The sequence below is a fragment of the Panicum virgatum genome, chromosome 1K (genome assembly GCF_016808335.1).
Source record: "Panicum virgatum strain AP13 chromosome 1K, P.virgatum_v5, whole genome shotgun sequence".
Classification (NCBI taxonomy): Eukaryota; Viridiplantae; Streptophyta; class Magnoliopsida; order Poales; family Poaceae; genus Panicum; species Panicum virgatum.
This window is the reverse complement of record NC_053136.1, coordinates 45601526-45670043: the sequence shown is the minus strand read 5'-3', so window position 1 is coordinate 45670043 and position 68518 is coordinate 45601526. Positions and strand designations below refer to the sequence as shown.

At 47.9% G+C, this 68518-nt stretch overlaps 7 protein-coding genes, 1 long non-coding RNA gene and 1 other non-coding gene across 12 annotated transcripts; 3 read left to right on the top strand and 6 right to left on the bottom strand.

The window, feature by feature from the left end:
* Window positions 1–2318: 2318 nt before the first annotated feature.
* On the bottom strand, window positions 2319–5367 carry LOC120712232. 3 transcript variants are annotated; one of them, XM_039997993.1, is made up of 3 exons: window positions 4122–5367; window positions 3037–3213; window positions 2319–2750 (listed from the first exon to the last, which is right to left on the bottom strand). In XM_039997993.1, the coding sequence occupies exon 1, from the start codon at window positions 5261–5263 to the stop codon at window positions 4187–4189; it is 1077 nt and encodes a 358-aa protein (XP_039853927.1). In that variant the 5' UTR covers window positions 5264–5367; the 3' UTR covers window positions 2319–2750; window positions 3037–3213; window positions 4122–4186. The 3 variants fall into 3 exon arrangements, with proteins under 3 accessions (XP_039853927.1, XP_039853931.1, XP_039853919.1); XM_039997997.1 differs by having other exon boundaries at window positions 2319–2746; XM_039997985.1 differs by having other exon boundaries at window positions 2319–3213.
* A 7403-nt stretch (window positions 5368–12770) lies between these two features.
* LOC120712225 (amino acid transporter AVT3B-like) lies at window positions 12771–14711 on the bottom strand. Its single transcript, XM_039997973.1, has one exon. The coding sequence runs from the start codon at window positions 14426–14428 to the stop codon at window positions 13151–13153; it is 1278 nt and encodes a 425-aa protein (XP_039853907.1). The 5' UTR covers window positions 14429–14711; the 3' UTR covers window positions 12771–13150.
* A 3327-nt stretch (window positions 14712–18038) lies between these two features.
* Window positions 18039–18110, bottom strand: TRNAT-CGU. The gene has a single exon. It is a non-coding gene; the product is annotated as a tRNA-Thr (tRNA).
* Window positions 18111–19352: 1242 nt separating this feature from the next.
* LOC120712221 (HMG1/2-like protein) lies at window positions 19353–20962 on the bottom strand. The gene is made up of 7 exons (XM_039997966.1): window positions 20792–20962; window positions 20585–20674; window positions 20393–20450; window positions 20254–20298; window positions 19959–20036; window positions 19774–19869; window positions 19353–19663 (listed from the first exon to the last, which is right to left on the bottom strand). Exons 1-7 carry the CDS (start codon window positions 20830–20832, stop codon window positions 19643–19645), a joined length of 429 nt encoding a protein of 142 aa, XP_039853900.1. The 5' UTR covers window positions 20833–20962; the 3' UTR covers window positions 19353–19642.
* A 1228-nt stretch (window positions 20963–22190) lies between these two features.
* On the bottom strand, window positions 22191–24465 carry LOC120712220. Its single transcript, XR_005690775.1, has 4 exons — window positions 24300–24465; window positions 23269–23409; window positions 22747–22826; window positions 22191–22645 (listed from the first exon to the last, which is right to left on the bottom strand). It is a non-coding gene; the product is annotated as an uncharacterized LOC120712220 (long non-coding RNA).
* A 900-nt stretch (window positions 24466–25365) lies between these two features.
* Window positions 25366–29746, top strand: LOC120712219 (probable serine/threonine-protein kinase PIX13). Its single transcript, XM_039997947.1, has 5 exons — window positions 25366–25805; window positions 25892–26286; window positions 26782–26929; window positions 28646–28794; window positions 28868–29746. Exons 1-5 carry the CDS (start codon window positions 25721–25723, stop codon window positions 29480–29482), a joined length of 1392 nt encoding a protein of 463 aa, XP_039853881.1. The 5' UTR covers window positions 25366–25720; the 3' UTR covers window positions 29483–29746.
* An 8323-nt stretch (window positions 29747–38069) lies between these two features.
* On the top strand, window positions 38070–42151 carry LOC120712211 (protein LAZ1-like). Its single transcript, XM_039997936.1, has 9 exons — window positions 38070–38326; window positions 39040–39317; window positions 39406–39462; window positions 39545–39653; window positions 40051–40235; window positions 40318–40406; window positions 40748–41009; window positions 41089–41340; window positions 41457–42151. The coding sequence occupies exons 2-9, from the start codon at window positions 39165–39167 to the stop codon at window positions 41772–41774; spliced, it is 1425 nt and encodes a 474-aa protein (XP_039853870.1). The 5' UTR covers window positions 38070–38326; window positions 39040–39164; the 3' UTR covers window positions 41775–42151.
* A 151-nt stretch (window positions 42152–42302) lies between these two features.
* LOC120712197 (protein ROOT HAIR SPECIFIC 17-like) lies at window positions 42303–47429 on the top strand. 2 transcript variants are annotated; one of them, XM_039997918.1, is made up of 10 exons: window positions 42303–42970; window positions 43099–43173; window positions 43272–43362; window positions 43492–43568; window positions 45367–45455; window positions 45538–45721; window positions 45826–46010; window positions 46089–46191; window positions 46273–46604; window positions 46795–47429. In XM_039997918.1, the coding sequence occupies exons 1-10, from the start codon at window positions 42797–42799 to the stop codon at window positions 47189–47191; spliced, it is 1707 nt and encodes a 568-aa protein (XP_039853852.1). In that variant the 5' UTR covers window positions 42303–42796; the 3' UTR covers window positions 47192–47429. The 2 variants fall into 2 exon arrangements, with proteins under 2 accessions (XP_039853852.1, XP_039853860.1); XM_039997926.1 differs by having other exon boundaries at window positions 43102–43173; window positions 46795–47275.
* A 673-nt stretch (window positions 47430–48102) lies between these two features.
* LOC120712190 (protein ROLLING AND ERECT LEAF 2-like) lies at window positions 48103–52406 on the bottom strand. The gene is made up of 4 exons (XM_039997908.1): window positions 51040–52406; window positions 50789–50949; window positions 49811–50034; window positions 48103–49392 (listed from the first exon to the last, which is right to left on the bottom strand). Exons 1-4 carry the CDS (start codon window positions 52193–52195, stop codon window positions 48657–48659), a joined length of 2277 nt encoding a protein of 758 aa, XP_039853842.1. The 5' UTR covers window positions 52196–52406; the 3' UTR covers window positions 48103–48656.
* Window positions 52407–68518: the final 16112 nt, after the last annotated feature.

The window sequence follows — 68518 nt, the reverse complement described above, 5'->3', positions numbered from 1 at the left end:
CGGCTGCTATCGCGCAAAGCTCGGCTCCATCGGCGACCGGCACTAGACGAGACTTGACGCCAGGAGCAGAGAACCAGCTGCCGCGCCGCATCTCGGTCTCCACCACGCTATGATGCTCGCCTATCCTGCCCCTTGACCGGTCTGCAGTCGTAGCTATGTACGTCCCCTCCTACCCACCTCTGTCTATTAACAGCACATATGCACAACAAGTGTTCGATATATTGCCTCTGTGAGATGATTGCTCAGTTTGAACCATGGGCCTGGTGTTGCCACGCCATCTTTGAGCTTGCCAGCCAAGGAATAACTGTAGGCATGCTTAGGCCTAGGGCACATTAGTCATATAGCAGATCAAAATCACAAGCTATCATTTTAGAGCCTATATCCAATGCCCAATTCTGCTCCATTTCTTCTTTGAAAGCAATGTCTATTGATCATAGCTACGTGGTAGGAATACATGATAAAAAATATTTTACTCTGCTACATTAATAATTTAGATAGTATGTTAGCCAGGGAATAAAAATGCAATAACCTTTGTTGAGATATTGGAAAATTTACTTCAACTGAAACAATAAGGATAGATATGTAAGCCAGGAGAGTACCTCCAGGAAGGAGGGAAGGATGACATGATAAAACGAAGTGGAAATTATTGATATCCGCAACTCCCTTACATATTTAGAAAATCAATCAAAAGTTGTTGGACAGTACTTAGTGATAAGGAGCGAGAGAAAGGAATAAGTCAAACTAAGCATCATGACACCACACAACCATGAAACAAAAGAAAGCATAGCTACATCGAATGCTTTTCAGCACATTACCTCTCAAAAAACTATAACTTCTGACTACTACTTGATAGCTTAGCCATTAATTTCTTTATAGATAGTTGCAATTATCATTACTGAAACCTTAGACTTCTGCTCCAAATTTGCTTCTGAATCATCTGGCAGCAAGCTTGCACATTAACTGCTTTAGAGCACCGCAACATTTACTCAGATTATCAAAGCCATTAGTTGCCACAATCGCTTTCAGCATACAAGGAGAAGGAACTAAGGCAAGCCTCCTTGAGGTCATGGAAATGGTGCTGTTCAGTCAACATCAACATGATTGTGACTGTGCTCACATCTAGGTGCTTCAACAACTTGTCCTTACAAATCAGCTTAGGCCTCTGCATGTCATACCTATCGGCAGGTACCGAGCCAGGATTAGAGCAAATGGCACTTGATTGCCATCTTCGACCTTGACCTGGGAATAATTACATTCCCAGATGAATCTTGGGAATCATGTAGGATATAGTTAACATCATCTTAAATGATAAATTACTATAATACCCTTCTCTAATTATTTAGTAATTAAAAATACTATTTTATTAATATGTTTAATCAATGGTCAGGAATAACGGAGAACATTGGTAACGCACGGTACCATCGGTACCTTCCAACCACTGTAAACAAGCTCTTTGTCGACTCATAAATACTTTTAACTTCCAATTTTGATATCCACAACTTTGGATTGATCATTTTACTTTTAGAAGCATGGAGGGCATGACATACTTGAAAATTAACTGAACAATGATTAGTTTGATGTTTTAATCTCAACTGAACAAAGATTAATTTGATGTCATGCTAACCGCAATGGGTTCCTTCCAAAAGTCGTACCATGGACACAAAGGATGATATACATTCGCTGCCTAATGATTCAGATAAATCGTGTTTTCGATCATTTGTGCATTATGCTGGTCGAGATTATTTCTACGGAAGCTCTACAACCAAGAAAACGACTGAAACCTCCACTTTGATACTACAAATAGAACTCTTCCTTGTACTTTGTAGTTCACAGTTTTTAAGATTATCATGAATTACTCTGCAATCCTACAAGGTTTTAAATTAACGGGTGTATTTTCAGTACAAAGGGTAGATCCTATTACTTTCTGCATACGCATATACTATCCATCTCACATTTAATTAGGGAGGGACTTAGGTGCAAAGCATTTGTTCTATTAAGTTTTTCCTTTAAAGTTATCAAAGCTATATCAAATCAAGATTCTCATATGCATTATTTCAAATTCAAATGTTCAACATTATCGATTCAGTTTCTCCATCTATATCCATTTTACATATTAATTTTTAACCATTTACTTTCAGACACTCATGCTCCAAATCTCACTTGCATCTGTATAATAATATTTGAGAAACCAAATCAAGCAAAGGTTATTGCCCATTGTTTGTACTCATCTATCTAAATACAAAGAAAAAGAAAAAGAAAAAAAAGAGCGCAAGGATGGCCATGCCGCGACCATTTCTTGTAGCTCACGGAAACTAAGATTGCTGCTTTCCTGTACCTGTTGATTAGAAGAACTTACTGGCATAAAACGCTCTCTTTAAGACAACAAAGTAAAACCATTGCCCATTTTACACCACACGCGACAGCAAACGAATGTCGCTAGCTGCTGCCTGCTGCTACCATCGTCGAGTCAGACTCGATTACAACCGGTGATTATTCTTCTATAAGTTCTCGAGGAAATAATGGTAGATAATCGGGTGCTTGTTTCATTATCGCACACAAGCAATCCTATCAGCAGCTATTCCCCGCCGCCCATGCATCATCTCCCTGTCATCCTTTCCTTTAATCCCATCCTTGTCCGTCTCCTAACCCCGGAGAATTGGCACGTCATTTTCTGAGTATTTTCCTCCCCGGGATGGCATCATCGCAGCCAAATCACAAAAAAGCTTCACCACGAATCTAGCAGAGTCTAGCTTAAAAAAAAAATCTAGCAGAGTCAGAGAGGGGAGTACAGTGATTACCCAAAAAGTCCTTAATGGACCACCAATGGCACAACATGTAGCAAGTTAAGCAAATTGTGCTATTTGTCACTGGCAAATGACCATTCAAACAGGAAAACGAGACAGGAAAGGACATTCAATAATCAAAAAGTGTACCTGATAGTATATTCCTAGGTGGCTAGGTCCACAATATTGGATATGTAACCGTATTTCTCAAATTATAATATTATATACTGAACTCTAGTACTCAACACATCACCTGATGAGGAGTAGGCCCGGTCTTTCGAGATGTAGAGGTAAATTCGATTGATGGAGTGTGTGACGTTGGCGATCCGGCTTCTAATCAGCACGATTCGAAGTCAAGCAATCGTTACACCACTACTCTGTTGGTTATCAACCAAGCACAACTTGATTGACCTCGACGAGAAGACTTTTCCTGCAAGCGAATCAAAGGACACAAGCAAGAAGATGTAAACACGCAATCTGATATTACAAATATGGATGAAGCGAATCACAAGAGGGGTTCAAGAACTCAATTCCAAAGGACTAATCGACACAGTGGAGGAGATCAAGAATGAGGACCCTGAATCACTGTAAAAGGACTTGTCGCCACAGTTACAACGAATTAATCTCTGTTTCTCGAAGAAAAACACAAGAACTAAACAAAACCCATCATTCTAGGCGGCGGCTACTGAGTTCATACCCTAAGGGACGTCCTAGGATTGCTGGAGATGGCCAAGGGGCGCCTACCACTTGGGCCGCTTGGCCCGACACGATACATGGGACAACAGCCCAAAAGACGGCGGCACAGCGCCCTGGTAGATTCTGGACGTTATATTATTTCGACGATTCCCGCTGACTTCTAACGAATTTGGGCTTGAAACCGGTGACATTGAAAGCTCCTTGAAATTATCTTTCCAGTCATACATAGAACGACCAAAACGAACTCCGTATGCGACCTGGGCGTCATTTTTAGTGCGGACTACTCCTGGACTCCGATGCGGACTCACACTTGAGTTTTATTGGGCCTCCACTTTGAGAAATCGAACCGGATAAGCTTTGGACCTTCTACTCGACTTGGAAAATCTTATAAGTCTCCTTCATCTTCATGTCATTCACCATGTTTGGCCATAAGCATACTTGTCATATCCTCATCATCACCAACTTTTATTCAACTTGAAATTAACAGTGGATACAAACTTTATTCAACTTAAACATTAACAGAGGATGCTGAATTTTACCTCCGAATTTGAGGTAAGTTTGCCAACAAATATAACTCACGTATAATGGACTGCGTGCTGAACCGAGAGAAATTTAATCTAGGTGTGACACCGAAGAATATACCTAGAACCATGTATCAAGTAGCAACATCGATTGCCCAATAACGACGATCTTCCAAGCACGCGGCCTCAGCCTTCAACCAAGCTTGGTATGATCCACGATGGCGTCTCGCCACGCATGGCCATCTCCCGGCCGTTAAGCCGGCACGCAAGTTTCTTGGAGGTACGGCTCTCCAGGCTGAAGGCCGACACGCTGTAGTTCACCGTGGTGGGACGCCTGCTGCTCACCTCCTTGCTGCTCACCGAGTAGATGGTGTTGCTCTCGAGATTGCCAAATCCCGCCGTCGGCACGGCGAACCCGTGGAGGGAATCCACGAACAGCGCGCGGTCGCCGATGCCGTCGAGCTCCTGCCAGGCCGGATCGACGCTGCGGTGGTTGACATGGAAGGCCTTGGAGAAGTCGACGTCGTCGCCGAAGAGGTACATCCACTTGGACTTGACGAGGAGGAAGAGCTCCTCGCCGGCAACCACGAGGCGCGCCTCGGAGGGGAGCTCGACGGCGGGGCCCGGGACGACGGCAGAGACGTCGAGGGTGAGCGCGTCGACGACGGTGGTGCGGCAGACGTCCTCCTCGAAGACGAAGAACTCGCCGGCGGCGTAGTTGATGCTGCTGGTGTTGCAGTCGGCCAGGGCGGGGATCGGGGCCCAGGAGGCGGCGGGCGGGTCGGCGGCGCAGAAGAGGAGGCCCTCGCCGCAGGACGCCATGACGCCGTGCGGGGACCAGTCCCAGGCCAGGTCGTCGGTCTCGGCGAAGAAAGCCGGGAGCGGCGGGAGCGGGCGGGCGGCGCCGGTGAAGGGGTGGACGAGGGAGGCCGCGAGGTCGGTGGGGTCGACGGCGAGGGTCCAGCCGTGCGGGGACGCGTAGAGGCGGCGGCGGCGGCGGTGGCGCGCGTCCGCGGCGGGGCGGGGCAGGCGGAGGTCCGGGTAGATTCGGTCCTCCCGGGGGCAGAAGAAGAGCCGGGACGGGGAGGACGGGAGGAGGAGCCACGGCGGCTGCGGCGGGGGCGCGGCCGCGGCGTCCCGCGCCGCCGACCGCCAGGACGAGCAGACGGAGCGGAAGCGTGCGATGTCGGCGAGCTCGGCGATCCCGCCGGCGATGTCGGTGAGGAGCTCCGGCGGGAGGTCCGAGCAGCCCGTGGCGGCCATGGCGATCGCAATCCCCGTATTGGGCGGCGACCGGCGGCGATCGCAATCTGAATTGGGCTTTTTTTTTCCTGGTCTGCGGCGGCGTTTGCGCGACGGAAATACCAATTCGTTTCGGCCATTTTTATGGGCGACTGGGGATTTCCAAGGGCAGACGTGGCGCGCTCTGCGCCGTCGGCTGTGGAGAGCGGTGCCGTGCGCTTTTGGGTTGGGTGATCCGTTGCTTTCCCTGCCGCACGCGCCGTGCCCGTGCGGGGGCACCTGTGACCGAGCGGCAGGGGTTGTTAGGCTCGGGTGGGCTGGCCGCGCGCGATTGGCTGCCTTTGAAGACTGCCGGCCCGTCGACACTAGGCTTCGTGGTCGTGGCTGTCGTTGAAGAGGAAGCCTGAAGGCGCGTCTACTGCTCTTGCCACGAGGGGTATGCGACCTGGCCTTCCTATCTATCTATCTATCGGAAGATAACAACTCATAGTATCGCACAGCCCAGATACGGCCCACAAAGCCAGCCAAGATCAGGTCCATTAGACTAGAGGACAACTACGCGCCCACATGGAGAGTCTGCAGGTAGTTTCGTTTCCAGTGACTAAAAAAAGTATTCCTTTCTAATTTTATTTCCTCCTTTCCCCCTTAACCATTGAGGTTCATTTGTTATCTTTATTCTGCACTCAAAACTTTAAAACACTTTCAACATTTTCATAAATCTACTACAACATTTTATAGATATTAATTCAACATTTTACTAAAAAGTGTTGAAATGGATTATTAAGAATGTTGAAATGGTATATTTGAATTATTGAATTTTAAAAATTAAATAAAAATATTCATATTGGATCTTATTTCATTGCATTAATTGTAATGAACATCATGGAGCAATCGGCTTCTCAAACGCACCAAAGATTTGTGAGGAAACATATTTTAAAGTGGAAGTCAATATGAAACTCGCCACCCACCCATCTCTATATCCAATAGGTAAGCGCCACCTGTCATTCAATCAAAGTACCTCATGCGAAAAGCATCGGCAAGCACATGCGCTTCCGTCCGTATATAGATTAGCATCAATCTCAAAGCAGAAGATGGATAGGCTTGCCACCTTCCGGAAGATATATAGGAATCCTTGATTCCATAGGGTGCTGACTTCCTCAGATATAGAAGTTGCTGGGCCTGCACATCTGCTAAAAAGTTTCTTTTTACCTCTCCAGATTTTGAGACGAGTTAGCATTTTCTCTCCAGACAATCCGTCAGGATTTCTTCTCTTTTTATATTTATTTTGGCTAAATTTTTAAAAATTCATAGTAAATCATATAAACAATCATAAAACGGAAAATCCATGTTTTAGGGAGGTACAAGGGACTTTTTTCTATTGCAAATTTTCCATGGCTGCAGCTGGAACCTGAAATTGTGTAGCTACCGAGAATGTTCTTGACATGCCAACAAGATCCCTCTCAAAAGAAGAGAAAAGCGGGCCGGCGAGATAGAAAGCATTGGGCCACAAGTCCATTAGTGCCACGAGGGCACCAGCAGCGCACGCCACATTGAACGATTTTGCTTGACCTAGATGTGGCAAAGAGTATTAAAATTTAGCTTGGATAATTTAAGGGTCGGATTCTATAAAAATTGGATTCTAATTTTATACAATTTTAAATTAAAAATATATACAAAACTAAAAATCAAATTGGATTGCGAAGAAACTATTAGAGCCATGATGTGTTACCCCATAGTCCACCACGGCCGCCATTTTTCAGCAGGAAACGAGGTCCTACCTGCATCGTCACCTCCGTGGCGACACGTGGGCAACCATGCCGCCTGGCAATCCTCCGTCATCCTCATTCCCGTGTGAATATATCACTCCGTGTGAAATGTTTCTAATTAATATAACAATGTCATAGATTTTTTTCGAGATTACACAGTACAACTCAGACACTCACAACGCACGCACACTCACACCCCTATGAACACACGTATAGATTGATCCCCCATTGACCAAATTTGCCACAAAGTTGATGCTTTGAAACAAGTTCGAGCGTATGTGCTTTCCATATCAACCCAAGTATGATGATTTGATTGTTTCACTCAGAACCTAGAGAGCCTAATGTGCTACGTACAATGAGATAGACCAAATATTTTTTTGATGTTCCCATATCAACCTAACACGAACTGCAATAAAGATGAACGCCTCAACAAAATGGCTCAAATGTATGCCGGGTCCTACTTGCAAGAAATAAATCACTGCATAAGTCCATTTTATTCAAAACTTTGCAAAAACTTATAAATTTGATATGAAGATACCGGCGACACCAATCATACCGAGGATATGAGGCATGCCATTTGTTTCCAAGCTACTCGCCGATGGGTGCTGCCAACTTTCCAATAGAACTTCTATGAATCAAATCCAAGCTGACTCATCGAGCCTATTCATCGGCATAGCACAAGCTAGGGATAACCCAGGTGTCCCCAAGCTTGTTAGCTAATGACATAGTCTTATCAACCCTCCCATCATGTATACTAAAACGACATAAGGAGCGGTAATTACAAAATCGCACCCACATCCACTTCTTGTGCACGAAGTAGATGCAGTCTCGCCTCAGCCCCGCCGCATCATTGGGTTCTAGTGAGAAACCATGGCCATGGCAATCAAAGAAGAGCACTGCGTCCCCGATGGTCTCTACCTTTCTCCATCTGGTCGTCTTGTCATCGAGCATGTCCAGCTGGTACACATTGAAGTAGTAGTCCGACGCAGATGCAGCATGGTTGCCGTCACGTGGGTATTGAAGGGCCCTTAGAACCTTCCCGTGCGATGCCACCAAGTAGTCACCGAGGGCAGTGGTTAAATTCTCCTCGGATGGTGCCGGCACTATGGTCATGATGTCACGTGTCTCAGCATCGAGGATGAGGGTTCTTTTGTTCACTGTGTTAACAAAGAACCTCCCACCGTTATATGTGTTGTGGCACATGTCTTTGCGTTCATCGAAGATGTTCCATCCTGCATCCACCCTAGGGCGGCAGTACGCGAAGTGTCGTGTTACAGTGCAGGTGTTCACCACCATGCATCCCGCATCGCCATCACCCACTACATGGAACACACCATCGAGCCATGGCTTGTATGGCGCAGGCCGCAGGGCTTGGACCTCGCTCGTGAATGGGTTGTACAACATGGTCTTGGCTAGGTCGGCAATGGCGATGACATGACCTTGGAATGCACCACTCCCGAGGAGCCACGAAGAGCGAGCACCCACAAGAACGCAATACATCTTACCAGAGCTATGGCTGTAGAAGCGGAGGTGTCGTCTAGCTTGGAGCTTGGGCCCATGATGCTCAAGAATCCAAGGGAGCTGTGGAGGTGGATCGGGTAGGGGAGCGCTATCTTGCCATGACGTACACACCGTGCGGAATTGTATGAAGTTGCCCGTGTCCGGCAGCTTGCGGCAAATGAGGTGCAAGAGCTCCGGTGGGAGCTGCGACCACTTGTCCTATGTTAGCACAGGCATCTCACTTTGGTTTGATGCCTCAATGTGCTCTACCACCAGCAAGGGTTTTGCCTTTTATACTGGTGGGTTCTAGGATAAAGATCTCCAGAGTGGCAAGCTCATCTATTCTACGCTTGTGTTCGCCATAGTGGCATATCATCAGCTCATCATGTGAACAATGGGTATCTATGCCACATCATTGGGCATCCATGCCACATCACATTGATGTTTTGGATCTAACATGTCACATCACATTGATGTTTTGGATCTAACTTGTCACTCTTTGCTTTTGATGGTCATTGGTACTTATCCTTCAGTGAATCCCTACTCTCTTCGATGGAACAAGAAATGCTCATCGTTTCCCCATGGCGTACCTTAGCTACATTATGACGTTATCGCACGAACACCTTGTGGATTTTTGCACTTTACTTGCTAGATTACCAGGCCATAAAGCTACCAGAATTTTTATTTGTATTACGAAAGAGCCAAAAAGAGTGGATTAGCAGGATAAGTTTCAACTAGAGCTATGACGAGGGAATGACTCATGCGCATGCGGACGTAAACATGGTGGAGGAATTATATAGAAGGGGAAAACAAACAAATATCCTACTCATATGCTAGTCTCACAAAAAAAATGAGGTTGGAAGTTCCAACCTACTATTCACCTTATATTCTACAAACATCTAGACATTAAATAAATGCAATAAAAGACAATCTTAGATATAGTATATTAAATAACTTAGTTTTAGCCATATTTATTAGATAATGTGTGTAGTCAGACAAACTCCAAGACACTCGATCTATATATCTTTTTTTATTGTTAGAAATAGAGTTTTTGATAGAAAAATATTCTCCAACAGCTTCTCTAAGTGGTTATCCAAATGTAGCCATCATCCATTTCTTATTTTCCATTCCTTATTTCTTGCTAGCCAAAGATAGATAACGAAAATATCTTTCTAAAGTGTTATAGAAAAATTGTTGGAAAGTGGAAACGTATAAAGAGCAATTTTTATGCAAAAGAGTCTCCAAATGATAATTTAGAGAGTGAAATTTAGAAAGACTCTTGGAGATGCTCTTAGAGAGCGAAATATTTGTATCTGATAGAGGTGGCTTCGGATGCTCTAATGGTTCACGGCCTGCTAGGCCCAACAATCAAGGCAACAAAACCACCACACAAGCATCCGCTTCCTAGTCTTGTAGCAACATAGCCCATCTCCTCCCTCCAAGGCTTGAACCCTCCCTGTCGCTCCCAATCTAGCTTGTCGTCGCACCGCATCCTCTGTTCTTTTCAGGTCGCCGGCAACATCCTCCACAACTCATCCTATCCTTTATTGTTCGAGTCAAATTGTTTTGTCTAGATGCCTTTCTTTTATCTCTTATTTGCCATGTTGATTAGGTTCAATGGAACTATAGTTTGCATTGGTGAGCTCCTTTGATCTACAAAAGTTTTAATAGTTCATTCATTCAATGGAGATTCGACCACACTAAGAGATATTTCATATCACCCATGACATTGTCTTCCAACGCTGCATCGTGTGCCCACATCCAATACGGTTGTTGCTGCTTCATCTTGATGCTAAATAGTAGAAACTCAACCTGCATCATACGCACTCTTCCACCCCTTCGACGATGATGAACCAAAGCTTGCACTGTGAACTCGTGTATTACTTTTCTTGTGGCTAAAAGTGAGGAAATTTTCATATGGTTTCCAGCTACTTACCATAATAATACACATATATTGTGCATGTGCAGACCATAAGTGTGACATCCCGACCCAGGGCTTAATAGGATTAATAGGATACTCATACCAACAAGTTGCAACTTTTTTTTCCGGAAGCCAATTTCGAAAGAACTCCGAAGTTAAGCGTGCTTGGCCCGGAGCAATTTCGAGATGGGTGACCGACCGGGAAATACTTCCCGGGTGCGCACGAGTGAGGACAAAGTGTGCAGAAAAGACATGTGTTGGTCTGTGAGGATAGTCTGTGTCCTAGTTAAGCTGCCAGATGTAAGCGGGCCTGGCCTTGGGGAGGCGAAGACGTTACAATAAGGAAACAAACCATTCAAGAACAAATGCAGACAACATTGTATCACAGGAATGCTCTGCGAAGTGTTGATAAACTCCAAATTACAACAATTAATCAGATACACTAACAACATAATGAAATGAATGGTTAAACTAAACAATTAAGACTAATGAATATATGTAAACAATGGACCATGACAATACAACATTCAAATGACTGAACCATTACGAACAGCAAGTTGCCAGTACAAGGCTAGAAAGTAATGCAATAAAAAAAAGAACAAGTCTCATCGACTAACTGAATGACAACAAGTGGCCATTCATACATCATACAATGCATGAGAAGGTGTCTAAGTGGAAAAAGGAAAGAGAGGCAACCAGTTTTTTATAACCAGGTGGGGACGAATGGAGAATATGCTAATTATTACCGAATGACAACAAGTGACCATTCATATAATGAAGGAATCTAAGTGGAAAAAGGAAAGAGAGACAACCAGTTTTTTAAAACCAGATGGGGATGAATGGAGAATATGCTAAGTATTACTGACAGTTATTACTTATTAACCAAACACGCAGTGCACAAAGTTCTGGCAGCCATACACTATCTAAACACTTGCACCCTTGAGCTTGCTACTGAATGTTGACACCTGAATAAAAAGTTTACATGACGAAATACACCATAGACTTGCAGTTACGGAACACATACACTTAAACATTGCATCTCCTGTTGGTTGTTTTTGTTTCAGCGTAATTACAACCTCATGTCAACTTAGCGTGAGCATGTGATGCTCCACGATGTGCAACTAAACTCTATTTTCTTCTTCTCAATACAAATTAGCGTGACTCTCCTACGTTTTCGAGAAAAAGAAACATTGCATCTCCAATGAAAACTTGCTCTTGGCAAAACAATGCCTCGAAACCGATTTCGGTTGGTCTTCTGGGCCCAAATGCAGTGAGGTGGTGCCTGAAATTTGGCCAAACCTAGGCTGCTCCTCTTCCAAAAAAAAAAAAGACAAAAAACACTCATCTGAAAAAGTGAGTAGCGGTGTGTGCCCAACCGATCGTGCAAGCGATAAGATTTTTAGAGCCATTGGAACATAATCATCTCGTTCACCTGATCCCGAAAGCAGAGACGCATCTACATCAGGAAGATAGCGACGGATCATCATGTAAAAGGGCCAAAGCCAAACCAGCCCAACCCCGAAAGAGAAATGAAGTCGCGACGAGCGATTCTTGTGTTGAATATGTTAGGCTGACCGGCCTAGCGGATGTCGAGATGCTTGACAAAAGCGGCGCCTCGGCTCTACAAAGGCCGTTTCAACTGCGTGAACCTTATCTGGTCAGTGGTGACAGTAACATCTTGGAGTGTTCCGCTAAATATATGGCTCGGAGAGGCGATAAGCAGAGTGATGGACTGATGGGCAACACCCAAGGAAGATAAGAACGGACCTTTCAGCTAATGTGCCATGGCCCATTGATCTGTTTTCTTCTGGGCCAGTGATGTTTCTATATGCTTGCTTGGTGAGAAGGAAGGCACAAGTCTTTTGCCGTAGCTTGGTGTACTTTGCCTCCGAAATGTCTCGTGCTATAATAACAGTAGATACGAGTTAGCTGAATCGAACCTAGTGCTAAGAGTAGAATTCTCTGAACTTTCAACTTTGGGTACGAAAGAGAGAGGCAGGTCGAGTTGAAATTGTTTTCAGTACTGCATTGTGTTCGCTTGCTTAGAACAAACAACATACGCAAGCATAGAGAGTACTAAACGTACGAGTAATAAAATATGCAATTGCTCGGGTACTGAAATTAAGGAGTATATGTACCTTGACAAGTGGTCAGATACGGTTCGTCCCAATTGCTTGGCTACATTGGCCTCCAATTAAAAAAACGAGAAACTTAGAAGAGTATACTTTGACGGCTACTAATATTGTAGTACTAGTACGTACTGTCTCGGACTCGTCCCAGTTCTCGATCTGCCGAAGTGGTAATTCACAAGACGGCATGAGCACTGCAAAGCAACAGCATATGTGACACTAAAACAAACAGATAGCTTCCACGACCTAAAAATGTTGCCCTTTCATCGAATCCATCATGCACAGCAGGAGGGTCATCTAGGACGCAAACATTCGTAGTACATTGCTACCTGGAGTAACTGAAATCTGCCAAGGCAAAAGCAGACAGATCTAGTTACCATGCTATACAACCCAATCACGAACAACATCTGAAACGTAATCTGCCCTGGAAGAACGCGACGACTGATGCAAATCCACGCCCAAATCACCTGAGACGGGCGGCCGTTCCTCCCCTGTTCCACTTCTCTGAACAGAGGCGCGACCAACACCTGAAACTAATCCGCCAGAGTATGAATTTACTCGGCACATAGCAAATGGTGCCATGGTGGGGAGATCAAGCGCTGGACGAGTGGAAGATTTGCAGCAGCGACGTGTACGTCCCGAACACGGCGAGCGCGAGGCCGAGCACGACCAGGAGGGCGTCGGAGAGCACCCCGGGCCAGGCCATCTCGGCGCCGAACACCTTGAGGTGGAACGAGGCCGGCAGCACGAACCCGAGGAGGACGCAGACGCTGCTTCCGACGAGCGCCAGGAAGTCGGTGAAGTTGGGCACGTACATGGCGGCGAGCCCGACGACGACGACGAGCAGCCAGCGGAGCCACCAGCAGTAGCGCTTGCCGTGGAGGAGGCGCTCGGCGACCTCGTACACGGGGTTCATCATCACTGGCATCGTGAAGAAGAGGTTGATGCAGAGCCCCAGCTGCACGGCGGCCGACAGCCACCCGGCGCCGAGGTTGGTGGTGATGATGTCCCGCGTGGCGTCGCCGAACGCGACGTACCCCATCACGCCGAACAGCCCGTACATGACGGCGATGAACGCCATGGACAGCCCGAGCGTGACGCCGAACTTCCTCTTGTTCGCCGCCTCCGCCTCCAGCGGCAGCACCATGCCGACTCCCTCGAACGCGTACACGGAGACGCCGAGCCCGTAGAGGAGCGCGGCCGGGCCGCCGAACGCGACCACGGGTGGGGGCATGGCGAGCCAGGCGGCGACGTCCTGGCCAAGGACAACCCCCATGGCGCCGAGGTCGACGACGTCGGCGAAGATGCTGAGCGGCGCGAGCAGCGTGAGCGTCTTAATGGAATTGAGCCCGAGCTGGAACGGCAGCATCGCCCAGATGAAGAGCGCCTTGGGGGAGAGGAGGGCGGAGGACGACGGCGCGAATATCGGGTAGAGGTGCGCCATGGTGTTGGAGATGAAGATGAGGTACCCGATGCAGAAGCTCGCTTGGCTGAGCACCAGCATGACGTCGACGGCGAACCGCCCGTGCGCGCCGAACACGGCGTCCCCGAGGTCCCCGAACGAGGCGATCTTCGGGCGCTCGTCGGCGAGGCGGCGGCGGCAGGCCACGAGCAGCATCATGCAGTAGAAGGTGAGCACGGCGACGGCGAAGAGCAGCAGCGACCCCGCCGCCCACCCGGTGTGCGAGAAGGTGTACGGCAGCCCCAGCACGCCGGCGCCGACCACCGCGATGAAGACGTTGGCGAACGTCTTGGGCTGCGACGACAGGCCGATCTCGCCGCCCGCGCTGCCGTGGTGCGGCAGGAGCGGCGCGGGGTCCAGCCGCGACGACGACGAGCTCGCCCCGTCATTCCCCATCCCGAATCCCATGGCGACCGCCCCCAAATCCTATTGACCCTGAAAAGAAAAAAGGGAAATCGAAACCACAGACAACACAGGCACGCCGATCCGATGAACAAGACTGCCCCTCTCCTCCTCTTCTCCGGCCGCGGTGTGCGAGAGAGATCCGGCGATCCCGCGACGAGGGGGATCGAGGAGGAGAGAATGGCTCGCGGGCTGCCCCCAGGTGCGGCACTGCGGCGAGGAGAGGAGGAAACGGAGGACGACGGCCGTGCTGCTGCTGCTGTGTTTGGGGGGGCTCATCGCACGCGCGTGGCCGGCCTATTTTGTAGAGCGGGCCGACCCATTCCGGGGCGAAAATATCATGGACCTGGTCCATGGGCGCGTCTTGGACTTTCTGCGCCGTTGGGCCCACATGGAGCCGTGCGTCGGTGTATGGCTGGTGCCCAGTGGCCGTTGCGGCGGCAGCGTTTTCCCCGGGCCCGCCGCAACGTGTCATCGTGTGAAACCGTACATGTTGCCGCACGGCTGACATTTTTTTTTGTTTTTTTTTTCACTGGGTTTTCTCCCAATTTTTTCCGGGAATTTTGTGGGATTCTCGGATCCTAGTTGCACCCTCACGGAGAAAAAGGATAGAGTGACCACACTGGATATGCGCTTTTTTTCTTTAACCTTTCTGGTTTGAGATGAGATATTTTTTTCCTCTCAAATTGGATACTTTAACAAAAGCAGAGAAACCAAATGCTACTGTGACATCACACTGTTGTTGTTGTGCTAAGGGTCTCTAACAAAGTCAATGCAAATGTTTACCAATACAAATCGCCCTTACATATTCTTGCCATGTTTCGAGCGGATCCAAAGGGGGCTGCGGGGGCTGGAGCCCTCTAGAGCTACTGTACCAATGGACAATGAGAAGGACAATGAGAGAAAAGAAGAAAGCAAAGCATAAAAAATGGAGAGATAAAGAAAGAAGAAGGAGCTCGATCCCTCTACAATAATTTACTGCATCCGCCGATGGCTACACGCATCATTAGTTGCATGCAGGAGTCCACGCGTCCTTGTTTAGTCCACTTTCTCATTTAGATCCCCTGTTTAATGTCGATATGTACGAAAAGCGTATGATAATGCGTTTTTGTAATCGGCGTCTCCACCTGAGGAGCATCAAGCAACGAGGATGCGCTTACGGCTTATCTTCCCACCAAGTCGTTCGATGGAAGTTGAATTGAATATGCAACGGCAACACGATGGTGTTGCAGAACTTGGATGGCACCACTCGAACGCACGTATTCGGCACGGGAAAGCTAAATCTCACTCGAGTGATTTGGAGGCTCTTTTCACTCGAATTTTTTTCTTCCTCATCTACACCTTCTTCTCCAACTCCGGCGAGCAACTCCGGCGAGGTTAGGGTTCGGGTTAGGGTTCCGAGTTACTGGGGGTGCTCACCACCGGCCTTAGAAGGAGGGCCGGCGGTGGCAGACCGGCCCGGCGGTGGTGGTGGGCGCGGGAGCGGCGAGGCCGGCGGCGGAGGAAGGCGGTTGGGCGGGGCCGGGGCGGGGGCGTCGGTGGCTCAAGGCGGTGGCGGGAGCCGGCGGCGCCAGGTGGCGGTGGGAGGCGGCGGCAGGCCGGGTCGGCGCGGCGGCCGGCGCGGGTAGGCTATGGCTGCGCCGGAGCTCTGGCGCGCGCGGCCGCGCGCCGGAGGGGTGGAGGCGGGGTGGGCGCCGGTTGGAGGTAGAAGATGAAGGAGAGCCATTGAATTTTAATCTAATGGTCCAAAACATCGAGTGAGGAGGAGTGATATTTCACTCAAATGAGGGATAGACATTTTTTTAAAAAATTAAAAAGATTTGAAAAGGTTCGAAAGGAGAAGGCTGTTGGGATTGATCTCTGGCCCGATCCAGAGATCGGGTCGGACCCCTTGACCGCGCCTGATCGGGGCGCCTAGTCCGTTTGTGACTGGTGGGCCCCCGTCGCCGGTGCTATATAAAGAAGGGGAGGGTGCCGGGCACGAGAAAAAAACATTCGCCGCAGCCACTAGTCCTCCCCACAAATCCTACCGATCTAGGGCAGTGCTCGGCCGATGGGAAGCACCGCCAGGACCTCGCGCCGCCACCACGACGACCTCCATCCCTGGGCAGTGCTGGTGGAGGCCGGAGAGGTACCGCTACCCGCGCCGAACACTGCCGTCGCCGAAACACTGCTCTCCCTCACCGCCGGACGCGCACCTCGCCGACCCCGACTTGCTCGCCTCCATCCTCGACTCGATTGACGCGATGGCACCCGCCGGCACCAGCTCGTCCGCTCCGCCGCCGACCGACGGTCTGCGTCCTCCTCTCTCCCTCTTTTCTTTTGTACTAGTCTAGGGCCATGAACTCTTATTTATCTACTCAGAACTTATACTCCAATACCCGATTTGTACCTAGAACATGATCCAGTGCAGAATCCCACATAGATAGAACCTAACAAAGGCCAGCTGAGCATTCGAGTCACGGTATGATACTCGGATGTCTCACGCACGCAATGCACTGGTATGGCCCATTCTTGCACGATCTTTTGTTTTTAATCTCATTTTGCAGTAACATTAGACATTCCGAACCATGACAGCGACACCATTTTACTGTCACTTCTAGGCTGCGGAGAAATATCTCACGCCTTCACGGCAAAAATATGTTTAAGGAAGAGAACGCCGCGCCGTCCCGTGCGCCCACAACACGCGTGTACGGCTGGTATTTCACGCACATGGGGCATGCTCTTTTTAAATCGCATCCAGATCCAATCAAAGCGCTAACAATGTCCGCTCGCTCGTCCTGATCCCGCCCAAATCACCATCGTGTTCGGTTAACGCAACGAGTTTGGCTCCGATAACGATCAGATTTGGACTTTGGAGGTACATCTCTCGCTGGTGCCAGTTTGGAGAGAGGAGCACGAGGCTGAGATGTGAGATCACCATGAACAGGAAGAAGCTATGGACCAAAAACAGGGATGCATGTCGGCTCTCTTCCTCGTTCGAGGAGGCTACGCTTGCTGACTGGTGCTAGGCTGCTAGCTGGTTTTATCTGATGCTGATATCAGGCCGGCTCGCCGGCCGTATGGACTGCCGTCCACATCGGTCGTCGACCAAACGGAACGGAAGGTGCAAGAGGTCACGGCAAAAGTTTGCCAGCACGAGCATGACAGCGACGCCTTCGGGACATGCGGTCGGTCGCCGGTAGTTATCTTATCCCCGTATAAGATCAAAAAAATATGAGATGGCGTCTAGCGACTACAGGAAGTTGCAGTAGCCAAGTTGGCCTTCTTGACTTTGAAGTGTGGTCACTTATTTTACCATTACTACGAGTGTACGGGATACTAGTATTTAGATGTTGGCCAGTTGATCCACCCCAATGTGAATAGTCAAGTTGTATGCTACTCGATCAATCGGTGAAAGGGATCAGATTACGGGAGTGTCAGTTAAGGATGCTACATGTAACCGAGTAACACCATCAGACGGTCAAGATTTTATAGCAGTTTTGCCTCAAAAAAAAGAGAGGAAAAGATCTGTAGCAGTCAGCTTCAAAAGAGAGAGAGAGAGAGAGAGAGAGAGAGAGAGAGAGAGAGAAGCAGTCAACTTAAAATCGAAATTTATTTAAATAAAAATACAGAAAGCTCCCGGCGAGGATCGAACTCGCGACCTTTCGCTTACGAAGCGAACGCACTGCCACTATGCTACGGAAGCCAACTGATTCGCGTTCTCTACAAATGCTTTGATGGACCTTCAGACTTCACCTAAGCCAGACAACTGCGCTAGTGCACAGCTGTTTGCCGAATGAAACCGATTGATATGGCATTTGATGATGAAGCATACTCCGATACTCAGCCTCTTGTGTCTCGCCCGACCAAGCATCCGTGCATCACCTGGCTAGGACAGGTGTACGCCAACCCAAGCAGTCTATAGCGATCAGGATTCAGGTGTGTTTTTTGTTTAGTTTACCGCATCGAGGCTCATGACTTGATACAGGACTTCATGATTGCAGGTTGTATTTGCATGTGCCATGAGTCAAGGTACACTGCTAAAGTCCTCTATAATGTTTGCTTGTCGATGCAAGGCACTGGACTGAAATGCGCTTCGTATGCAGCTTGTGCAAAATCCCTGTAGCGGCAATTGGTGGGATACCAGACAGTTGTTCAGCAACTCTATCGTTACGCGCTAATCCCTACACTGAACTACAACTCGATCATGATCGACACAGCCTTGTGCTGGCCATGACGAGCCTTGGTAACAAAAGCCAATAATAGTAACGCTAGGCATTTACTGGATGCATATGCAACCCGTCGAGGTGGTATCAGATGGCCCTGCAGAACACGATGTTGCAAAAAGTGTAGCCTGCATTCCATTTATATTACAGTTTACAGAGATGGGTAACCAGCCGATGCATCCATGCAAACGCAAATCCACTTCCAGCAGTACATGAAGAACAGTAACAAGCACTCCAGCTTATATAATCAAGCTAAAAATTTCAAAAATAATCTCAGAAGGAAACAAACACTCCAGCTTATTCATCGGATTATAATCTACACCTCCAAATTATAGCAATCCATAAGCTGCTGAAAACATGCTTATTTCAGATTATAGTAAACTAGATCTCAAATAATCAAGATTATTTCTCTCATAAGTTTATAATAACCCAGATTATGTAATCCATCACCTATAAGCTAGATTATATAATCACCTATAAGCTAGATTATATAATATTGCTTGTAAACAGACAGGGCCTAAATTATGTCAATAAGGGCAACAGAATTTCCACCACAGATATCAACAAAATTGCTACAGAAATGTCAACAAATAACTCACATAGAGAGGTCCAGTAGCAAACAGACTAATAAATGGAATGAGCCGCAAACAGAGATCCACAGCATATGGTACAATAGATCGCTTCAACAATGCAGGGCACGTACCACACATCAAAGAAACATATAAAACCAAACCATCAAGCTAATAACTGACTAGTCATTAGATTGGTGAATGAAACAGGTACCAGCAAGTTGAGCCACAAGTGGTTAGCAAAAGAAAAGCAACAGAACAGCTAACAGCATTCAGCTTTTTCTTTGCTAATGCACTAAACTAACAACCTCATGAAACACAAGTCTGATAGATCCCCTTCATACACACCTGTTCCAAACAACTTAATATTAAAGATAGCAAACAAGTAAGCTAATCGGGGACCTAACACTCCATTTGCTACCTCACGACAATGGAGACGCTATTTACTCATCTTCATCGTTTTCCTGCAGACACAAAATGAAACAGAATAAATATTCATTAGAATCGCTGAATAGGCAAATATCATTAGCACTGAACACACATATTATCCATAAAACTTCTTAATTTTCTATACCTCATCACTGCTGCCATCCTCATCATCAACCTCAGACTTCGATTTGTCAGAACCCTCGTCATCCTGAGTCTTAGCCTTCTTTGAGCTTGTGCTCTCCTAAGGAAGATGAAAACTCAAATTATTTATGGCATAATAACAAACAAACAAAAAGAATAATTGAACATGCTCCAAAATTCAAAAGTTACCTTCTTATCAAAGTTGGCTTTAGTCTTCTCATAGTCCTGCTTCTTCTGCCCAGCTTGGTCCACGTATGGTTGCTTCTCCTAATGATAGTTTGTTCCAGAAACAAAACAACATACACATTAGCCCCTAATATAAGAGCTAGGCTTCCGAGATACAGTGCTGAATACTTTTGAAACCTAATATGGGCGCTTAAGTCTACTATTCAGGTCTAACTCGACCTCTACTTTCTCTAACTAAATGCACAACAGATCTAAAACCAAAACAAAAAGGTTGCTCATATTCGAGAGATCTACTCACTTCGTCTGACATTGAACGCCACTTTCCCCCTGCTGCTTTGCTCACCTAATATAATACAGCGTCACGAGCAAATAAGACATCTGCAAATAAGCAGAACAAAATAACAGCAGGGGAGAGCAGAGTGCAAGGTAGAACTCACGGCGGCGACGCTCTTGTTGTCAGGGTGCTGTGCATTGTACTGCTGCCTGAATTCAGACCTGCAGCGCAAACACACGTCAAAACACGCTAAACAGAGGGGGGGGGGGGGGAATCCGCAAAACCTCCAAGAGAAACAGATAACAGATCTGGAGATCTGAGTGAGCAATGACTCGGCGAGGGAGCGAGAACTCACATGAAGACGAAGAAGGCGGAGGGCGGGCGCTTCGGCTTGCCGCTGGCGGCGGCCTTCTTCCGCTTTCCGGCGCCGCCGCCGGCCTTGAGCCTGCAACCACCACCAAACAGAAGCGTGAGCAGGAGCACCGCCACCGCCCCGCCATCAGAAAGGAAACGGGAAACCCTCGTTCCGGCACCGAGACCGGCGCCAGCGCGGAGATCCTACCTGCCGTCGCCCTTCTTCGAGGTGTCGGCCTTGCCCTTCATGGTGGCTGGAGCTAGGGTTTTGCGGGGGGCAGGACGGTGGCTTTCGAATCGGGGAGCGGAGGCGGAGGAGGGTGGTGGGCTGGTGGTTGGGTTTGCCTTTTGTGGGGTGCGCGCGGCCGCGTGGGTGTGCGACTGTGCGTGAACGGGGAAAAGCAGCGACAGCGACCGCGACCGGGAGGGTGCGGCATCCGCGACGCGTGGTTGATTCGGAGGATCGTGTGAGTTCGTGAACGTCGAAGAAAGAGAAGCGGGCCGTGTGCTGCTGTGTTCACGCGTTAATGGGCCGCCAGTTAGTGTTGCTTACATTGACGTAGAAAAAGGGCTGAACTGACATTTGAAATTGTTCTTTTTTTCCTGTGAGGATTTGCATTATTCATTTATTCTGTCATATCATCTGCAAGATTTGCATAAATTTTCATGTAAAAAAAGATTTGTGAGTGGATGGATGAGAAATTGAGAACTGTGGAAACAAAAACTCCCTTATTTTTTCATATATGCGTTATCTTTTGTAGCTTACATCACCAATTCTTTTTTTTTCATATATGTGTGCAAAAATTGCATTGAAAGTTACCACCAATTCTTCATAACTTTGTTATTCAACATTCTTCGTCCAGCGCCATGTACTTACTACTAGCCATGGCCAGGAATACTAGAGGACATGCTTCAGCTACAAGCCGTGCCCGGGGTGACAGTTTCCGAGAACACTAGAAATGGTTGCGGCGTTGTCGCGTATGCCAGTGTGTAGGCTGTATTTCGCATCATATGTTTGTAGTTGATGCGGGTTTTAGTTCGTGCATAGAATATTTATTGTTTTAGATTTTCAGACTGCTCTCATCATTTCTAATCTTTTATCTTTACTGATTGCATGATTTTTGATAGGGCAATTTCAGGTGTTACAACCATGCTTGGTATATTTAAGAGTATTGAACAGCAAGCATGATTCTCCAGGGTGTCATCATTCAGAGTAGACCACAACATCTGACTTCAAGCAGAGTGATTCAGAAATCTTAACCATATGTATGATGGAATAGATCAAATGATTGAAATAGAGAAATATTATATTTGTGATAGGATTCATTGCATGAAAAAATTACTGATATCATATACGAACATGAGACAAATGAAGCTTTGTAAAGTAATTCCAATTATAGAAATATCTCATGAATGCTTGTATCTTGACAAATATGTGCAATATATATGTTGGTGGCATTAATTATAGAAACTAAATGAGTGTAAGGTCTTTAGATTCCAGCTTCTATGTTTGGTTATCATTACTCCAACCTTTCCATATATAAAGGCTCTTAGGAAAAGATGATGAGCTTTGTACAAGATAGGAAGTAGAGACTTATGCTTCGATGGACCTCGTAAGATTTCAATCCGTATGTAGTAAACATGGAACATAAGTCAGAAGGTACATGAGTATATGCGTAAATGATGCTTAAAGTAACATCGAAGGGGCTCATTATGTTTTTTACTAAGCAGAGGAAAAGTAATGAAATTTTCTTGTAGAATGCTGCAGCAGTCTTAACAAATGCCTTCGTTTAAATATCCAGATGAGAAAATTTTGAATGTTCTTAACTGCACATATGTCCAACACACCAGAACCAAGCATGACCTCCTCGATGTTCTGTGTGGTTTTTGCAGATGCCTCCATGAAGATCAGGCCATGTTCGTTTGCAAACTGCACGCCTTCGTCGTAGCTCATTGCACGCCTGTGAGACAGATCACATTTGTTCCCAATCAGCATTATCATCATGTTGGCGTTGGCGTGCTGCCTCACATCCTCCGGACAGCTCACGAGGTGATTGAAAGTCTTCCTTGTGGAATCAATCCAACATGGATTCCAATGGTACTATTAGCATGATTCAGGTGAGCATAAAAAGACTGCCCAAGCAAACTTTGGGATGTAATTACCTGGTGATATCGTAGACCAAAAGAGCACCAACGCCGCCCTCTGTAGTATGATCTAGTTATGGATCTGAATGATTCTTGGCCTGCTTGTAATGTTAAAAGATAATCGCATCAGATCGGATCGATGATCCATGTGGTCACGTGGCCATTTCATATAACAGTAGCTCGAACTGAAAATTGGCCTAATGTGAGAATGTTTAGCTAACACGAATTTCACCAGCGTGGGGGCGACTGACAAAGAACAAGGAATATCCATTATATTGCAACTTTAGAGCTCAGCAAGCCGCAAGGTTTTCATCATGGAAGAAAATTATGCCACAGCAATTGGACATCCTAAATACCAGTTTGCGATCATACTCGACCGGTCAAGTACATGATTAACCAGGCAAGCAGAAATGGTAGGATATATCCTAGGAGTAGTAGAACAATCTCTAGCAGAAATGTGAAATATTAACTATCAAATATGTGATATGTGTATTGTTGAAAACAACTCATATCATGAGCTCAGGAAGGTACCAGCAGTACCAGATCATAGACTTGGCTGCCAGCAAGGCTGAGGTGCAAAGACAAGCGTTGTCCAGGTGAGCTTTAGTGTCCTTGTCATTCTTCATACTCTCCAATTCATCATCATCCTTGTTTGGCCTGTCATGACGATGGGATGATAGCCTGAAATACAAAATGGCATAGGCAAAAATAATCATTCACATATTATCACACCAAGAAGCAATCAGTTTTTAGATGCAGTCTACAGTAAAGAAATATAAGTTAGCATCAACTGACAGGAAAGCAAACTTCCAGGAGGTAAGCTAGAAGTTAATCCTGCTACCTAGGTCCTACTTCTACAGTTGCTAGACCAATCCACTTTGATATACAAATGAGTTGTAGATCAGAGTATGATCCTTTGTCAAACACAGCAAACACATAGAGAAGGAAGGACTAAACTGCTACAGATCCACATCAAGGAGCATTCAAACGTGATGCACAACCAGTTGAAGGAGCTAGATATAGTCATACAGAAAGCTTTTAAGTCAAGGTATTTTTGGCAGATGTCTAAATGTAACAGTTGCATGGGTTGAACCAATGAGTGATCCAGACGAAGAGATGCAGCAGGTTTCATTCTCTCCTTTTCTCACACACTGTTTTTGCCACTAATCATTATTCATCCCTGGAAATCATGCAGCAGATGAATGCCCCATTTTGTTAGATCATTTCTTTTTTCTCGTGACTTGTGCTGGGTTCCCCTCATTGATGGTCCTGCAGTTGGTTAACAAATCACACGACAACCGTTTTGTTATAATCTTCGGACCACATGTATTTCTATATTTGACATAACTACTTGTTCTATTTGAACTCGGTTTTATACTTAACAGAGCTGAACCTTGTAAGCATTTGGTCGAGCATGTGGGGGGCGCTGAGTGCTTGCCTTCTTTATGGTGGCAGCGATGCTCAATTTCTTCCCCACGGCAGTGAAGACATGGCGTGAGGAGGCGGCTGCTGCTACCAACGAACGAAGGAAAGTAGCAACAGAGGGCGGAGAGAAAGGGAGGCATACGCACCGTGTCCCAAATCTGGAGCTCGATGGTGGTCATCCGCGCCCCGAACTCGACGCCGATGGTGAGGACTGAGGTCGTGGATAGACTGGAAGCGCTTGTCGGTGAACTGCAGCAGCAGGCACAACTTGCCAACGCCTGCTTATTGCGTCGCGTCGCCGGCAGCAGCGGCAACGCGTCGGGCGAGCGCAGGTCGGTGGCCGCCGGCAGGCAGGCGGCAGAGGGCAGCGGACCGTGCGGCAGGCATAGAGCAGAGCGCGGCAGAGAGGCGGCCAAGTGGAGGGCGAGCCGCGTCCAGACACGGCAGCTGCCGGCGGCGCAAGAGCACGGCCCAGGCGATGCCAGGCTGAGGAGCAACGCCGGGCCGCGCGGCCGAGGGAGGCCCGTCGGATCGGCGCGGCTGTTCGGTGGTCGGCCTCCGCCAGCTCGCGTGAGCCACCGCGCCGTGGCCTCGGCCTGGCCGCGCGCAGGCCTGGGGCCAACGCCTGGCTAGCTGCGCACGCCCCGATTTCTGCCTCTGCGCACTGGGGCGCCGCTCGGAAGAGGAGCAGAGCGAGCCAGCAGTCCGCTGGGCGAGCCGGGAGCGGCAGGTGGAGGGCGCGATGACGGGCTCGCGAGGCGCCAGGACGTCGCGGCTAGTCGAAGGCTCGAGCGGTGGGGCGTAGCTCGAGGAGGGAGGCGAAGGGCGGAGGCCGGCGGGCTCGCGAGGCGGCGGCGGCGGCGGCGATGATGTTGAGGAGGAGAAGGGGAAAGAGGAAGAGAGAGAAGGACCGCGGGTTGATTTCTGTGAAGTCCGAGGACTTTTTTGCAAAATGGCCGGGATTCGCCCGATCTGAACCGTGCGCACGTCTGATCCAACGGTCGGGAAAAAACGGACGACGTGGCCACATTGGTTGGCCTTCTTTTGTTGCAGGAATCGTATTTAGAGATGACCGCGCGTTGAGTTCCATTGGCCATCCTAATGTGAATGACGCAGGAGAAACGGCAGATTGGAAAGACGAGAGAGTGACTTCCCTCCCCGTAGTTTGCAGCCGTTCTGAAGCTAACATGCGCTCGTCCTGTCCATGGACCGGGATACGGATACGCGGCTTGTGCTCTAGCCAGCTGCACGGGTGCCGAGTAACACCCGGGCCATGAGCGCATGATCCCCCCACTTCCCTAACGCGCAGGCCCCTACAGCTTGTCCCTCCCCCTCCCTCCGGTCTCCGTTCCACTCTCCACGGCCGCGGCCGGGCCATTTTTCTCTGCTTTGTTATTCGGCTGCCGAACAGAGGAGCGAAGCAATAGCTGGAGCGCGCCTGGATGAGCACGGCGGCCGAGACGAGTCAGTACATATAAACCGAGCCACCTGCTGCAGGAAGACGATCGAGAGGGCACGGGATCGGAGATTCCGAGGCAGGCAGCGCCGCTAAGCTTGCCCTCCGGCCATGGGTAACTGTTGCTTCGGCTCCGACGCGCCCGAGGTGGGCGCCGTCAAGGCAATGGCCCATGCCCACCACGCGCACCCGCAAGGTAACATTCGTTCGTGTCAACGCGCCGTTTCCTCTCTCGTGGCCGATCGACGCCGCGCTTCGTGCTCATGGTGTTTATCCTCGCAGTGGCAATGGCGAAGCGCGTCATGGCCGCGTCCAACGCCGCAGTGAGCCCCGGGACGATGCCAGGTAGGTCGCCGCCTGGCGGCGCGCCCACGACCAGCACAGGGGGCGCCGGCGGCAAGCCGCGCCCTGCTGGCGGGGGCGGCGAGGCTGCAGGTCTGGACGGGAGGATCCTGGAGGCGCCCAACCTCCGGGTGTTCACGTTCGCGGAGCTCAGGGCGGCCACCCGGAACTTCAAGGCGGACAGCGTGCTCGGCGAGGGCGGGTTCGGGCGCGTGCACAAGGGCTGGGTGGACGAGCGGACCCTGGGCCCCGCGCGGAACGACGGCGCCGGCAGCATGCCCGTCGCCGTGAAGAAGCTCAACCCCGAGAGCTTGCAGGGCGTGCAGGAATGGCAGGTGAGAACGCGTCCTGGTCAAGCCGTAGTTGTCCTCTGAACCTTCTGGATGTCTGCAACTCTGCACACATTTTCTGATGAACTGAACATTGGTTAGGTGTAGACTTTAGCCATCATCAAACTCTTATCCGCGAAGCATAGGTCGTGGCATTGCAGTCCTTGTTTCCAGACGCTTACATCGTGCTCACATGCCCCCAAAGTTTCTTTTTCCAACAGGGCATACTTCTCAACAGCTATCTGCGTTCCTCTTCTTTTTTTTTTTACTCCCCTCAAATTGCTAGCAAATTCTGCTACGCCACTCGCGACAAGTAATTCGTGCAGACAACATTGGTGGTTGAGACTGAGATCCACACGGAAATGTCAGATTGCAATGATGCGTGCTTAGTGAGTGATGGGCACGTTTGGTTTGTTTATTTTCTGCTCATGTGCTTGCATGGTGATTTTATCGTTTAAAACCCATCATTGGAAAAATAAATAAATGTGATTGGTGGTGCAGTCGGAGGTGAATTTCCTGGGGAGGCTTTCGCACCCCAATCTGGTGAGGCTGCTGGGTTACTGCTGGGAGGACAAGGAGCTCCTGCTTGTGTACGAGTACATGGCCAATGGCAGCCTGGAGAACCACCTCTTCAGAAGCGAACCACGGAGTAAGTTGACCTGGATCATAATGTAGTACTAGGTCAGCAGCGCGCTACGCCGCGCCCATCTGGAAGTGGCCCATCTGCATCAGTGCCCAGGTCGTTGGCCATCGCCGGCACTATGGCGGCGCCGCCATTTTCTCTAGCGCTCGGCCGGCTGGTGGTTCGACTAGGCGGGCCCGCGGCCAACGGCCCCGGAGGAGGGCAGCGCACCCAACGGCTCTGCGCAGGGCGGCGCACAGCGCTCCCGCGGCGGCACAGGCGGGTCGGAGCGGCGGCATGGCGGCGTTCCGGCGAGAACACTGGCAAACGTGCGGATGCAAAGCGAGCATGGGACAGGGAGCTATGGGGCTTCGGATTTTGTACCTACCTCGAGCGGAGGGAGGCTGAGGTTAGCCGGCGACGTGGAGGTGGATCTTGGGCCTCACCGATGGCCGGCGGCCAGAAAATCTCTGATTCCCGGCGAGCTGGGGATCAAGGCTTGGGTCTGAGCGGTGGTGGAGGAAGCTAGGATGGAGGAGAGCTTCCATTGCGGGGGATTTGAAATCCATGGAGGATTAGTGGACAAATTTGGCTAGCGGGTGCTGGCGGCTTGGAAGCAGAGCAGAGCAGGCGCGGCGGCCATGGCGGGTGGGCGGGCGCGGGTCCGCGTGGTCTGGAGCGGCAGGGAGTGGCACAGCGCTCCCGCGGCGGCAGCGGACCGGCGCGCGGCAGTGGCGTGCGGCGAGCCGGGCCGCGGAGAGGCGGAGGGGTGGCGCGAGGCGAGGCGGGCCATGGCGAGGAGGGCGGCGGCGCACAGGAGCGGCGGTGCGCGGCGGAGGTGTGGCTTGCGGCGCGTGGCGAAGAAGGCGTTGCGGTGAGAAGGGGGGCTCCGGCGCCCTTCACCCCGTCGCCGCGCATCTTCTCGCCCGCCCTCCTCACCACCCTCCAGATCCGCGCGCCGCCACCCCCATCCCCGGCGGCGCGGCCGCGGCGTTCGTTATGGAGAAGACACCGCCGGGGCAGGGTCCGCAGTCGCAGTCGGCGCACGCGTCTCCTCCCTTCCCGGCGGCGTCCTTCACCTGCCGCCGCGCGTCTTCTCGCTCGCCCTCGCCGCGCGGGGCACCCCCAGGAGCGGGAGGGGGAAGGGGGCGGGGACCTCGGCGGACGCAGTACGCGGCGAACGCGCGGCGGGCCGGCAGGGTGGAGGCGCAGCGGACGCGGGGTGAAAGCGCGGTGGACGCGGGGCGGGCCTGCGGGGCGGAGGCGCCCCTGCTCTCCTCGGCCTCGCGCCGGCGTGCAACCTCCGTCCGCCCCCTCCCAGGCTCCCTCCACTGGCGGTGTTGCTTGAGCTCGGGAGCGGCGGCGACGGCGGTAGCTTCCGACTCCCCGCTGGGCCCCACCAGAAGGCGAGTGAAGGCAGTGCGGCAAAACCACGGCCTGCGTCGCGCGTCTCTCTCCGGGGGAGGGGGGCACGTGGCATTCTGCGGACAGCCGGTTGCTCCCAGCGCCCCTGCTCCACGGCGTATAGTATATACAGTACTAGTACAGTAGTTCGATCATAGATGGCGATCACGATGGGAACAAAACAAGATCTTTGTGCTGTGGGCACATGGACGGTCGGTCGGTCGCATTTTGTCTGCGCACGCTAGCCGCCGGATTGTTGTTGATTGTTCAGAGGTCAAATTCAAAATTTGTCGGTGCACCAAAGATAACTCCTTCGTTTTCCTGTGCATCATCAACCAGAGGGCGGAGCCGCCGTGCAGCCGCCGCTGCCGTGGAGCCTCCGGCTGCGCATCGCCATCGGCGCCGCCCGCGGGCTGGCCTTCCTGCACTCGTCGGAGAAGCACGTCATCTACAGGGACTTCAAGGCCTCCAACATCCTCCTCGACACGGTACGCACGCCGCGCTGCCGCTTGCCTCGCGCGTTGCCCTCTATCCAACTCTACTAACTCCCTTCTCACCCAGCACTTCAACGCCAAGCTCTCCGACTTCGGCCTCGCCAAGGACGGCCCCGCCGGCGGGAGCAGCCACGTCACCACCCGCGTCATGGGCACCTACGGCTACGCCGCGCCGGAGTACGTGGCGACGGGCCACCTGTACGTGAAGAGCGACGTGTACGGCTTCGGCGTGGTGCTGCTGGAGATCCTGACGGGCCTGCGCGCGCTGGACACGGACCGCCCCGCGGCGCAGCACAGCCTGGTGGACTGGGCCAAGCCCTTCCTGGCGGACCGCAGGAAGCTGCCGCGGCTGCTCGACCCGCGCCTCGAGGGCCAGTACTCGTCGCGGGGCGCGCAGCGCGCGGCCCAGCTCGCGCTGCGGTGCCTCGCCGCCGACCACAAGAACCGCCCCTCCATGCGGGAGGTCGTCGCGGTGCTCGAGGAGGTCGAGGCCATGTCCACCAGGGCCGCCGCCGCGGCGATGGCGGCGAGGCTGGATGGCTCGGCGTCCCCGCGCCCCGCGGCGGCGCGGAGCGGGCGCGCCGCCCTGCGGCCCGGGTCGTCGGGGTCGACCTCGGACTGGGCCGGCCCGGCTGGCGCCCGCGGCGGCGCTCACCCATCTCCATCTCCTAGAGTTGGGTAGCGCGAGTCTGATATTGGTGGTGTACAGTGTTCCATCATGAACAGGAGCTGAGCTTATTGCAGATCGTTTGCGATTGCGGCTAATGATGATCAACCAATAATACCCTTTTCGAATGAAACCGAGTGCATTTTTGTCGATTGTTGGATCGTGTACTGAATACACTTTCGCTTATGCAAGTTTGATAGGTTTTTAACCGATGTTTGGTTCATGCTTCATGGTCATATATAGCTATAGCCTGCCACACTTCTAATCGGAGAAAAAACTCATGCCACGACGAAAATAGGACTGGGTCACTCTCTCACGTCTCCGCCTGACGACGACGGACACGCCGTCTTCCTCCTCCTACTCGTGCCGCGCACGCCGCTTGCAGGACAAGCACCACGTTTGGCGCGTGTGACAGGTGACGGCCGGCAGTCAGCACGAGCGCACGGTCTGGAGCACGACCAGCAGACAGGCGACAAGCACCGCGTTTGGCGCGTGTGACGTGCCACACCCGGGCACATGCATGCACGGCTCCGAGCTCTGCGAGCAGCTATGCCAGCACGAGCGCACGGTCTGGAGCTAGATGACGACGGGCGGGCCGGGAGCAGCGAACGATCGTCTGGAGCAAGGGGCGGGCAAAGCCCGTCGCCGATGCGGGCCGCACGCACACGGCACACAAGAAGCGCCGCCAACAAACGAGACCACCAGCAACGTGCAGCTCGCCCAGACAGACGCGCAACACCGTCTTCGTAACCACGTCCTGCATATATGTTTGCCTGAATATCGACCAAAATATCCAACTGCGTATCCAGAAGCATAATTCGTATGATGGCATATGGCTAACACATTTATCTATCTATCTATCTATCTATCTATCTATTATATTAATAAGAGAAGGTTAAAAGAAGTCGAAAGAAGCTACCACGTTCGCCGAGAGAGTTTAGAAATTCCCACGTTATTCCCACGTTAATTTAAAAAAGAGAAGATTTGCACCGTTGGGTTTTATGAAGATCTAACGGTCTAGATCAACTCAAGAGTCCATATCAAATATAATTAGAAAATAACTATTTTCGAATTTAAAAAAAATATAACATGACCAAAGAGTTCATGCCGAATACGATAACATGGACATGGATTCTATGTTTCCCTTCCCTAATCACACACGTACAGCACCTCCATGCATCCTGTCCTCTACGTTGCTCACATTATTAAATAGATGCATGCTCAATTTTAGATAATGAGACACCCGGTCTAGATAGATGCAAGCAAATAAATTCAAGAATTAGCAACATAATTATTGATGAAAAGAAGTTCAATCCAATAAAGAACAAGATCTCGATAGGGTTGGACGGTTGGCTAAACCGCAATCCGCAGATGAGAAAAATCAATTTGGACAAGAAGTAATTAAATTGAGTCATGAAAACTTGGTTTAGGCAGGAAACAACTCGACCCCGTGGATGAGGAGCTCGATTTGAGTGCTGCAGCTTCCATCCTAAAGCTATGTTTAGATTCCAAAAAAAATTAGGACCTGCAGTAATTTCGAATGTTTGACAACTAATTAGAAGTATTAAATGTGGATAACTAATAAAACTCATTCCATAACCCCGAGTGTAATTGTGAGATGAATCTTTTAAGTCTAATTAGACTATGATTAGTTAATATTGTGCTACAGTAAACAACCTCTAATGAAAGATTAATTAGGCTTAATAGATTTGTCTCGCGATTACCCGTCCATCTATGTAATTAATTTTATAATTAGATCATGTTTAGTCCTTCTACTTTCGGTTGAAAATTGCTACAGTGAATTTCGTCTAAATTTTTTCAGCATCTAAACACAACCTAATTTGTTTTATTTGCTATGCGTACAGAAACTGATCAGCCTGATTAGCAATTCGACAAAAATAAGAGGCACGACTTGTATATGCCAGTACTGGGGCCTATGGAATTGTGGTTCAAATATTCGCCCTACATATATCGATCTGCACCATATTAAATTATTTCAACCTAGGCATTCAGCGGGTTTGTTCTCTGATGCTGTGGAATGCGCAAAACTATATGTTGAACTATTCAAATAGCAAGAAGCTAGCAGCGCGCATTACGAATAGCAAGGCACCAATGTGGTTGAGCCCGTATCCATAATAGACGAAAGCACGATACCCTCCATGCGCCACGCCGAACCATACACACGTGTGATATTCTTGATGCGTAGGCAAAGCGTTAATTTCCATTAATATGAAGAAAAAAATAACCTTTCTAAGTATAATAATTAATTACTTATCTATTATCAAATGTAATAGTGTTAAAGGAGACACAACGTGGTCTAAACTAACTAGAAGAGTTCATGTTGAATTCAATGAAGATGCAATATTCTAAATTACCCAAAGTCCGTATTACCAAAACAGAGCCCGTAGCAAATACAAAGTTCGCATAAGAATCCATATTTCCATTAGTGTCTTGACTTATACCGTATTTTAAAATATTACATATTCCATAATCTATACATAACTTGTGTGGGGAAAAGATAAAGAAGGAGCAAAGTAGATCGGATAAAAAACTAGAAAAAGAGAGAAGAGAAAAGAAAGATAGAAAAAATGACAAAAGTGAGGGGAAAAGAAAAGATAAATTTTTGGCTTATTCTATTATTATATTACTACTATGTTACTTCATATAAAATTCTTTTATTATAAAATCATATTATAAATTTTAGGAGAATAATAAAATTTATTTGTACGGAATCATAAGCTAGGAGCACTTTGCATATTTAACATCTTCCATGTTGTAAGCATCTAGGCCCTCAAGGTATGTTTCAGTGATTAATGACAATCATTATTGTGACTAATGAGTTTGTGCAGCTTAACAGATCATTATCGCTCATTTGGTCATATGTCAAAAGAGGCCCCTAAATTTCATTATCCAAAAAGGCGATTTCGGTTTTCAACTCTAATATATGTCAAGACTAAGGATCTTTCTAGTCCTAAGTGTCACAAGGTTGAGAAGGACACTTAGGTTAGTATAGGTTTTATAGTTTTGTAGTGATCGCACTATTAAGAGGGGTTAAGGCCAAGTAACTTGAGCATGGATATGGTCAATCAAAAATGGATGCACACTATGGTCACTCAGGTTCCTAGAAGTTCAAATAAGTGGCTTTCAACTTATATCTCAAGAATATTTGGATTTCATTCAAGACTCAAATCAGAAAAGGCAAAATCAGAAAAAGTCTTTAACACCGGTTTAACCGACGCTCACATCTTTCTATACGTCGGTTAAACGAAGTCAGCAGAGTCTGTACAAGTCAATACACCGGTTAAACCAACGTGTTTGAATTGAACGTCGGTGCATTAGTCCAGAGTTGGTTTTTCCAGGGTATTTCAAGGTTCTATACACCGGTTAAACCGACGATGTTTGAATTGAGACGTCGGTGCAATTGACCAGTGAGATGGTTTTTCCAGGGATTTCTGAAGTTGTACTCACCAGTTAAACCGATGATGGTTTTGAGTTAACGTCGGTGCAGTTGTCCAGAGACTTGGTTTTTCAGTTGATCAGTGGACAACTACACTCACCGGTTAAACCGATGATACGTCGGTTAATCTGCCCAAGTTGTAACGGCTAGTTTTCAGAAGGGGCAGTTTACATTCATCGGTTAAACCGACGCTGGCTATTGGAGGATCGTCGGATTAACCGGCGCTACGCAGTTTTCTGGCAGTTTTTCTCCAACGGCTCTATTCGTGTGAGCTGCCTATATATACCCCTCCAATGGGTCATTTTGCCACTCTTGACACCAGGCAACATCCATACACTCATACTATAGTCAAGAGCCACCTTGAGCTTCATCTTTCACATACTTGTTCATTCAATCAATCAAGAAGCAAGATTAAGGACTTGAGTAGAGAGAAACTTGTGTGCATCCGTTCTCGGTGATCGGTTCTTGCTCAAGTGAAGGCCTTAGCTTGTGACTCTTGGTGATTGGCATCACCTAGGCGATCTTGGTGATCGAGGTGTTTCTCGCGGAGCTTGCCAAGGATTGTGGGAGCCCGGAGAAGAAGATTGTACGTGGCTTGATCTCCACCATGCCGGGATGGTGAACGGAGACTCTTAGTGAGCGCCCTCGTCTCGGTGACTTGGGAGGTGACAAGACTCTTTGTGAGTGTCACAACGTGGATTAGGGGTGTGTGCCAACACATCGATACCACGGGAAAAAATCCGGTCGTCTCTTGTCCACTCTCTTTATTCAAGCATTTTCTTTCATGCAATTTATTCATGTGCTTGACTTAGAGATCATAACTTAGCTCTACCTTGCTAGGCTTTACTTCTCGTTTTATCTCTCATAGCTTGTGTAGGTAGCTTAGTTATCCGGTTGGTGAATTGGTGCCTTACTAGCATTGCATAGGTTAAGGTTGCTTAATTGTGTTTTAGAAATTGAAAAAGGCCCAATTCACCCCCCTCTTGGTCCATCGATCCTTTCACATGTATTCATGAAAAAAATAGAAGTAGTTTTACCAAACGTTTTTCAAGCTCCATCTCCATTAGAGAAGTTGCTCCATCAACGGAGCTACAACCGGAGTCGTTTCAGCCATAGCCGAAGTCCTGCCAAACTAGCCCTAAGTTGATAGTCTACAACAAAATAATCCAATCCAGTTGGTGTTGTTTCTCCTCTTCGCTTAGGAAAAAATAGCAAGAACACAATCTAAACTCAGCAAGTGAGTCGAACTAAACAGGGAACTACTCCGTTAGGTGCATCGGATGTGAAATACACTAATTGATTTCAAATGTGTGGAGAAAAAAAGCGGAAGATGGAGAAATCAATCAAAATAGCTCTTGGAAATAGAAGTCAAAAGAAAAGAGTTAGAAACAACCGCGAAGACATGTCTGGAACAATACATCGCCGAGCTGACAAAAGTATGAAGTTGACCAATTATGCAATCAGTCAGGTTGGCTAAAAATAAATAAATAAATCTACATAAATGGGGAAAATACCAATAGGTTTCACTGAATAAAAATTAATATATAGATATATAGTAATATAGCATGTATATAAGTTTTGTATGTACAAGTGAAAATGAATAAAAAAATAATATGTTTTGACCGAAGCCAGCAAAGAGGCCCAACCTTTTTCTAAATATTTTATCCATGATTATTTTTAATTTGCTTCCACAATAAGCTAGACCTAAGTCTACTAGAAGCTACTTAGGTATTCTAACAACTAGGTTTGAGATCTTTTTGCTAAAGAATAATAAAATATTGCAAGGTACAAATCGAGGTCAAACATCTATTCAACATGACCCAATATTAAATATGATTCTCAAATTGATATTTTGCATATTAAAGTATTAAAATATGCAAACGTGGTATAGAAATAAAGGATTGATATAAACTTCTATACATAGAAAGGTACATGTAATATTAAACGAGGGCGAAAGATAGGTAAATAAAATAGCAAATACATCTTTTCTATTAAGGTAAAAATACAAAAATAATTCAATAAAAAACTAGCTACCTGTGGCTATAAATTCGAAATTAGAAGAATATAAGGAAATTAGGAATTAACCAAAGAGTTCATGTTGGATACAATTATTAAATATATAAAGTCATAATTATAAAAATAATAAAATTAGAATTATTAGCATTAGCACTTGATATAAAAGAGTTACTATTAGCAAAATCGCTAAATTTAAAATTAAATATATAAGAAAATTAGCAGTCCACCAAAGGGTCCTTATCGAATATAACTAATAAATATATAAGTGCAAGAATTAAAATATAGAAAACAATTAGTAGTTAGTTTGTATAATGATTAAGAATCACTAAATAAATAGTTTAGGTCAAATGCAAATAATAAATCCTAAATTTGAATTATAAACGGGACTACAAGTTCTCAAACATTTCATGTTCAATTAATTAATAAATAGCTAAATTTAGAATTTCAATGAATAAACTTAGTAGTTAATTTGTATATGAATTTTAAACAAAGTGTTAAAAGAACCCATCACATTCGTCAAGACGATTTAAAAATTACCATATTAACTAAAAAAGAAAAAATTTATGAGTTAGCCACGAAGAACCTTAGCCGAATAGTAGCATATTCTACATAATTGAAAGATAGAAAAGTTGCTAAGAAGTGATTTTGATATGGAGAATGATGAGCGGATGAGAGTCTCTAAACATGAAAAACACATAGATAATTAGCCTAACAGAATTAGAAGCATAGCGATGACTGCATGGTGGTGCATCTATATCATAGTCACGACATAATATTAGCCCTATCACCAAGTTGATGATTGCTCTAACATGGATTGCATTGTCTCTATTACCAAAGCATGACGATCATCACTAGCGACACCAAGAAAAACTGAGATAGTGATGTTTTCCTATGTAATATTGTCATTTGATGATGACCGAGAGCTAAAAATATTTATAAGAGAAGAAGGCACGATAGATGATACAACCATTATGGAGCGATGATGTGAGATGTAGAACAAAGCAACTTGAAAATTGATGTTTGAGATGCATGCCCGTTGATAGCAAGCCAAATGTAGTGTTCAAAAGTAATAGCGTGCTCCATCAGTGATGCATCTTCGGTTACCATAGTATAGCGGGCAAAGGTTTTTGGAATTATTATGGAGATAACTATACCTAAGATAATATGAGAGCATGCATTACGAGGCTATATCAACGGGTGATTAGAGGATAATGAAAAGAAAGTATATTATATTTTTATTGGTATTTTGATTAAACCACTTACCAAAATCTTCTTCTACAAATTTTGGAGTAATTTATTTATCATGCACCATAACTAGAACATTCAAGAAAAATCATACATCACAAGTATTTTTTAAAAGTAATATTGATGTCAAAATAAAATATATAAATATTTAGTTACTCCAGTAAATACCCAAAAGATCTATTTCTATATAAAGCATTCATTTTTCTAAATTATAATCCAAAAACACACCACAAAATATAATAAAAAATAAAGATGTACCTGTGTGTCTGGACCATGATCATTAGAACAAGACAATCATAAGGATACAACTAAACAAAACTATTTGCATTCAACTTTTCTAATGTAAAAAAATCTAAAAGTTTAGAGGAAAAACTAGATACCCGCGCAAATTGCACGGTGCACCTTGCTAGTTATCTTATTATTTGACCAACAAACGGAGCCTCCACGTTCGCTCTCAAGGTCTAGAAATTCCCACATTAATCGGAGAAAATAGAAAAATAAAAATTACCCACCACTATCATTACGATAAAAATTATCCTAAAATACCCCTGTGCCTAATTAAAAATCACCCACCAATGCCATTATGAAAAATTAAATATAAAATACCATTTAGCTATGTATCAGTTACAAATATATACTATTAATAAAAACTAACGCTAACAACAATCAATCAAAATAAAATAAAAATAAAAATAATTATCTGCATAATATTATTAAAGCTCAACATATCAAATTGTTATTATAGGTAGATCATAGTTGAATTGTTTTAATCAACAATAAGACATAATTTACGATAATGAACAGGATGATGTATGATAAAAAAATAGTATAATCTTTAAGTAAGGATACAACGACATGCAAATTTTTGAATTTTCAATACTACCCGCGCAAATGCGCGGGCTGTACGCCTAGTTTATACTAGCATATGTGGCTGCAACTGCTGTAGGCACTCTTGCAACATTTCAGGTGGTCTAATTAGGCTCATTATATTCGTCTCGTAATTTATAAGCAAACTATGTAATTAGTTTTTTATTTTGTCTAGATTTAATACTCCATTCATATGTATGTAAAATTCTCATTCGATAGGATAGTTTTGGAATTATGAATTTTACGACTAAACAAGGCCTATGTCTCTATACAAACAAGAATCCATTAACCATACTCTTTCCAGCTACCTCCTCTACTTTTATTTACATATCATATTAGGTTTGTCCTAAATCAAATTTAATAAACTTTAACCAAATTTATAGAAACAAATAATAATATTTACAATACCAATTTTATTTCATTGAATTCACCATGAAGTATATTGATAGTACATATATTGCGCAATATAGTTGTTCGTATATTATTCTATATATACTTAGTGAAAGTTAGTTAAGTTTGACTTAAGTAACCAACCTAATACGACATCTAAATAAAAACAGAGTACTAATTTGTACCGAACTAATCTTGTTCCATACTCAGAACTATGTGTCTGTGGCCTTGCAATAGAAATTAAAGGTTCTATTTTTTGTAATAATATATTATGGTTCTACTCGGCTGGTTACTCCAACAAGTGCGTGGTTTTCTAGTTCATATTGAGGCTGTGTTTAGTCTGTGAAAAAGTTTAGATTTAAGTACTGTAGCTCATTTCGTTTATTTGACAATTAATATTTAATTATAGACTAATTAGATTTAAAAAATTTATCTCGTATGAAATAGTTATACTGTATAATTAATTATTTTTTAGTTGTATTTAATGCTTTATATATATATTCGAAGATTCGATACGACGGATGTTATAGAAATTTCTTTTAAAACTAAACATGGCTGTGTTTTTTGAAACTATACTATTTTCGGCTCTGATCCAAGTCCTTCCTCTTCACACCTGTCCAGCGCCGACGACTTTGACGTGCCCCTTCCGAACTTTTCAGCTGGAGCCTGGAGCTGCGTAGTCCCGCCGGAAGCTATCGACGCCACGTCAGCGGATCTGCCCCGACCCTCTTGGCATCTGCCGCCGGTCGGGGACCACGAGACGCCGGCGCGGTCCCGTTCCCCCTCTTGCCGCGGAACTACCAAGGCGCCTCCGGCCGCCGCGCCCCCGCCACCCAAGCCGCCGCGGTTCGATCTTCAAATCGGCGTCGAGGAGAGCCGCTCAGGTGCTTGATTCAGCTTTCTCTTTGGCTTAAAGGTTTCGAATCGAATCGTGGCTAATCCGCCCTCCCCTTCCTCAGCTAATCCAATTAGTTTTCGAGTTGTCGCGTGGTGTAATTTCTAATTTGAGCGGAATTTAGTCGTCCCTTTGCTTTGCCCACACGAGTATGATTCAGTGGAATGGAAACTTAGATGGTTGCCCCTTCAACTGGAGGATTTGATGTTTGGCTATCTTCATTAGTTCACGGGTTCCCGTACCAGAAAATAATCTGACTTGGTTCGTTGGTCCAGCTATGCGTGCCATGGTTCCATTGCTTGTTGTAGCCGTGAGGAAAACATTGCCTTCAAGAAATGACACTTCTATTCCTCGTTTTTTCCTTCTGAAATTGGAACTGGTACTGCTAAAACAAGGAATTCGTTAAGCTTGTTACTTCCTATTGCTTGTTCACATGCTTACTTAGCTTGGATTTTGTAGGACTAGAAATTCTTAATGTCGCCAAGAAAAATTTTCAGATTTTCATTCATCTGAGAGAGAAACCATCTATCTGTATGCAAGTGTAGTTACACATCCCTACTCGTTCTGCGACTATTTATTTATTCCATAATTGTCTATGAATGGATTGATCTGTTTAGCAGTCTGTTTATCATCCGAGATACCTTATTAACTAGTTGAGCTTTTGATCACTGATACTCTAATCTTAATACACTGGTCCTGCAGATAAGCACAACTTTGACTGGTAATTTGGTTCACGTTCTTGAAATGCTCAGTCTTCTAGGGAACGTGTAGTTTTATGATGTTGAGGACTAAGAGCATAGGAGGTCGACAAAGTGTTATCAGCTTCCATGAGGATCAATCTCGGTCTCCTTTTGCCCTTAGCGGACGAATATGCAGCGCCAACATGGGCCATACTAATATCAGGATTCTTTATGCTGCTTTCTGTTTCTCTCTCGATGTACTTGATATTTGAGCACCTCTCGGCATACAACAATCCAGAGGTTTGTTTTACGACCACACCATGTTCAGTAATGGGTACTTTTTATATCGTTTGTGAATAATCAAATATCCATCTTATCATGTTTGCAGGAACAGAAATTTGTTCTTGGTGTTATCTTAATGGTCCCTTGCTATGCTATTGAATCAGTAATATCTCCAAACAACTTCTAATTCTTTGCTGATCGGCTGTAGTTCAAGCTAATTAATCTTTGATAATTTTCTTCTACAGTATGTATCATTGGTAAATCCGGGCACCAGTGTCTACTGTGGCATCTTACGTGATGGCTATGAGGCATTTGCTATGTATTGCTTTGGAAGATATATAACTGCTTGTTTAGGTGAGTTATTTTCTGAACCACTGAGGCATTTTAGCTTCTAATGCAACCACTACTCTTCTTCATCCAAGGACTAAACAGCGGTTCATATTGACTTTCTTTATGTTGACTGGAAGATATGCCATCTAGAACCCATAGAAGATGTCAGCACTATTCTTATTCTCCTATTGTTTTCTTCTTGATAAAATAAAGAAGCATCAACTTGTTAAAGATGATATATGAGACTCATTTGGTAACAGTTTGGTAGATTTATTTCCGTGCAGCCTTTTTTTTGTATTTTCCATCGTTATTTCAGTGGGGAATTTATATTATTGGAGTAGCTTTATGCCTTTACCTGTTTATTTTCCAATTGCTGTTGCTTATTTGCTACATTTCATTATTTACTGCAATTGTAATATAGGTGGTGAAGAAAGGACTATTGCATTTTTGAAGAGGGAAGGTGGTGAAGATTCCGGGGAACCTCTTCTGCATCATGCCTCTGAAAAGGGTGTCATCCATCATCATTTTCCTATTAATTACATATTGAAGCCATGGAGACTTGGTGTGCGGTTTTACCAGATTATCAAATTTGGTATATTTCAATACGTATGAACACTTGTCCATATAGTTAAATTAGAATATTTAGAATTTGCAAGCAACTTGGATTAAATACTTTGTACGTGCGCAGGTGATTATAAAGACACTCACAGCTAGCTTGTCTCTTATTCTTCAACCTTTCGGTGTATATTGTGAAGGAGAATTCAAATGGGGATGTGGGTAAGATGCTCCTTTTTTCCATTTATTTCGTTCAAGTGATAATTGTGCATTTGCACTATTTATTGAGCCCCGAAGGGAAAGAACCTTCCATCTTCATTGATTGGATATATGTGAAAATTGAAATAGTGTAGTTTGAAGGATTTCACATAAAGACTATGATAGTAGATATACAGAAATGTGCAATGATCTATGTCATCTTGACAATGACTCGTCTACCTAAATGAACTGTGATAACCATTTCTTTATCCTCCTAATTATGCACATCTTGCATTCCACTCCTTTTCTGTAACATATAAATGGCGAGAATTGCATGATTTAACTTTGTTCACTCTGGGCTGCAGATACCCATACTTTGCTGTAGTCCTGAACTTCAGTCAGTATTGGGCCCTATACTGTTTGGTGGAATGGTACACGGCTACAAAGGACGAGTTGGCACATATTAAGCCATTGGCTAAATTCCTTTCCTTCAAGTCAATAGTGTTTCTGACTTGGTGGCAGGGTGTGATAATTGCTATCATGTATTCTTTGGGCTTGGTTAGAAGTCCGTTAGCACAAAGCTTGGAGTTAAAATCAAGTATTCAGGATTTCATCATTTGTATAGAGGTACGTTTCCTTTTCAAGTTAGACAGGCTCCCAAAATTATTCCTTTTACTTATCATATTTCATTCTTCCTACAAAACAGATGGGCATAGCTTCAGTTGTTCACTTGTATGTGTTCCCTGCAAAACCTTATGAGCTACTAGGTAAACAATATTCACCTACAAACATTTCAGTACTTGGGGACTATGCAGCCTCAGATCCTGTGGATCCTGATGAGATAAAGGACATCAGTCGACCTACCAAAGTGTGGCTTCCGCAGTTGGAACCAGATGAGATAATTGCAACTAATATTAAAGAGAGTGTTCAAGACTTTGTAGTTGGCAGTGGCAAATATGTGAGTTTTTACCTGCAGATCACACCTTGAACTTAGCATGTCTCAAGATTGCCTAATTGAAATTTTTTAGGATATGAAAATTTATCTTTGACGTCTTTTGCTTATTTCTATATTAGGTGATAAAAGATTTTAAGTTCACTGTTAAACAAGCAGTAGGTCCAGTGGAGAAGCGCTTTGACAAAATGAAGAAGAACATCAAGTTAAGGCAAAGCCGGGATGACAATTGGGTGAGTGCATCCACACCAGAGAGGACAATTCGTGGTATTGATGATCCTCTCATAAGTGGGAGCGCCAGTGACAGCGGTATCGGTAAAGGAAAACGACATCGCAGAGATCCAAGCTCAGCTGGTACTGTGGACAGTTGGGAAGGTACTGAGCAGACGCCTGATGGATTCGTCATACGGGGTCGCCGGTGGGAAATTAAGAAATTGTGATCCTCTTTTCATACCACCCGCGGTGAAAGGTGTGCTGATTGGACCATTCGGCAATTGGTACATATGTTTCCAGTGACTTGCTGTATTGCTAGTGAATTTTGCTACTAGCATGAAGCTTGGCTATATCATACACTACTGTGCAGAACTCTTCGTGTTGTAGACTGATAGATTGTGTACATAGCACAGCATCTATTCATCTATGTCCCCTTGAATTCTGCTGACAGCCGAGGCCCAAGGAACTGTACGTGCTTACACTAGCCACTAAAGTGTGTGCTTAAGTTCAATCACACCGTTAAGGTTTGTCTATAAATTTGTTCCTGGTGTACATACATTTGACCTTTTTCTTCGTTCTTGAAACAATATTTTTCGTTGAACAACTTTGCTAATGCTTTATCTGGGAGATTTAGATGATAATATTAAAATTTCCCCAAGTCTAATGTTTCAAACACCAGGTGTATCATGATGGTCTAGCGTGTGGTGAACTGGTTTTCTTTAAGGGAAACAGGAGGGGCGCGTGGGGAACTGGTGACCAGTGATCACGTCAGATCTGGGAAACTCGCTGCGCGAAGGACCAAAACTCAAGTTCAGATTGGGCTAGGCCTACCCATATTGACTAAGGCTGATGCCTTGTTGCCAGGCCCAGCCCAAAACAGCTCACAGGACTGGCAGGAGGGCTTCGGGGCTCGCACTTTTCTGTTTTCAGTGAGCCGCCTCTCCTCCGCCTTGTTTCGCTCCATTCCCCGAGGTCGAGGGTACAGGTTCCTCGTGTTCTTCTCCGAATCCCGACGCCGCAGTCAATTCTTGGTTGTTGGTTCCCACCTCCACCTTCTATCCCACACGGTGCTGACTTCCGGGGGGCCAGGGGGATCAGAAGTTCAGAGCGCGTCGTTGCGTAGCCGCTGCTGTCAATACACAATACACAGAGCGACAAACAGGGGCGTGCGTGCATTGGTGGATTAAGCGCAGCAGATGCGCCATTCCTGTGCGCGAGGAGCGCCGATAGTCGGCAGCCGCAGCGCGGAATGGGCTCGAGGCAGAGGCGGCGCTACCACGGCGGGTGCGCGGCGCCGGGAGCGGCGGCGTGTTGGGCGGCGGCGCTGCTTCTTCTCATGCTCGCATTCCACTGCGTCCTGTCGCCGCCGCTAGGCCACGGAGGCCGCAGCGATCCTCTCCGGCCCCAGAGCCCCACGTTTGTGGTACGCCAATCTGAAGCTGCGATTTTTATTTGCCTCATTTGTTCAGGCTATGCAATGATCTCGTATAGTTTTTAATCTGGCTGTTACGTGGATGACTGGATTCATTTCGCATGTTCCCTTTTCTGTAGCAGTCGAACAATCTGGGTGAATTGCGCAGGAATGTGCTTGCTATGGATACGAATGCGCACGCTTCTAACGTTATAGTAAGTGGCGTAAGCTTTGGGAGTCTTCGAGTTATGTTTTGTGGTTACTAATCTGACTGGATGACCCGCAAAAGAAAAAAATCTAACTGGATGTGTAGTGTGATGGGAGCAAAATGGGGGAAGAACTCTGGGACTCGGGGACAGGAAACGACTTCTACGGTTGTAGCAACGCGAGCACTGAGTTTGCAGGTGAAGAACATTTCTAAATGTTTAGTTTCAATATCTGTTGCTTATTGTTCTATGTTTGAGCTTGCAATTGATGGTGATTGAGATAATAGATGGCATGATAAAAGAAATTTTATTTCGATGATGTGGCAGGAGCTGAAGCTAACACCGAATCAAATAGGTACTTGATGATTGAGGCTAGTGGTGGGTTGAACCAGCAACGAACAGGGGTAAGGAGATAACATGAATCATGTCAAATCTTGGGTTTTTTGGTTTAGTAAACATTGGATCTTCTAGTTAAATGCCAACAAGTATGCTTGCAATATTTGTTTAGCATTACTATGATTTTCTTCATTGTGAGTCTGCAAATCTGAGAGGAAGCATTAGCATGTGACAATAGGCTTTGGCAGTTCCATCCTGTCGGTGTCCTGACCCGACGGGCCGGACCCAACTAGTGATGATGCTGCGTGTTCCTCGTCCCAAATGTTGATGCAAGAGGCAACACAGTAATGCACGGGTTTAACCTGGTTCCGGCCGTGGGGCCGTACGTCCAGCAAAGGGGTGTGCGAGAGCATTGTACTATCTTGCACCGAGGGTGCCTGTAGTAGGGGGTACAAGCGAGGCGAGAGAGGGAGGGAAGCTCCCAAGTCTTCTGCTAGAGGAGGAGTTGATTGAGGCGAGTGCCAATATCGGGGCTCAGATGAGCATATGTGCTCTGTGAGTAGTGCTGAGCGTTGTGTTCTACCGAATGGGCCGGCCCCCTTAAGGGAAAGCCCGCATCCTCTTTTTATAGACACAAGGAGGGACGGTGTACATGCACAGGGGATCGTGGAAGTCGTCGTCCTCTCCCCGAATCGCAGGGGTGCAGTGGTCGAGCACTGTGGGAAGTACACTGTGGGGTATGGCGCCGGACGTGGCAGTCGTCCTGGGCATCGTCCTTGGTCTTGCGGAGATCGCGCCGGCGTCCTGGCGGCTCCAGCGGGCGGCGTGGTCGTTGCTGTGGGGGTACCGTCCTCCAGGCGTGGCGTGACGGCGTTCCGAGGGTCCTACAGGCCAGGGTCTTGTCCTGGTCAAGGTCGGAGTCGCTTCCAAGGGTCGTGCCCATGCCGTTCGAGGGCTCCGCGGAAGGGAAAGTACGAATGAGATATGAGGAGTTGGCAGTATAGTAGCTGGAGCAGTGCCGAGCACGTCTTGTACTGCGTCGCAGGTTCCCACAGTGTCGCCACAGCGTCCGGAATGGCGGAGCAGTGACCGGAGTTGGCAGACGAGACTCCGGTCACAGCCACTGTGGGGAATGGCGGCCTGACGCCGTCTGACCCGGGCGCTGTGGAGGAGTGGTTGGCATTAATGCCTCCGTACGGCTGGCGGGTGAGCGGAAGGGCCGTTTGTCCTTTCCGTTGAGGGGTGGCCTCGAGCGAGGCGGAGACGTTCTGCTTTCCCGAGGGCAGGCTCGCTACCCTCGAGCGAGGCGGAGGCGCGGGGCGCGGTCGAGGGCTTCGGCGGGGAGCCCTCGAGCGAGGCGGAGATCACCCCGCGGGTCCGAGGGGGGTGCGGGATGGGCCGCACTGCGTACGTGGGCCGCGTGTTGGGCTTCTTTGAGTCCTTTCCTTTCTTCCAGATTGGAAGGAGGCTATAGGCCTTCGTGGGCCCGGTTGCCAAACACGTGTTTGCGTTTTTAGGGCAATTTTAGTCCCTTGATTAGGATGCCCCTAATCATGGTACCCGACACATCCACTGTTGTAAATCTGTCTTGTTTATTTTATATGGGCACGTTCAGCGTGTACCAGCTAGCTTCACATTTCTACTAGATATGAGTGCTTGTCAGTAAAGTCAATGCCCTTAATTAGTTGCAACACGAGTTCATATTTTCATTTTTTTTTCCACATCATTGCGTAGTTTGACTAGTAAATTTTGCTAGCTCACCTTGTATTTTTGAACAATTGGATGGCTCCACTATGTACATTTTTGCCAATTTAGAGTTTGAAGTAGTGTGGTAAACCTGCAGTTCATTCTTACTTTTATTTTCAGATCATAGATGCTGTCGTAGCAGCACGCATTCTTAAAGCAACTCTTGTTATACCAAAGCTCGATCAGAAATCTTTCTGGGAAGATTCAAGGTTGCATACTTAACCTCCACTGTCCAATTATTCATGGTGCTGAAGGTGTGGAGCAAATTTGCTAACTTGTTTGTATTTGCAGTGATTTTGCTGATATCTTTGATGCTGATTACTTCATATCCTCCCTCTCAGAAGACGTAAAGATCATACAGCAACTACCTGATAGGATCAGCAAAAAGTCTCTCCCATACAAGATACGTGTCCCTAGGAAATGTACACCGTTATGCTATGAAAACCGAGTGCTGCCTGCTCTTTCGAAGAAAAATGTAAGTCCTTATGTTTCAGGATTCTATGTGACTATATGTTATCTGATTCAGTTTCACAACTATTTCTGGCATAGCTGAATTTTTATTAACATCTGAATGTTCAGGTGGTTCAATTAACCAAATTCGATTACCGGGTTTCGAATCGGTTAGAAACTTATCTTCAAAAATTGAGATGTAGAGTCAATTATCACGCATTGCGATTTACTGAGACAATACATAAAATGGGTGAAATTCTTGTTCAGAGAATGAGAGAGAAAAGTGGTGGACGCTTTATTGCTCTTCATTTAAGGTAATGTTTCTAGCCATCTGCACGCTGCTGTACTGCTATCCAATTAGATCTGCATCTGACCTTGTCTGCATTGTTCAGATTTGAGCCTGACATGCTTGCCTTCTCGGGATGCTACTTTGGAGGTGGGGAAACAGAGAGAAGAGAGTTGGGCACAATACGTAAGAGATGGAAGACTTTGCATGTAAGAAGTTATGTCTGATTGTGATCTTGTGTCATTTCTTCTAGTTTTGATGTGCAATATTTTCATGTTTGCTCTATGCAGGAAGCCAATCCTGACAGAGAACGGCGCCATGGCAAGTGCCCCCTAACACCGGAGGAGGTTGGATTAATGCTGAGGGCTTTAGGATTTGGAAGGGGTGTACACATGTATGTTGCATCAGGAGATGTGTATGGTGGAGAGGAAACTTTGGCACCACTGAAGGCACTTTTCCCAAATTTTTACTCAAAGGAGACACTGGCAAGCAAAGAAGAGCTGGAACCATTCTTGCCATTCTCTTCTCGCATGGCTGCCCTTGATTTCGTTGTCTGCGATCAGAGCAATGTGTTTGTGACGAATAACAACGGCAACATGGCCAGAATGTTGGCTGGTCGGAGGTATTTTTCTTTTGCAGTAGCGCCCACAATATTTTTTGTAAACGTTTCTTTTTGGCTAGTTTGCCTTGCACTCCAGGTAGCTAAGCATAGGTGGCATGTGAAATGCGCAGGATGGCACCATTTGGATATGGCTTTATTTTTTTATTCTTGCAAATGATGCTAGTTCTGAATAATGTTGTTTGTATGTCAGGAGATATTTTGGACACAACCGGACCATAAGACCGAACACTAGAAAGCTTAACTCCCTCTTTCTGAACCGAACCAGTATGAGTTGGGACAGCTTTGCATCCAAAGTTCAGATGTTTCAAAAGGGCTTCATGGGGGAGCCAAATGAGGTTGAGCCTGGAAGAGGTGGATTCTATGAGTACCCATTGGATTGCATCTGTAAAAAGAGCAATGCAAGAACTGAGCATAATAAGGATACCGCAGATATTATGGAGAACCATCTTACTGATAGAGAGGGCAGGGATCTGGACTTTATGGAACACACGCCGTTGCCAGCGGGTTCCTCCAATGAGACAGAATCGGACTATAGTCATGGCAACGGGTTGGACATCCCGGAGATGGATGATGTGATCTCAGACTGATCACAACCGCATGTCTTGCCTCAAAAATTATTCTTTTGTTCGTTTCAAATACATCATTAGTTAAGATTATTAGCGAACAGATGCTTTTGTACAGTTACAGGCCAGTGTATCGATCATTCGAACTTATACATCTTGTATGATGCAGACAGCATGGTTCTGTTCTTTTTTTGTTGGTTGTCTTCGTTCTTCGATGCTGTACATTTTTTCGTTGGTAGTTAACATATGAAACTTCCTTGCAGTTTCACTTGTGGTAGGTCATTTCATTTTTGATATTATTATTTGTAGGCTCTTAGTATGCTATGCACATCCTTCTGGGGAAATATAACAAGATCAGTGATGCGCTGCGCGGGTAAGAATTTCGTTCTGAATTTTTGAACATGTTGAGCGGATCTACTCTAAGCTCTCCCGATACGGCTTTCCATCCTCTCTGCTGCGTGGCCTGGCTCATCGTCATCCGGCGGCGTAGCAAGCCCAAATCAATCACAGCTCACAACTCTGCGTTTTCCTCCGTTTGTTGGAGGTGGTTGTTCAATTCGAACAATTCGAACTTGGAAGGGAATAAAAGATGGTATTTTTTTTTAAGATTACGTAATACAATTCAGACACTCACACAAAAAAATGGTAACTTGCATCGATTTTTTCCTATTTGTTTTTTTGTCAAACATTTGTAGCTTGCCTTTTTTTTTGTCAAAAATCAGTAACGTGATTCAGATTTGGCCATTGCATGGTTCAAAGTCGCTTAGGGCCTTGTTTAGCTGCTTTTAAAATTCCAAAACTTTACAAGATTCCCTATTACATGGAATGTTTCAACGCATGCATGAATTATTAAATGTAACTAAACAAAATAACTAATTACACAGTTTGTCTATAATTTGCGAGACGAATTTTTTGTGCCTAATTAACCCATGACGGGATAATAATTACCAAATACAAACAAAAGTGCTAAAGTACTTTACACCCAAAAGTTTACACATCTAAACAGGGCCTAGATCAAATTTAACCCTCACTCTGGCGACAGCTCTTGTTACCGATTTTGGCACCCAATTCAATGCCTAAACACAGCCTAGTCAGCAATCTGAAAGCTGTTCCGCCTGTTCGCACAAAGAAGCATGTATACAGGCTAACACTGCATTTCATGAACAATATATTGTTCCACTTCCACCATTGCTCACTCAAAAGGATTCAGCTATACTAGCATCAGGCAAGAAGGAAAAGAAAATCAACAGACTCACTGCACCGCCAGCACCGGGTGAGCATACGACCACCAAAACGGGCATTTTACCTACATCAACCTGCTGCTACGTTATACCTACTCTGACGGACGACGATGAGACTATTACCCAGACTACATGGACGAGCCTCGGTTCTGTTAGCAAACTCAGAAATCAGGATTCCGCCACCAAAAATTCTGTGAGCAGCATTTGCCTAGCATATTCAGCGTCAGATGCAATATCAGGCTGCTAATCTATGAGACTTTGGCATTCTTATTCTCTCTGGATGATCTTTCCTCTTCAGCATGTCTCAGGGTTTGCTCGAATGCTTGCAGCGAGCTGGAGGCGAAGCTTTGTAGAGCTTGCACAACACGCTGCAAGCTAGTCTGCAAACTGCTTGCGTCAAAAAGAGGATCCTGGTATGTTTGCGCGCTTGGAAGCCGGCTGTGCCTACCTGGTACCAGGGCCAGCTTCCTGTTCAGCACATCTGCCTCCTTATTGATCTCCACAGTCTTCCTTTCCAATATCTTGTTCCATCTTTCTCTTTCCCGGGTAGCAATGATCTGCTCCGTCTGTTCGACATTTTGTTTCTCCGACAGCTTGTGCACACTGGACACAAGAGCTTGCATTGAGGAAACCACTTCCTTCTCAGAGAACCGGTCCATGGCTTGAGACCAGCTGTTGCAGATGACAAACACAAGTGGAGCACCCACTCTTCCAGGTGAATAAGGAGCAACTCCATCAACTGTCTCTTCAGCCTTGTAGTTAAGACAAAGTGATAGCCATCCATTCAGCGCCTTTACGAAACTCCTCTGTTCATTCATCCAGGAGGAAAAATTTACAATCCATTTCATCAACTCCAGTTCAAGCTCCAATGCCATATCTCGACTGCTTCCGCCAGGGACAACTGAATCCAGGTTTTTTGACTCCGACATAACTTCACACTGTATCTGGTAGCAGTCCAACTTGTCTCGCCACATTCTCACAAACCTACAAAGAGGAACATCAGTCTTTTTGATGCATCCTAGCCTTGATGAAAATAAAGTACAGGATTGTATAGAAAATTTAAACTAATTTAAAGTTCTACTTTTGATAGCAGCATACTGCATACTAGACTCTCCATTTCCACGGGAGAATGCGCTAACAAATTTATGTGTAGTTGCATAAAACGACCTCATAGAAATGCAGGACTACTGGGGTTTCTTCAGCTGATTGTCATGCCATTGTGTTGACGATACAGTATGTTGAAATCTTATTATCACTGAAACTAAGACTGTTACTTTCTGATAGAGGATCTATATGATTATACATACTAGGTAAGCATATAACCAGTGTAAAGGAAGGAAACAGAGAACTAAAATGAAACATCTGACAAAATACTTCAGGATGAAAGAACAGAAGAGCATACCCTTGGATTAAGGCATTAATTTGTGGCCACAATTCCTCATCCCTTACTCTGTTTATCTTTTTGGAAACCTTAGCAATCACTCTTACAGATATTCTTAATTTTGTCGACAGTTTCCTGACCATATTTCGGGTTGCATCGATCTTGTTAGCTTCAGCACCTTTATGATCCAAGAACTTCAGTCGCTTTGTATTCTTCGCAAGCAGCAGACGCATTTTCTCTTCAGCCTAAAAGAGGAAAAGAGTAGAAAATTATAAATATGGCATAAAAAACTACAATGGCTGAGCATTGCAAGTAACGATGTAATATGGTACAAGAAGGAACATCCTGCATTATTGAAACTAGTGAACACGGATAATATTATAAAGTTAAAAACAAATATAAAACATGTTCTATTAGATACATCTTATAGACTTACAATAGCACTATACTGCAGCAAACAAGGTTCTAATTCTGGCTGTTTTTCCGAATATTACTTCCAGTTCTGGTCGGTCAGTCCCAAAAGGTACTTTACAAGGTGTAAAGTCAATAATACCTTTCCTTAAACAAGAAGCACGTTGGTACAAGATAGGCGGAACAGTTCTAAAATTACATGATTGGGAATGCATGTCTGTCTGATAGCGGGTGAGTATGGAGGAGGGGACCTGCATGCTGGCCTGCTAGGAGCATGGGTCGGGATCAACCTTAAGGATGTTTTTTTTTCTACACAAGATAAGATTACAAAACGAATTGCACTGCTGTTTCCCAACTTGAGCTAAGAAACTATCTGGTTAAGACTAGTATTCAGTGGCGATTGGAAGGGACCACTATGGAGCAACAGATTTGCTTTCTGACCTAATGCACTCTGAATAACAATTTCATGTATCTTCAATTTAAGTTGATACTTGACAATATATTTGAACATGGTGCAGGTACATAGACTAAAAATGATATGTTGATAAATGGACAACAGGTCATCCATAAACATTAAGGCACGCATACCTTAACCTCATCATACAATTTCTTCTCCCAAATATAGAGCTTCTGCAGTGTCAAAGACAGGCTCCTGCCTCCCAACACCTTCTCACCTCCAACATCCGAAAGCTCAACGCCTCCAAGGTCTGAATGCGGCAAGGCAATCGCTGACACCATGCGAGATGAAACTATTTTCCAAACATCAACAAGTCAAATCAAAGAATTGGGCATAAAGTATTCCAAATACGTGCTGAGTATTGGAAGAACAAAAGGCTTACCATGGTACACTGAACTCCGGTGATTGTACCTCCGCCTCCCGACCTCAAGAATCGGCGAAAGCGCCTTGACAGCATCTGCAGCTCGAACAAACTGCGCTTTGATCTCGCTGGCAACGTCTGAACCGCCAAAGACCCTCCGGGCAGTCGGCGCAGGCACCGCAACGTTACGCTGGGCGGCCGCCTGTTGCCGCGCCACGTTGCCCCCGGCAATCACCTCCTTATCGACGACAGAACACTCGTCCTCGTCGACCTCGGCAATGCTGCTGCTGACGCCGCCTAGCGAGCTGCGGCGGCTGCGGGCGCCGCTCCCGGGCGCGGAGAACTCGCCGGCCACCTGCTTGACGACGGCGTCGTCCTCCTCGAGCTCCGGGATGCCCTCCTCCTCCCGCACCTCCCGCGAGCTCCGGCTGGGCGTGTACGCCGCCTCGGCCGCAGCGCCGCCAGCGTCGTAGCAGTAGTTGTCGTACACGTCGTAGTCGCCGAACACGTTGAAGAAGTCCCAGGAGCTGGACCTCGGCGGCGACGGCGGCGGGGGCGCCCCGCCTGGCGCCGCCGCGGCGGGCTCGCCGCCGTACGAGTGGTGGTACTGCGGGTACCCGCCCCCGCCCGCCGCCGGCTCGAAGGAGCCGTAGTAGACGCGCTCCGGCGCCGCGGCGCGCTGCTCGACGGCGACGGAGGCCGGGGGCGGACGGCTCCGCGCGTAGTAGAGCCGCAGCGACCCCGGCGGGTACCCGCCGTAGGGGGGCTCGGGCGCGTAGCCGTAGTACCCGTAATGCGGGTACGGGAGCGCGTGCGGGTGCGGGTGGTGGGGGAGGTGGTCGTGGCCGGCGGGGCGGCGGGGCGGCGAGGAGGAGGCGGAGCCGGGCTCGGAGTCGGAGGAGGACGGCGCGAAGTTGATGTGCGACGAGGAGTGCGGCGGCGATGCGGCGGGCAGCGGCGCGGCGGCGTCCTTGCGCGCGGCGGGGAGCGCGAGCGGCGGGCGGGGCGCGAGGAGGAGGTGGAGCGCGGCGGCGGCGGAGGCGAGCGAGTCCGCGAGCGCGTCGTGCGCGTCGGCGAGCGCGTAGCGGTGGCGCACGGCGGCCGCGAGCAGGTCGGCGCGGCCCCGGCACAGCGCCACGGCCTCCTGCTCGTCCAGCTTGGACCCCTTGCACCCCATCGCCTCGGCGGAAAACGCTCGGTCGAGAACCTCGCTCAAAGCCTCGCGGTCGCGGCGCGGCGCGCCATGGCGCTCTCTCGTCGGCAACGGGACGTGCTCTGGGGGTTTGGGGGGGTGATGGGGAAATTATGACGTCGCGGACGAGGGAGCGAGCGAACCGAGGCCGGGCGGGCGGCTGGGGATTATATCGTGCGGGCGCCGGGCGGGTCGCCGAGAGGCTGGCTTGGCTGGTCTCGCGCTCGCCCGCCGTGGGGGTCGGGGGATGGTGGTTTGTTTGCACTCGCGCGGCGCCTCCTTTTTTCCGGGCGTGATGTGGCAGGCGCCTCCTGGTTGTTGGCTTGCGGCGGGCGGGGCGGCCTCCCCGGGGGTGGGGGAGGGAGGAGGCGGGGGGACGGGGAGAACGGACGAAACGAAGCACAGAGCCAGCCAGGGATGGACGTGGAGAAGGAAGGATCTCCTCTTCCTCTCGCGCTCGCGCGGGTGGTGTGGGGGGAACGTGAGGGGGGCCACGCGAGGAGGGAGGAGCGGCGGGCAGGCAACAGCACGAGGCCAAGGCCGCCTTCCTCTTTACCTGTTTTGTCCGGGAGCCTTTGGGGACGGGAGCGCCCCGAGCAAACGCGGAGACACAGAGAGAGGGCTCCGGCTTGCAGCTGCGGCTGCGGCATCTGCATGGCATGCAGCCGCTTCGGTGGCAGGCCAGCAGGCATTGACGCCTGTCTTGATGGCGCCGGCGCGCTCTCCTCCGCCGCGTACGGGCTTGACCGGTCTCCATCAGCGGATCCGCCAGGGTGCGCCGGACGCCGGCTGCCTGTCCTGTCCACCGCGGTGGCATGCCTGCTTGTGCTTGGAACGCCAGGCCGCCGCACCCGTAGGCCGTAGCAGCCGTGCAGGCATGGCATGGCATCCCACTGTGCCAAGCGACTGTTGGTTACTGTAAAGAGGAAAAAGTGACTGCCGGTACACGGGTTCCCCAAAATCTCCAGCTCTTCGATTTCGATTTTCAGTTTTCAACAGGGACTCGGGCCCTGTTTAGATGTTTTTGAAAAAAAATCGTAAACGCATTAAAGTGAAACGGAATCTTACTAATTTGAAGTACTAAATAAAGTCTATTTACAAAACTTTTTGCATGGATGGGCTGTAAATCGCGAGACGATTCTAATGAGTCTACTTAATTCATGATTTGCAACATTAATGCTACAGTAACCATCCGCTAATTATTGATCAAATATGGATTAATTAGCATCATTAGATTCGTCTCGCGATTTACAAACCATCTATGCAAAAAGTTTTGCAAATAGACTTCATTTAGTACTTCAAATGCCCTCTTTACATCTTTACACAATTTTGCAAAATGAACTAAACACCCCCTCAATCACCGTGTTCGGCTGGTCTGCAGCCCTCCAGCCCCTACAGTATTTCTCTCTCATACTATTCCAGCTCCAGCCTCCAGCCACCAGCCAGGTAACAATATTTTTCTCTTACATCATTCCAGCTCCAGCCCTGCCGAACACGGTGAATACGTTTCCGTGGTGGCACTAAAAAATGTTCGTAGCAGGTGGGGAGAAAAGGAGCATGGAAAACCGGAAACCAATTTTGAAAGGGGAAAAAGAAAAGTTACTGCCACCTCAATGATGGCTCGTGAAATGCTCATGCGCCAATGACAGGCTCGCTTTCCCTTTCCTTTTCCATCCCCTCCTCTTTTTATCCCCCCGTCGACCCATTTTTGCCACTGTTTTCACTACTCCATTCCGGAGCGAGTGATCGAGTCACTCGAGTAGGGAGCCCCCAGGACCAGCCCAATCCAATCCCATTGGGAACACCAAAGTGGAGGCGACGAGAGGGGCCGAGCGAAGCGTTGCACCAGGACGGCAAGATCGCAGCGCGCAACTCGCACTCCGCAGAGGATTTTGGCTCGGTGGCCATGGCACTTGCCGTTGCTGTGCTTCGGCTTCCTTTTCCATCGGCCGTGTTTGGTTTTTTTACCGGCACGTTTCTCGAGAAAAAAATCTCGCATGTATGAAGTATTAAATGAAGTCTATTTGTAAAACCTTTTCAGGGATGAATGTAACTTTCCGAGACGAATCAAATGACGGTAATTAATCGATGGTTTGCTACAGTGATGCTACAGTAACCATCCTCTAATCGCGTGGTCAAAAGACTCATTAGATTCGTCTCGCAATTTACACAGAGGTGGTTTTGTAATTAGACTTCGTTTACTACTTTAAAATTTAGTGGTCAAAGATGCTACAGTAATTTCACGTTTCCTACTCTGGGATGGGAGGCTCTCCCCAGAGTCTCTCCTCTGGAGCAGAGCATGTTTCAATGACGCGGGCCCCGTGACATCTGACTGATCTTTTAACCCCCATCCGCCACTGTTTCCTGTGGTTTCTCGTTTCAGGTCCTGTTTGGTTCCTAGCACAATTTGTGGTAGGGAACTTTGACCAATAATTATTAGTATTAAATGAAGTCAGTTTGCAAAACTAATTCCATAATCCCTGCGCTATTTCACAAGACGAATCTAATGAGGTCTTTGACCGCATGATTAGAGGACGGTCACTGTAGCATTACTGTATCCAATCGCGAATTTTTTTGGCTCATTAGATTCGTCGCACAAAGTTGCATCCATCTGTGAAAAATTTTTACAAATAGACTTCATTTAGACCTCAATGCATGAAAGATTCCCGCAGTAATGTTCATAGCACGAACGATCGAAACGGGGCCTCAAACCATCCCCCATCTCTCTCTGAGCTTGGTGGCCCTTTTTTTGGCCACTGTTGGCAATGGGACAGGCTCATTCGAGCAACCGCTACCGTCTGAGGTTCAGTCACGCATCACTGTTCGCCGCACCACCCTTCTCCGTTGGACTGTTGCTATGTGCTAATACGCGAGTGTGCGCTGCGGACACAGCAGGGTGGGGGAGCTCCAGTGCAGGAACAATGAACGGGACCAGCTGAAAAATCCTGGCGGCGCCGCGCGCATGGTAAAAATGCTAGGCTTGCATTGCACACAGGGGCGGAGCTAGGTAGACTCCGGGGGGTGCCCGGGCACCCACGCCGAAACAAAAACTCAATACTAATCATCAAATTTTCATCTTATAAATTAGAGAGCTAGCAGCAAAACCATAAATAGGGCACCCCCCTCGATTCAGTTCTAGCTTCGCCACTGATTGCACAAGAGCGCGGCCATGCGCGCCAATCGAGCATGCAACATTGGTTGGCCGGCCATGGGCAATCGCCGTCGGTGAGAAGAGGTCGAGCGCCATTGGCGCGCAGCGATCCAGCAGCCATATGATCCCGGTGACGGCGATGGACCTTGTGTGGACGGAGTTGCGTGTGGAGGTAACTACAACCGGTCGTCATCTTGTTGCTTCCCTTTATCTGGAAAGCAACATCTTACAACTGCTAATCCGTTGTACTACATTTTGTTTTCTCCTTGACATTTACTTGACCAAAGATTTCCGGCGCAGACACATCTAGGTTTATCTTCTGCGCATAGTATATGTCGTGGGCTTTTGGGGTACCCACAGCCGGGTGGCGGAACGCACCCGTCTTTTCCCCGAGGGGGAGTACTCGGGGAAGTGCTAAGCTATTAGGCCGATCTAGCTTCGGGGCAAGAACGCAAGAACATACGAATTTAGAGTGGTTCAGGCCGCCGGAGCATAATACCCTACATCCACTGCGTGGTGTATTGCACTATGAATGAATGGGTCTATCCTCTGCCTCCAAGTCTCTCTTTCTTGGACCTGCCTCTTCTCTAACGGGCGTCTCCCTTTTATAGAGCAAGGAGGACGCGTACACAGGCGTCGGACCCCGACAAGTGGGCCCAACAAGGATGTATATTTTACTAGACAGTAGTGGTGCTACAGTGATGGAGAATCTCTTGCTGGATACACTTCACCGTCCTGTAGACTCTCTGACCGAGGGGGCCTTCTCTTGTCTCATCGGCAAGGCGCCCGTTGAGGCAGTGTAGGTTGCGGCGTAAACTGTTGGGTCTACCGTGTAGGCGTTATGATACTCCGTCGCCGAGTTGTCGTGTCTAACTGGTGTAGCAGACTGACGTGCGCGGCGTGAGTGGCGCCAGCGGCTGTACAGTGTACCTTGGTAACGCACGGTCAACAGTACAGCCTGGCGAAAGTCTCCTCGGGCTCTGCTTGTGGCAGAGCGCACTTAACACCTCCCGCACTGAATGCGGCAGGTGGCCAAGTCTTCCCGAGGAAACTTGGCAGTCACGCGCGTATCTGCGTCTGCGGACACGCGGCGGCTCCGGACCCCCCAGGCGGGGTGTCCGTTCCCTCCCTGTCGAGGGGTCCGGATAGTATATGGGGGTCCGGGACCCCGTGGGAGGTCCGGGGCCCCCGGCTGTTTTGTCTGAGTGCTCCCTTCTCCGGGACACGTGGTGACACCGGACCCGACCCCGAGCGGGATGCGGGTCCGAGACCGTTGGTCCGGTGAGATGGAGTCGGACCCAAGGGTCCGGTTGTTCAGCTCCTTTGGGCGTAGTTACGGATAACTACGAGTCTTAACATAGCAAGAGGGGGTACCCTAGTCCAGAGGTACCGACAGTGGCCCCCGGGCCCACCTCGGGAGAGGTGCGAACCCGCAGGTGGGGCCATTATTGTGACGCAATGCTGATTGCGTTGGCGTGCTCATGTTGGGAGCGAGTGCTTCGGACCCCTTCAAGCCCGTAGCACTTGTTTCCAGGTTCAGGTACTAGAGCGCTCTCCGCAGGGCGGCGAAGGTGCAGGCTTAGGGTACGGAACCGAGCTAAGCGGCTGCTTGGACCTTGAACCGCCAAGGGAGCCAGCACTAGTTCCCCGGACCCGGCTCCAGGCGACTGTGGCGAGCGGTCTCCGCCGGAGCGGGCCACCGGAGTGGACTTGGAGCGACCGTGGCGAGCTGTCTCCGCCTGAGCGGGTCACCAGAGTGGACTTGGATCGTTGCTGACGATCCCATGAATTACGTCGCCGGGCCTTGCAGCAAGGTGTAGGAAACCAGGCCCTATACTGGAAAGGAGCCCGGGACCTCTAGGGATAGCAGACTCGGATACTAGGGGACTCGTAACAGGGCAGTGAAGTACGTAGGCTTAGGGTACATTACCAGGCTAAGCTACGCAGAACTTCTCTACCCCAGGATACGGGCACCACTTCTCCTGAGCAGGTCCCTAGGGGTCCGAACTGCCTTCTAGCTAGAAGGAGTGTCACAACCTGACCACAAGCTAGCAACTCAATTTGAATTGTTAGCAACTAAAGAAAAAACTTTGTGCGGGAGAAAGAAACATGCAGGTTGAACGAACAAGTGCTATTAGGTTAAAGTAAAGATAGGACTGAGAAAGCAAATCTCCTTTATTGCTTGACTCGTGGTGTACATCAGAGGTCGGGATTACGAGGGCGGACCTCTACCGCTCTGGACCACTTGCTGGTGACGCCTGTTTGTGCGATGAAGCCAAAGATCGGGTTTACAAGGGTGGACCTTTACCGCTCTGGATCACACGTAGGCACCAAATCATTACAAAGGAGAAACACACTCAATCCTATCTAGTGATAACCTACAGCCGTCGCCCCGTAAGGCGTGCACGTTGCTGGCCGTAGTGGAGCTGCCATCTTGGGGGCTCTTCTGAGTTGTTGGTGGCGATGGCGCCCTGGACGTGCTTGTACAGCATCATCCAGCATCACCTCGGGAGCTTGCGGGGCTCCTCCCAGCACAAGAATTGTCCTATGCTCAGATAGCATGGGAACAAATTCTTTGGCTTTGAATGGGAGTGGCCCTGCTGTTGCCAGCTGTCGCCGTCTGCCGCCGGAGGCCGGCCCGATGACCGCTCATCACGAGCTGGGTGCTCGTTGGAATGAGCACGGAGCGTGTAGAAGGGTGGTCGTTCGCCGGCTCGACCTTGGTGCTGGCGTTGGGCCCCCGCGACTGGTGGCGGAGTCCTGTCTGCAGCAGCACCGAGAGAGACTCGGTCCTGGGCAGGGAGGAGTCGACGGTCAACTTCCCCTGGGCGACAGTGGTTGGCTCCAGGCTTCGCGTTGAGAGAAAGCCTTGAGCCGACATCATGCTGCCGCCGGGGAACCCTGGCGGTTGCTTGAGAGAAAATCTTGAGCCGACGCAGAGGTGTTGTAGGGTGACGCTCAGCGGGTATCTCCGCTGCGCGCCGCCGCGCCGGCCTTGAGGTGTCGCAGTGGCGACGCATAGCAGGCGCCGCTGCCGCGCGCCGCCGCACCGAGGGCATCGTCGTCTCGGTGCCGTGGCATGCGGCGTGGGTGACGTCATGCCTCTCTTCATCTTCTCGTCGCTGTTGCAGAGGATGAGCTCAGCCTCAGAAGCCTGGAGATCTAGCCAATGCCTGCATCTCCCCACGGACTACGCCAAATGTCGTGGGCTTTTGGGGGTACCCACAGCCGGGTGGCGGAACGCACCCGCCTTTTCCCCGAGGGGGAGTACTCGGGGAAGTGCTAAGCTGTTAGGCCGATCTAGCTTCGGGGCAAGAACGCAAGAACATACAGATTTAGAGTGGTTCGGGCCGCCGGAGCATAATACCCTACATCCACTGCGTGGTGTATTGCACTAGGAATGAATGGGTATATCCTCTGCCTCCAAGTCTCTCTTTCTTGGACCTGCCTCTTCTCTAACGGGTGTCTCCCTTTTATAGAGCAAGGAGGACGCGTACACAGGTGTCGGACCCCGACAAGTGGGCCCAACAAGGATGTATATTTTACTAGACAGTAGTGGTGCTACAGTGATGGAGAATCTCTTGCTGGATACACTTCACCGTCCTGTAGACTCTCCGACCAAGTGGGGCCTTCTCTTGTCTCATCGGCGAGGCGCCCGTTGAGGCAGTGTAGGTTGCGGCGTAGACTGTTGGGTCTACCGTGTAGGCGTTATGATACTCCGTCGCCGAGTTGTCGTGTCTAACTGGTGTAGCAGACTGACGTGCGCGGCGTGAGTGGCGCCAGCGGCTGTACAATGTACCTTGGTAACGCACGGTCAACAGTACAGCCTGGCGAAAGTCTCATCGGGCTCTGCTTGTGGCAAAGCGCACTTAACACCTCCCGCATTGAATGCGACATGTGGCCAAGTCTTCCCGAGGAAGCTTGGCAGTCGCGCGTGTATCTGCGTCTGCGGACACGCGGCGGCTCCGGACCCCCCAGGCGGGGTGTCCGTTCCCTCCCTGCCGAGGGGTCCGGATAGTATATGGGGGTCCGGGACCCCGTGGGAGGTCCGGGGCCCCGGCTGTTTTGTCTGAGTGCTCCCTTCTCCGGGACACGTGGTGACACCGGACCCGACCCCGAGCGGGATGCGGGTCCGAGACCGTTGGTCCGGTGAGATGGAGTCGGACCCCAGGGGTCCGGTTATTTAGCTCCTTTAGGCGTAGTTACGGATAACTACGAGTCTTGACGTAGCAAGAGGGGGTACCCTAGTCTAGAGATACCGACAGTATATAGTACTGCCACGGCACAAGCTAAGAGAAGCACGGGTAGATCTCCTGCTCCGCGACTTTATCCCAAAAGCCGTCCAGATCAGCGGCGCCCCTTCCATTACCAGCCAGCTGATCAGCTAGCTAGCTTTACTCGCCAGCCATCTAACATGGAGCAAAAGCGAGCGCACATAGTTAACCGCCAGTCACAAAGTCCACTGCATATTCTGCTTTGGGAGCCCGGGGCCACAGGCAGCAAGAATCCACGGCTCAGCCCTAGATCGGCAGACGCCGGCGATGGTTGGGGAGGCAGGCGCGGCTCGGCATGGCGACCACGCCGGAGAGTGACAAGAGGAAGTAGCTCACTCTTCCAGCGATGGAGGCTCTTCTATTTCTACCTCGTCGGGGCCATCGCTTTACATGTTTCTGCTCCGTTTTTCCTCTTGGTACTTCGCGCACACAGCAGTTTGCATGTGTAGCTCTGTCACGCACTCCCAAGCAGAAAAGAAATGGACGCTGTGCTAGTAGGAGTACCGCTGGAACGAAAAGAACGCTAGCTGCCCATACCGTATTGCGTCGTGACATTGTAGTGAGTGTACTGTATAGTGGTGTAGTGGGAAAAAGGATTGCACAAGTGGCTGGGAACAATGGTTACAGCATGCAGCAGCAGCAGATCGGAAGAGGTGGAGGGATGGATCTTTAACAGAGTACTAGTAATAATACTCTATGCTCTTTTCAGCTGACAGCAAGAGGTCTGGTCTAAACCCCATAGGGACAGGGGTGAACTACTGAACTGGATGGTGATCAAACTGATGGTAACGCACATGCAAAGAGCTCATAATTCACGGATCAGGTCTATGATTGCTGCTGCCTTTTGTGGGACAGGAGACCGTACCCCTGCACGATTTCAGTGTCATTGGAGGAGCAGCGGTTTATTTTGCTTTGCATCTTCAATTTTGTCCGCTCAGTAGATAGGATTTGGCATGGAGTACCTGGGGTCTACATACCCCCTGCAAAGTAAAGCGATCACCTTTAATCTGCCTAGAAATTTCATTATGAAAAATAAAAGTCCAGATTAATTATGCCGTGGCGTCTCATCAGGGCTCAGATTCGCAGCGACGTTTCTAACGACATCTCCATTATCTAGTACTACAACCGTACAGCATATATTCTAAGACATGATAGGAAGCAACGAAAGACAGTGCTGCACCTTCGGTATACATTGGACTAAACTGTGCTCATCAGTCCTCAGTAGACAGTAGTAGCTTTGAAGAGGACAAGCGGTTACGTTTTGTGAATAAGAAGCTTGCAACCAAAAGAATACTGTAATCCAGTACGGCAGCACTACAAGATCAGTGATTGCATGCCATGGAACTCTTTCACTTTCCCTTTACCTTTCTGTTGCACAACAGCTGGAAGATTTACCTAGCTAGCTAGCTGCCTAGCTACCTAATACCTACCTAGTCCTCGAATGAGTGTTGATGGGGTGAAGTATTTCCGTAGAGATCACATGAGTTTGAGCAGCCGGATACCCGGTACAGAAAGTTCAGGTGGCCATAAATTTTGCGTATATACAACTGGCTATTGTTATGTAATGTTGCTCCGATCCCGTGTGCTGTATGGCCGAATCCTTGGAGAATTTTCCGTGTATAGTATCCAAGGTGTAGATCAGTTTGCAGACATGTCTGCTGGCAAATACTGCTTCTTCTACTTGACTCCATCTCATATTCTCAGGGTTGTAAACACTGGGAGTTGGCAGGCACAGCGACGTCTAAACAAGATGACAACGACGGAAAGCCTGAACGTGGAAGCTATAACAACCCCAGTACTCGCATGGTACCGGTACTAGTAGGGGCATTGTACTACTCGCCATGCTATACTAGTGTAGTATAGTGCCATTTCTCTGTGGCACTTTGTGCCTTCTAGGAGCATAGGGAATGCAATAATTTTAGCACCGGTCAGTCCAGTGTCCGAAGCTTCTAAATATACTCAACTCCTACGCTAAAAGACAGGCATACTATACTATCAATTTAGTCAGAGCAGGATGCAGCTATTCCCAATTTTGTGGTAGCCCTTCTTGTTTTTCTGCCACACCTCGCTGCCTCTTGTGCACTGTGCACATATTATTCTTTCATCTAGCAACTCCACTGACAAAACAAACACGGATCAGCAGTCCTAATAAAGTAATAATCCAGCTTCAGCAGCGTCTGGGGACGAGCTAGCTATCACTCGCCTCAGCACTCAGCAGGCACAGATTATTGTATATGCATGGAGCCTGGAGTATTATACTCGATGAATCATCCAGCGCACGTACACTTGGAACTCGTCAGTTAATTGAGGCGCAAACCTCTAAGCAAGAACAGCCTACTTTCTTTACACTACCAGTCTACCACTCTTAAACCATGCTCAGCACAATCTGGACATGGCTAATGCTACCAAAAAAATTACCACCTCGTAAGATGTTTCTATACCAAGAACTTATCCTTCTATTCGCTATGGCAGTCAAACTTCAACACAGCAGAGGCTAAATATCTTGGGTCATCCTGATCAGTCATCAACTGATCCAAAGCCCATGCCATCTCCATTTCTTTACCGCATCCCACACACCAGTAAATAAAGATACAGGCAGCACACATCCTTTTTCAGTTTTCACAGACCCCAACCTCCCCAGTGAATTGAGTGTAGTGCAGTTGCAGTTGGTCAAGTCTTACCTGCTGCTACCTCGCGCTAAAGCCACAGCGGCCACGGCCACCCATCCGGGCTCTCGATCTTCTTCCTCGTGCAGGCCACGACCTGATCCGCATATCTCCTTTCGCTCGCTTTGCCCCTGTGCTTTTTGCATCCCCCTTGAATCTCGCGTAGGCGTAGCCAGCTTTCAGCCTTGAACCTCGCGTAGGCGTAGGCGTAGGCGTAGGCGTAGGCGTAGGCGTAGCCGCTTTTCCGTTTCGCCGCTCCAGCTGACGTTCCTTGCCTTTGGCCTGTTTAGATCTTTATATGTAAATGCAAAAAAATCATAAACGCATTAAAGTGAAAAGGAATTTTACTAATTTGAAGTATTAAATGAAGTCTATTTACAAAACTTTTTACATGGATGGGCTGTAAATCGCGAGACGATTCTAATGAGTCTACTTAATCCATGATTTGCAACAGTGATACTACAGTAACCATCCGCTAATTATTAATTAATTATGGATTAATTAGTATCATTAGATTCGTCTCGCGATTTACAACCCATCTATACAAAAAATTTTGCAAATAGACTTCATTTAGTACTTCAAATGACCAAAATTCCTTTGCAAAATTATTTTGCAAAATGAACTAAACAGGCCCTTTATCTTTCCTCGGCGTTTTTTATCTTTTTTTTTCAGACAAGTAAAGTCGCGGCAAAGGTTGCTGAATGCTGACGCGGGTGGCCGCCGGGCCCCTGGCAGCTAACTCAGCTCCGCACTGTGTGTCGATTTCAAAGCGTATTTTTTGAAAGCGTATTTGAGCTAGGGCTACGGCCGGCGACATGATTCGATTCGGCTAGGATACTCAAAGAAAAGTTCACTTGCCCATGCGGTGCAAGCGCAACGATGGCCACACGCCCACACCACAGCAAGCACCCACGCACGCACGTGTTGGGATCTTAGCTTCATGCCCAAACAGGAAGCATGAACAATATGAAAATGACAATAAAAATATGCACTTAATTCTCTAGTAATAATCAAAAAATTTAACTCTTTACACTGTGGAGAGAGGGAGCTATTTATACCCCTAGCCATCGGCCAGGTTTTCCTAAATTGCCCACTTCCAACTCATTTACAGCTCACTTACAGCCGGTTTCGGGGTAAAATTACAAGATGAGAGGTACACAAATCCGACCTTCTCACATATTCACGTTTTACACGCACGCCTATACCCGACGAAGGTCTTCGCGTCCTTCAGGGTACTACGGAGGTCACGGCCCTGAATGTTCCGTCTTCGAGCGATCAGCCGTCGCCTTCGTTCCCGAAGGCGATCCCCTTGGTCCCGAAGGTCCTGACTTTTAAGCTTATGCTTCTGAGTGACCATTCGTCACATTCGGCCACCCGAAGGTGGGATCCTTCGTTTGTCGCATGTCTTGGTCTTTAAGCTTGTGCTTCTGAGTGACCATTCGTCACCTTCGGCCACCCGAAGGTGAGATCTTTCGTTTGTCGCAGGTCTTGGTCTTTAAGCTTGTGCTTCTGAGTGACTATTCGTCACCTTCGGCCGAAGGGTGGCCGAAGGTGAGATCTTTCGTTTGTCGCAGTCTTGGTCTTTAAGCTTGTGCTTTTAAGTGATCATTCATCACCTTCGGCCACCCAAAGGTGAGCTCCCTGGCCTGGGCAATCTCGGGAGCGACCGTCGCCCTTCGGGTATATTTGCCTTCTTTCGTTGGATCCCTGCAAATGAGTTAGGGAGTATTTCCAAATGTGGGAGCATATCCTAAGGTCCAATCCGAACAGCACGCAGTCGCACGGTTATTCTTGAAGTGCTTCACTGAGCCACAGCTTGCAAAAGGGAGTGTGGTACGCCCTGCTGCTGGGGTAGGAATGCTTGAAACCGTTAGGGGGCGTTTAGTTCCAAAAATTTTCAACTCCCCTTTAAACACATGTACGAAGCACTAAATATAATTAAATAACAAAACTAATTACACAGTTTGGATGTACATGACGAGACGAATTTTTTAAGCCTAATTAGTGCATGATTAGCCATAAGTGCTACAGTAACCCACATGTGCTAATGACGCGGTCAAAAGCCTCAAAAGATTCGTCTCGTGATTTTCAAGTGAGTTCTGAAATTAGTTTTTTAATTAATGCCCAAAAAACTCTCCCGACATCTAGTCAAACAATCGATGTGACATTTGATCCAAAAATTTTCACTAACTAAACACAAACACTCGTCAAACTAGTGGGAGGGGTCTAGTTGTTGGATCGCATCCCCCTTTTGGTCAAGATTTGCACGGCGGCCAATGCACAAGGACGCAGGGAAATCACTAACTCCGCCAGTAACTTTGCCTGAAACAACCACGGATGGAGCCATGCTCTCCTGTTTAAAAGCCATCAGAAATTTCAGAACGAACAATGTTCACTGAACATCCAGCTAGATACCGATGCGTTTTAAACTTTTACAGCTTTCGTTCGCTGCTCTTTGCACCCGCGCCGTCATGTGTGGCCAACTCCCATGCCATTTTTACTGTGCATAGATGCCGCCCTCTGCTGCGCCATGTCCAGAAAGCGAGCCCGGATGAGCACAGAGCACATGAATGAAATGGAACTCAAGAAAACATCTCGGGAGCAGCCATGCCTTCTCCATCTCCTCGCCTGATCCGGGGTACCATGATGGTGGAGCGGTTGGCGGCTGACCAGCCTTCTTCTGGGCCGGGGATTCTTTCAGAGCAAAGCGCCCAGCGCTGAGTCGCTCAGTTGCCGGGGGAACACCTGGTCCATCCGAAAATGATGCATACCGCCAGTGGCATTTCCTGTCAGCAAACTGATCAATGGGTAGAACTGTAGGCGCCATGATCGGACGCGAGCATGCTCCCCGGAGCACATGTCCACGTGAGGGACCGAAATGGCGACTAGAGGGGGTGAAAGAGAGCCGATTTAAAATTCTTGCAAACTCAAGCTCCGACTTAATCCCAAAGTGCACACCCAACCCTAGAATCCTCTGCAGTGTGGAGTACCTATGAGGGAGCTACACCAACACGAAAAGCCTTAGGAACAAGGTGAACTGATGCTGAAGCAAGCAGCGGAGAAACTGTGCAAGAGACAGCAAGGTATATATCACCGGTTGATCCGACGCACAGCAGATGAGTACGTCGGTCTAACCGATGACACAGAGCCTGCAACGAAGAAAAACAGTCACCGGTTAAACCGATGCCCCGGTTTGAACAACGTCGGTTCAACCGGTGATAGAACACCGGATGATCCGACAAAATCCAACACCAACGTCGGTGCAGATGTCCAGAGGGACTACAAAACTGAAAAGCCAAGCACCGGACGAACCGACGTCCACAACCACAAAGCACCGGTGTAGTTGTCCAGAGAGTCTGCAAGACCAATCACCCAGAGCACCGGTTAAACCGACGTCTAGAAAAATCTATACGCCGGTTGAACGAGCAAAACAACAGCAGAAATGGCTTCACCGGTTGAACCGATGCATGTAGAATTCATGCACCGGTGCAACGAAGCAGAACGGCCAAAAACCCTAACTCAGTGAAATCCACGCATCGTTTGATCCGACGCAAAAGAACACATGCGTCGGTTCAACCGACGATAGCGAAAAAACCTGCCCGAGCAGAACAGAGTTTTTCCAGCCCGCGAACTTTTGAAAACTCGATAATTTTTGGATAAAATCAAGTCCAAAGGGGATCAAAATTTGGGGAGATGATGATGATGACTTCAAGAACACATCCCCAAAAGATCTCAACGAAAATCCACACGAATTGAGAGGAATCGAAAGAAATCGGAGCAAGAGCGGGGTTTTCTCTAGAAACTCGAAACGCACAAGAACTCCGATCCTAAAGAGCTCGTGATTCCTAGAAGTTTTGCACTAGGCAAGAGGGATTAGAATCACGTCAATGAGATCAAAGAACCACACCAATCTAGTGCTTCATGCTCAAACAAACGAAATCAAAAAACGTCACAAACAAAGGTACGAAACGTATGAGATTGAACACGAACTCAAAGCCCGGAGGGCACTAGGAGGGAAGGGCCTCCTTTCCCACGCAATCTCAATACAAGAGTCTCACAAATCCATCCCTCTAATCTACCCCTAGAGAAGAGAAGGGAGGAGGAAGAGAGGAGAGGGAGGAGGCGGCTGGCCGGGAGGGTGGCGTGTTGTCCAGGCAAAAGGAGAGAGAGAGGGAGAGGGGTGAGGGGTTTTTTAACCCCAACAACTCTCAACCCAAAATGCTAAACTACCCCTAGACTCAATTAGACACTAGAAAGCCCGTAGGGGCAAAACCGGAAAAAGATACAAGGACTCATCCGACGGTCGAGGTTCTTTCTTCGAGTCGAAGTCTTCTCCGCGATGCCGCCGTGTGGATGAAGCTCCGGTCCGCGGTTTTGGAGGGTCCGCGAAACGCGGGTAGGTGGCCGGTTTTGAGAAAACCGCCAAAACTCCACGCGCGGGAAGATTCCCGCCTCCACGCCGTGGCCCTAGACGCCGTTCCCGCCTCAGCTTTCTGATGGCCCTAGACGCCGCCCGACGCCCATCACCTCCTCGCCTGCAGCGAGGCCCTAGACGCCGTCTGCGCCCGTCGCCTCCGTCAGTCCCGAGACCGACGCCTGTGCCTCCACGACTTGGCGTCTTCTACCGCCGTCCGCTTGATTGGTTTTGTGGCGCAAACCAAGAAACCCGCCTTCCGTCGTCGCTTGCGTCCTCGATCCAGGAGTGGACGCCACAGCTGCCGCCCGGCCCGAGCTCCTCCACGGCAACTCTCCGTCGACACTCAACGCCAGTGTACCTGCAATCCAAAGACCAAGCGCACGATCACACCGCACGGTTGACAATTCACTCATCACAAGCAGGATAGAGTACTCCACATTCCTCAATCTCCCCCTTGATGAGTGCATTGTCAACACACTACAAACGAACCAAGATAGAAACAAAAATGGTGAAGAATAAAGAAGCAAGAGAGAACTTGAACAAGTGACAAACGCTCGAAAGAAGTAAGAACAAGTCACTTGACCAAGCAAAGATCGATTCCCTCTGACAAGGGCAACGGCTCGACGCAATCGATCAAACACAAGCATGACTCCTCAAAGACAGAGGCAGGGCTCGACACAGTCATGCCAGAAGCGGAGGAAAAACCAGGGGCCAAAACAAAGCAGAAACTCCCACTGAATGCATTTCCCCCTTACCAGTGCAACTCTCACCAAATGTATGCACTCTCAAAGCCCTGTGCACAACAAGTTTTTTGATTCTCTCAAAAATCAAACAATTCTCCCCATTGTTCTATCACTAAACTTCTCCCCCTTGTTGGCACATGCACACATCAAGACTTAGACCTAAAGCTCCCTCTGAAACTGAGACTCCTCCAGAACATATGCTATGCAATGAAGGTAATGCAGGAGGTGTAAGTGAAAGCATTCGGTGATACAATGATATGAGCAATAAACTAGTCACAAGCACGTGTGCATCCATAAACAAGACCTGCATCTAGCTCAACAGGGTATATCAAATCAGTTTAGAGCTAGGCAAGTTCAGTTTAGGAGAAATAAGAGCATCACCCTTGATCTAGCACTAGCAAGTAGGGAATGAAAGACAGTGCTAATCAAACTCATACAGGTGAGCCAAAAACATCCAAAGCATGTTGTAAACATTGATTTTGCAATCTCATTATATCAAGCGATTTAGTGCCAGGGGTTGAAAGGTTGTCATGCTTTACTTAGCTACGAGACCAAGCCTATGCCAAAGACAATCAGAAGCTTAAGGCACTCGTTTCAGTCATGCACAGCCTTGCCGGGTTCTCACAAGTGCAAAATGAGCCGTCCCGAAAGCTCGATCAGTGCGACAAACAATCCCACCTGGATCTTTCCATTCCATTTCAAGCACAATTCAAGTAATTTTATCAATTTTAGATCATGTCAAGTGTGAAATGCTTAACGAAAAGCTACACTAGCATGAATGAGATAGCAAAGCATATCAACACGCCCTAACATGCAAGTAGCCAAGACAGGGTGACCATGTTTTCAGATTTTCAAAACAAAATAGCTTAACTCAGATGATGTCATATACACAGTGGAGCAAGCTATACATGATCACATTTATAAACTCACACTAGCAAGCACTAGGAGATCATAGCAATGTATACAGGAATGCTAGTGCAAGTGAGGCAATGCAAAATGTATAAAGGTACAATGCATATGCACAATGCAACTACCAAACCTAGAAAACTAAGAGAAA

Coding starts and splice junctions, on each gene's coding strand:
- LOC120712232 (XM_039997985.1), bottom strand. CDS start 5,263: ATGGCCGCCACGGGCTGCTCGGACCTCCCGCCGGAGCTCCTCACCGAC.
- LOC120712225 (XM_039997973.1), bottom strand. CDS start 14,428: ATGGGATTCGGGATGGGGAATGACGGGGCGAGCTCGTCGTCGTCGCGG.
- LOC120712221 (XM_039997966.1), bottom strand. CDS start 20,832: ATGAAGGGCAAGGCCGACACCTCGAAGAAGGGCGACGGCAG. Junction 20,675..20,791: donor TCGAAGAAGGGCGACGGCAG/GTAGGATCTCCG, acceptor TGGTGGTTGCAG/GCTCAAGGCCGGCGGCGGCG. Junction 19,664..19,773: donor AGGATGGCAGCAGTGATGAG/GTATAGAAAATT, acceptor TTGTGTCTGCAG/GAAAACGATGAAGATGAGTA.
- LOC120712219 (XM_039997947.1), top strand. CDS start 25,721: ATGGGTAACTGTTGCTTCGGCTCCGACGCGCCCGAGGTGGGCGCCGTC. Junction 25,806..25,891: donor CCACCACGCGCACCCGCAAG/GTAACATTCGTT, acceptor TTATCCTCGCAG/TGGCAATGGCGAAGCGCGTC. Junction 26,930..28,645: donor CTTCAGAAGCGAACCACGGA/GTAAGTTGACCT, acceptor ATCATCAACCAG/AGGGCGGAGCCGCCGTGCAG.
- LOC120712211 (XM_039997936.1), top strand. CDS start 39,165: ATGAGGATCAATCTCGGTCTCCTTTTGCCCTTAGCGGACGAATATGCA. Junction 39,318..39,405: donor CGGCATACAACAATCCAGAG/GTTTGTTTTACG, acceptor TCATGTTTGCAG/GAACAGAAATTTGTTCTTGG. Junction 40,407..40,747: donor GAATTCAAATGGGGATGTGG/GTAAGATGCTCC, acceptor TCTGGGCTGCAG/ATACCCATACTTTGCTGTAG.
- LOC120712197 (XM_039997918.1), top strand. CDS start 42,797: ATGGGCTCGAGGCAGAGGCGGCGCTACCACGGCGGGTGCGCGGCGCCG. Junction 45,456..45,537: donor TCTTTCTGGGAAGATTCAAG/GTTGCATACTTA, acceptor TTGTATTTGCAG/TGATTTTGCTGATATCTTTG. Junction 46,011..46,088: donor TTTATTGCTCTTCATTTAAG/GTAATGTTTCTA, acceptor TGCATTGTTCAG/ATTTGAGCCTGACATGCTTG.
- LOC120712190 (XM_039997908.1), bottom strand. CDS start 52,195: ATGGGGTGCAAGGGGTCCAAGCTGGACGAGCAGGAGGCCGTGGCGCTG. Junction 50,035..50,788: donor AATTGTATGATGAGGTTAAG/GTATGCGTGCCT, acceptor TTCCTCTTTTAG/GCTGAAGAGAAAATGCGTCT. Junction 49,393..49,810: donor ATTAATGCCTTAATCCAAGG/GTATGCTCTTCT, acceptor TCCTCTTTGTAG/GTTTGTGAGAATGTGGCGAG.